This window comes from Pituophis catenifer, unplaced genomic scaffold (assembly GCF_029215685.1).
Source record: "Pituophis catenifer annectens isolate HBS135680 unplaced genomic scaffold, rPitCat1.0.hap2 SCAF_6, whole genome shotgun sequence".
NCBI classification, from domain to species: domain Eukaryota; kingdom Metazoa; phylum Chordata; class Lepidosauria; order Squamata; family Colubridae; genus Pituophis; species Pituophis catenifer.
The window spans coordinates 4,716,387-4,777,334 of NW_027256886.1; the positions used below are offsets into that span (position 1 = coordinate 4,716,387).

A 60,948-nucleotide genomic window follows, 5' to 3' on the forward strand; every position below is an offset into this window, starting at 1 on the left:
AATCCCATGGACCACTAATATGATCTGCTTAATGACTGGCTGGGTGGGCTTGTGACTGGGTGGGCATGGCCAATTCGATGTCACTCATGTTGAGGGGTGCCACGCTGGCCTCTACTCACCCTTCTCCTCCCAGCCATTCCTCGCCTGCCCGCCCGGTCTCCTTAGGGCCCCAACAGGAATGTCACAGCATTTTTGTATTTACCAGATGAGCTCTTATTTTTGAACTTTCAGACTTACCGTAGCTTGCCAAGTTCTTATCTCTAAGCTAGCTGCGCATGTCCACATTCCTTCACTTTCTTCTATCTTTCTTTCTTCTCCGGCCAAGAGAGGTGGCCGGGAAAGCTTTGCCAAGATGTAGTTAATTAGCCAGTAAGATGTTTTATTTTCTTTATAACAAATAAATGAGTTTTTCTTAGAAAATACATCTTCGGGTTTATTTTCTTAAGTATACTTCAAGGGAAAAGCCTCGATCCATTCTCTAATCAAGGTGCAATTACCCAAAAGCAGAATGGGATTAATTGCCACCTCTGGCAGTTATTGGAGCTAAGCAGCCACCACGAGAAAGAGTTGGCAAAACAGCTCAGTTCAAATTGGATCTGGCCGAGAAAGAGCCAGCTTCAGTGGAAGCACCTCACTGAGGACTAGGAGCATAGGCTTTCCAAGCAGAGGGAAGACCTGCGGGAGTGCAAGGCCAGGAACCGGCGCCTGGAGACTCAGAGGGCTGAGATGGTCAGCCAGTTCCAGGCCATGATGCAGCCCCACTGGAACAAGGGTCTCCGGCTCTTCGCCACCAACGGCATTTCCCTCCAGCCGTCGCCCAAAGCCCCTCACCAGGAAGCTGAAGCCACTGGTGTAAGGGTCTTCTGCTTGGGAGGGGTTGGGGGTGGGATTGGATGACCTACAAGGTTAAGTGAATCACTGCGGTTGTTAAATGAGTAACATGGTTGTTAAGTGAATTCGGCTTCCCCATTGACGTTGCTTGTCAGAAGCTTACCACTTTAGCAAGTCAAGTTCTCAAGGCTTATCTTAAACTTAAAAAAAACCTTGATCAGGAATGTGCTATAAGCAGCCCGTCATAAATAAAACTGACAGTACCACAATTTTGAAATGCAGTGTTCCTAGCAACAGAATTCAGGCCTGAGTATGTGTCATAAAAACAATGGGGTGGGGGAAACCACATTTTTTTACTTAAACTGTCATTGCATACAGCACCATTTTCCTGTTCAGGCAGAAGTGAAAAAATAGTTACTTCCTGAACAACATTTTTGCCTTTGTAGGCAATTTGGCCAGCTATTAAAAGACCCACTAGAGACATAACTGGCATGAGAAAAATGTTGGAAACTTCGATTCCATCACATTTTCTCAGGTGGTCCCTGCAATTACCACATTTTTGGGAGTATAAAAAGTTCCGGACTATAAGACGCACCCACCTTTTTTGGTGAGGAAAAGAAGAAAAAGAACTCTGCCTCTGCCTCCCAGCAATTTTGCCTCGTTGCAGCAAACAGCAAATAGCCTGCTTTACTTTCATTTTCAGCATAGCTTGATTAGCACAAGAAAAAAAAAATCTGCTCCCAGCAATTTACCTCCTTGCAGCAAGCAGCAGAGCCCTGCAGCAATAGGCAATGGCAATCCCTGCAGCCTGAAACAGGTGAGAGTCGGAAGGCCGATCCAACAGACAATCAACTTGTGCTAATTAGGCGGTGCTGGAGCTGAAATGGGCTGTTTCTTCTTGCTGCTTGCTGCAAGGAGGTAAATTGCTGGGAGGCAGAGGCCAAAGGGTGGGTGGGGCTACATTCAGTGTATAAGACGCACCCAAATTTTCACCCCCTATTAGGGGGGGGGAAGGTGCATTTTATACTCCGAAAAATACAGTATATTCCCATAGATTGGACACTTTCACCCGCTTCCATTCCTCAGTCCCATAGAACAACCTGGAATCACCTAGAAAATGGAAACAAGGAGCTTGTCTTTTCTCATCTGCAGAATTTGAGAATTTAACACAAAGATCATGCCAGGCTTGTACTGCTTGCCCTCTTGGACTGCCCTCCCTCTACAGAGCTCATGTGTGAAGGCCTGTGCCAATGGCTATACCTTGGGCATCACTGCCAAGCTTACTTACATCAACCTGGAGCAGCAACCTGTGGAAGGTGAGTTTCTTTTTTTAAGAGTTCTAAATCTATTTTGTTTTGGAAAATTTATATAGCCACCTGCTTGTTCACAGTGGTTTTGTATGCCCTAGTTTGCAGTTCAATGTTACCGGAGAAGAAGCTTCACAAAATTAAATAGTAAATATTAAAAGTAAATATTGCCTGGTTTCTTTGGCACAGGAGTATTCGTCTATCCCTTGGAGGAGTCCGAGGTCATCTCAAGCTTTGAAGCAAAGACAGGGAACAGAACCTCCACCTTCCAGATCCAGACCCGGCCTCCGGCGGATGACTGCTGCCTTGACTGTAACACGAATTGCAACCAGCCGCTCCGCTGCAGTAACGGTTGGTGGGGGTCATATCGCCTAAGAGAGCTCTGTACCCAGGACTCCTGAAAAGAATAGGGGCTTGAACCTGCTCTGGATGGACTCCCCAAAGCATTTTCTTGATGTGGAAAGGTCCCGAAAGGTGACTTTTCTCCGTATAAAAAAATGATAGGCTCCCAGTTCTAACAGCACTAGTGTCAGACTGCGATGCTATCTCAAAATTAAATGAATTTCCAAACTGCCAATCTTTAAGGAAATCTTTCTTTAATTGAGCACAGCCACCGGATCATGACTCCGCGTGGACAAGACTGACCTTTTGCCTCCCAATCCCTCCCTTTCCGATCCCCAAATCTCTGCTTCTCATTGGCTGTCTTCCAAGTCATTCTTCAGACTTCTTTTCCTCGTCATTTCCCAGGAATGTGCCCCCTCCCCTCATTTCCACAACAACCCGACTTCAAAGGGATTTAGCAGGCAAAAGTTTTAGAGTTTATCTCTCGCTCTCCTCTGCTCTCTATGCCAGCGATGAAACGCTGACAACTAGATTTCGGCAGCCCGCTAGAGGGGTAGAATAGAGGGATAGTCAGCTATGAGCAAAGCAGAAATCTCAATGCCTCCATGAACATATATTAACATGATTTCTCATCTCAGTCAATGTACCCTTGTTAAATGTTGCCTCTATAGCAGGGGTCTCCAACCGTGGCAACTTTAAGCCTGCAGGACTTCAACTCCCAGAATTGAAGTTGAAGTTGGGAGTTGAAGTCCTCCAGGCTTAAAGTTGCCACAGTTGGAGACCCCTGCTCTATAGCAGCCTCTCTCCAATAGATCCTATAGAATCCCAGGGTTCGATGAGAGGTCATGGGGACTCTGTGGGAAATTATGGTTGGGGGAAAAAAAAATAAACATTGTTTATTATCAAATAAACTTTGCTTACCACACAATGTATGCTGTAGATTCGCTGTTTGTGAGTTCGGCAATACATAGAAATTTGTTGAATGATGAGCATGAGCCTGAGTGGCGCAGCAGACTAATGCTACTGTTAAAGGTAGTATTTAGCTTCCAGCTGCCTGCTATTACTGCGAGTTCAATTCTCACCAGGCTCAAGGTTGACTCAGCCTTTCCATCCTTTCTAAGGTAGGTAAAATGAGGACCCGGTTTGTGGGGGCAATAAGCTGACTTTGTATAAAATATACAAAAGTATGAAGGCTATTGCTTAACGCCTTGTAAGCCACCCTGAGTCTCCGGAGAAGGGCGGCATATAAATCAAAATTAAAAAAAAAAAAAAAAAGCAGAGCAGAACAGTAGAGAACTGAATTTTATGCAGGATTTCCCTGAGACTTACAAATTATTTCAAGAGTTTCTCCATAAGGGTTCCTCCAGGGCAATGTTTTTCAACCTTGGCAACTCTTAAGATGTTTGGACTACAATTTCCAGAATTCAGTATTCTGATTATGCCAGGGGAGTGCCAAGGCGCCTACTGATGGTCAGTTATGGGTGATTGAGTGATTTGTTCCCGTTGAGCAAGCAGTGGTTGCTGAGGAAGATGAAAGCCATACAAGGGGTTCAACCAAACTAGACAAATCTCATCAGAATTCTGGGAGTTGAAGTCCAGACATCTTAGAGTTTCCAAAGTTCAGAAACACTGCTCCAGGGTAAAAGAAAGGGGTCTCCAAACTTGGCAACTTTAAGACTTGTGGATTTCAACTCCCAGAATTCCTCAGTCACCATGGCTGGCTGAGGAATTCTGGGAGTTGAAGTCCACAAGTCTTCAAGCTGTCAAGTTTGGAGACCCTCCAGGGCAGGGGTGTCAAACTCGCGGTGTCACGGCAGTGTGACGTGATGTATCGGGACTTTTCGCCCCTTTGCTAAATGGAGCGGGGCCAGCGCATGATGCAACCAGCCCCTGGACTACAGGTTTGACACCCCTACTCTAGGGAATTATAACATTGGTTTAAGTCAGGGGTGAAATCCAGCAGGTTCTGACAGGTTCTGGAGAACCGGTAGTGTAAATTTTAAGTAGTTCGGAGAACCAGTAGTGGAAACTTTGAGTAGTTCAGAGAACCGGCAAATATCACCTCTGGCTGGCCCCAGAGTGGGGTAGGAATGGAGATTTTGCAATATCCTTCCCCCAGGAGTGGGGAGGGAATGGAGAATTTGCAGTATCCTTCTCCTGGAATGGGGTGGGAATGGAGATTTTGCAGGATCCTTCCCCTGCCACGCCCACCAAGCCACACCACGCCCACCAAGCCACATCACGCCCACCACGCCAAACCACGCCCATCAAACCACACCCACAGAACCGGTAGTAAAAAAAATTGGATTTCACCACTAATTTAAGTGACTCTGTTGAAAGACAATTTTTTAAAATGGTTATCCTTTCTGCTCGAAGGGACATTTGCCCTAACTCTAACTATTCTGTGAAATGTCTTCAGTAAGATTATAAATGTCTGAAACAAGTTCAATAAATGAAACCTGTATTAAAATTTTGCCACTCTTAATGGTCGGGGAATGATTCCAGTTCTCTATACGCAGACCATAGAGAGTCGTGTTTTTTTTAAGACGCTGGATATTCGTAACTATTTTCTGTCTTCTACCTAGGACACTTGATCCTCGATGGAGACCAGGCACGGTCTACTTTCATCGTCAGCACAGGCCTCATTGAGCCCTCAGGAACTCTGACCGTGCTCTTCAGCAGCAGCCAGGAGCTGGCAACCCTGCCCAACGGTGCCATGCATGTCTTCTTCCCATCTGTACTCATGCCTTTAGTTGTAGCCGTGCCTGAAAGTGAAAGTGAAACAAGAAGCTTGTGTGACGACAGGTTGGCCCTATGGTGATTTTCATGGCTTTCTCAGAGTCTATGGCGTTTGGAGGAAAAAAGTTGGAAGGGCTGAAGATTATTAAGAGGCAGAAAATAACTATGGCAATAATAGAGGGGGGGCGAGGTGTTAAAGTATCTTCCCCCCGCCATCTTAGCTAATTTGGAAACAATTGGAGTAAGCCATATGTGTGCTGTGACTCCACTTTGAATGTCTAAGCTTATGTGTCCACTCGTAAAATCCACTGTTGCTTTCTGCTTGAGGCTCAAAGTCATTTGAATGAACCATAGTGGAGGGCGAATGAGTGACTACTTCCTCCAGAATAAACAAGAAGAGACCTTGGGGGGAATATATAGGACAGCCAGTAAGGCAGGCACTTTATGCAGTGTTTCTCAACCTTGGCAGCTTTAAGATGCATGGACTTCAACTCCCAGAGTGGCCCAGTCAGCTTCGTGACCTCTAGTCCTCCGACATACCCAGCTTCTGCAACCGTTCTTCGTATGACAGGATAACAAAGTTGGAAGGGACCTTGGAGGTCTTCTAGTCCAACCCCCCTAGAAGAATGAAAATCACGTGAAGTGTTAATACCACTTTATAATGTCTTGGTAAAGCCATACTTGGAATATTGCATTCAGTTTTGGTCGCCACGATGTAAAAAAGATGTGGAGACTCTAGAAAGAGTGCAGAGAAGAGCAACAAAGATGATTAGGGGACTGGAGGCTAAAACATATGAAGAACAGTTGCAGGAACTGGGTATGTCTAGTTTATTTATTTATTTATTTATTTATTGCGATTTATATGCCGCCTTTCTCCCTAGGGACTCAAGGCGGCTTACAAAATGACAACTTCAATACAAATCACAATACAATACCAAATTAAAATCAGTAACCCAATTAAAAACGATTTAAAATTATACCAGTGTACCCCCAAACGGATCAGTTTAATTGGCGGAAGAGCCACGTCTTCAGCTCGCGACGGAAGGAAAGAAGGTCGGGGGCTGTCCTGAGCTCAGTGGGCAATCCATTCCAGAGGGTCGGGGCTCCCAGAGAGAACGCCCTCCCCCTGGGGGTCGTCAGCCGACATTGTTTGGCCGACGGCACCCTGAGGAGGCCGACTCTGTGAGAGCGCACAGGACGATGGGAGAACGGCTGGAGATGGTCCTGCAAGTACCCCGGGCCTAAGCCATTCATAGTTTAATGAAGAGAAGGACTAGGGGAGACATGATAGCAGTCTTCCAATATCTCAGAGGTTGCCACAAAGAAGAGGGAGTCAAACTATTCTCCAAAGCACCTGAGGGTAGAACAAGAAGCAAAGGGTGGAAACTAATCAAGAAGAGAAGCAACTTAGAACTAAGGAGAAATTTCCTGACAATTAGAACAATTAATAAGTAGAACAACTTGCCTGCAGAAGTTGTGAATGCTCCAACACTGGAAATTTTTAAGAAGAGGATGGATAACCATTTGTCTGAAGTGGTAGAGGGTTTCCTGCCTGGGCAGGGAGTTGGACTAGAAGACCTCCAAGGTCCCTTCCAACTCTGTTATCCTATCCTATCCTATCCTATCCTATCCTATCCTATCCTATCCTATCCTATCCTATCCTATCCTATTAGAAACCCCATACCATGTCAGATAAATGGTTGTCTAATCTCTTCTTAAAAACTTTCGGTGTTGGAGGTGGCACAACTTCTGAAGGCAAGCTGTTTCATCAGTTAATTGTTCTCACAGTTAGGAAATTCCTCTTTAGTTCTAGGTTGCTTCTCTCCTTAAATAGTTTTCACCCATTGCTTCTTGCCTTCAGCTGCTTGGAGGATAGGTTGATTCCCTTTTTGTGGCAGCCCCTCAAATATTGGAAGACTGCTATCATGTCACCCTTAGACCTTCTCATCATTAAACTACCCAATTCCTGTAACTGTTCATCAAATGATTTAGCCTCCAGTTACCTAATTATCTAGAGTCTCGACATCTTGTTTGTATCATAGTGACCAAAACTGGATGTTGTATTCCAAATTATATGAAATTTTAACACATACCATTGTAACTAATAGTATTATAAATAACAGTGGATAGTCCCATTGACCCTTGGAGGGGTCAATATTGATCTCTTTGGGGAGCTGTCCCCTGTGAAGACTCTATGCATCCAATAAGGAGGAAATTTTGATTACCAAGTAGGAAGAAAACATCAAAGAAAGAAGAGCGTGACAAGGGAATGAGTAAAATATAAGCACAATACCCCAAAAATATAAGCATGAGCATGTTTAAGTGAGGAGTACTAATATTTAGCTCTCCCACCTGTGTTTTTTAATGGAGTTTGTAAAAAAAAAAAATCTAGCTTTGTATGAGACGTCTGACCTTTATGTTACAATAGGTATATTTTCATAATCTGCAGATTTGTTCTCAAATATTCTTGTTCGATTCCCATTTTACCTCCAAATCTCTCTAAGATTTAGTCATATGGTCTGGTTGACATGTTAAATATTGGTTATGTGAACCCTAAATCTAAAACATTGTAAAGAAAACTTCCTGTAAAATTACCCCCCTCAGACAAATGTTATATGTTATGGTTTCAAGGCCCAGAATTGCTTCAGATAATACCTCTCCAGGTTTTTGTTTCCTATAATTTTCACAATACTGAAATCAACGTAAATGGGCAAGTATGTGATTGAAACAACAAAACTCTTCTGGTGATATTCATTTAAAAAACTTCCCTCCCTTCCCGCCCCCCTTTCCCTCTCCCCCGTCTCCTCCCCCTTCCTTCCTTCCTTCCTTCCTTCCTTCCTTCCTTCCTTCCTTCCTTCCTTCCTTTCTTTCTTTCTTTCTTTCTTTCTTTCTTTCTCCCACACTGAAAAAACAACTTTTGAGGAGGCCTTGAAATATGTCTTATCTCCTAACAATCATTTATCAGTTTCCCAGGAGAAATGGGGTTGGGATATGGTAGTCAGCAGTGTGACTTTCTCTTCTGCTTCAGCTCCACGAGTTGTTTTGGCTCGGCTAGTCTGAAGAGTGACCCGTCTTTTCATACGCCTCCCAATGACCCTGACATCTTCAGAGGTGACGTTTACAACCCCTTCCCCTATGAGTTCAACTTCGAGATGTTGGTTAATGGACCGTGTTTGCTGGCAGGTAGGATATGGCTTCTGTTCTCTCTAGTCTGTTTTTGGAATACATCTCCAAAGAGATTGGGAAAGTGGTTAGAATTACCCTTAAGAGTGTTGGTTCCTGTTGGTCTCCCATCCATATTTCAACCAGGTCCAGTCCTGAATTTTAGTCAGTCCTCAACTTATAACATTTCATTTAATGACAGTTCAAAGTTACAGCAGCACTGAGAAAAGTGGCTTATGACCATTTTTCACACGGCCGTTTCAGCACAGTCACATGATGAAAAATTCAGATGCTTGGCAACTGACTCATATTTACGATGCTTGCAGTGTCCCGGGGTCAAGCGATCACTTTTTGAGACTTTCTGACAAGCAAAGTCAATGGGGAGGCCAGATTCACTTAACAATTGTGTTACTCACTTAACAACTGCAGCGATTCACTTAACAAACATGGCAAGAAAGGTAGCAAAATGGGGCAAAACTCAATTAAGAACTGTCTCGTTTGGCAACAGAAAATTGGACTCAGTTGTGGTCGTACGTCAAGTACTACCTAAAATAAATGCATGGTTTATTGTTGTGGTCCGCCAGCAGCCTGCGGAACTGGCAGCGGAGTCGAACAGTGAGGAGGCTGGGGAGGACAATGGGCCAGTCCTGGAGTCAGGGGAAGGCCCGGATGAGGGCTCTGCATTGGAGGCAGAGATGGGGCCACGGCCATCTGGGAGTGATGCACGGACTCCGGAGCCTCCAGAGGCGGATAGCAGTGAGGCAGAGGGACAGGAGAAACCTGTTCCTAGTGCACGCATGTGAAGAGCTGCCAGAAGGCAAGAGCAGCTAAAGCAAAAAGGACGACTCGGGAGTAAGGCCAGGAGATGATTGGCCCCTCCCAAAAGGCTTAAAAAAACAGCAACGGCTCTTGGGATCTTTGTGGGAAAGCAACGTTACTACATTTGTTTCTTGTCGACGTCTCTTGCGTCTGAACTTTTGCCAAGAAAAGTCTGTGGCAGGGTGCCAAAGTAGACAAAGGTCACAACATTTATGTCATGGGTGGACTTTGGGTGAAACATTGACCCTTGGTGTCACCACTTCAACCTGCATTTACTCTAGTGCTGACATAAGAAGGAGAAGAGGGGGCAGCTGGCAAGAGGACGCTTGACATTTCACCTACTTATTTTCCTTGAAGATAATATCCCCTAGGAGATGAGAGGGAGGGGTAACATTCCTGGGAGCTTAAGTAGTAGATATGGGGAGAGTGATTTGGAAGAAGGCCAATGAGACGCAGAGATTTGGGGAACGGAAAGGGAGGGTTTGGGGTCAGGAAGTCAGAGTTGGCTACGCCACGATCGCGGGCAGATTGTCGTGCTTAATAAAATGAAAGATTTCTTCAAAGACTATCTGTTTGGAAATGCAATTTATTTTATTTGAGACGATACCGAAACCTGACACTTGGGTAATTGGGAAGATGTTCTTCAAAAATGGGTGGCTTCACAGGCCTTGGCTTAGGCAAAATAAGGATTATAAAAATAATTGTATTCTCTGAGTTAGAATTATCCTTAAGGGCATTCTTCCGCCAACAATATCTGTGCTGGGTGTGAGGTCTCTTACTGTAAAGGTATCTGGGAAAGAACGTGGGCGACTGAAGGAAGCAACATCGCCTAGTGAATGATTAGACGAGACAACACTGCATCTTGTTAAATTAGTAACCCAGTTGTGAAGTGAATCTGGATTACCCCCTGATTTTGCTTGTCAGGAAGAATAACTTCTAGGAATATTCGTTATTGGCCAAGTGCCTAACCTTCTCCCTCTTTTTAAACAATTTTAATATTTTAATATTTTTAATATTTTTAATCCTCAAAGTTTAAATTTGTTTTAAATTGATTGGGGTTTTAATCTGTCTGAGCCAAACTATTTAATTCGATTTTATTTCTGCTTTTTAAATTTTGTATGTATGTATTTTATTGTTGGCTGTTCACCGCCCTGAGTCCTTCGGGAGTAGGGCGGTATACATATCAAATAAAAAAAAAAAAGTGTGATTGGACACACAAGGAATTGCATAAGCTCTCAGTGTACATGCAAAGAACAAAGTGGTAAATTATGGATCATAAATCATAAGAAACGATCATAAATTGTAAAATACAAAGAACAAGTGATAAATCATAAGATACCAATAGGAGAAGGTAGTAGGAAAGATAAGAAAGATGAGATGATGAGAAGGATACCGTGTTTCCCCCAAAATAAGACCCAACTGGAAAATAAGCCCTAGCGGGATTTTTCAGGATGCTTGTAATATAAACCCTACCCCAAAAATAAGTCCCAGTTTAAGATCATCAGCCAGACGGATGCATTTAGAACCATATTTCCCTGAAAATAAGACCTAACTGGAAAATAAGCCCTAATGCGTCTTTTGGAGCAAAAATTAATATAAGACCCGGTCTTATTTTCGAGGAAACATGGGGTAATAGCAATACTACATGGGTAAATATCTGTAGGTATAAGACTGTGGGAATTTGGCAAAAGGGGGTCACATGACCCCAGGACACTGCAACTATCATAAATACAAGTCACATGCCAACCGTCCAAATTTTGATCACATGACCATGGGGAGGCAACAATGATCATAAGAGTAAAAAACCGTTATAATAATTTTTTTCAGTGCTATTGTCACTAAATGAAAGGTTGTAAGTCACTAAATGAAAGGTTGTAAGTTGAGGACTACCTGTACCAGTGGTGGGATTCAGCCGGTTCTCTCCGGATCGTACGAACCGGTAGTGGCGACTGTGGGAGGCTCCGCCCATCCGCCCAGACATAATGCGCAACTAGCGCGCGTGCTCACATTTGCAAACCGGTAGGGAAGGTAAGTGAATCCCATCTCTGACCTGTACCTTGTGGAAGATACATGGAGTAGCTCACTGAAAATGGGACAGAAGAGAGGAGATTTCTTTTTCATAAGTAGGATTAAAAAAAGAAATCTTCATTGCTGAGTCTGTACTATCTTATGAAAGGATGATATACGCAGGAGAGAAAGAAACAAGGGAAGAGATGACGTGAAAGCCACTTCTGGGAGTTCGGAACATATATTTCAGATGTAGAAAGAAGTAATCCCATTAGGAATTGGCTTGAGTCCCAGGTTTTTGAATGATGCTGCCTTTGTGATCTCACCGTGCTTCAATTTAATCAAAATGTACTGTACTTCTAGACTAAGGAACGGCTTCTTTGTGGATTGAACATAAAATGTAAAAAAACCCTGCAGTGATGGCTTGAGAATTTATTCCATACCATGAAAACACTGTAAATTATCTGGCTTATATATTACCAGTGTTGTAGTAAAATTTTTGATACTTACAAATCAACGCTTGGGAAGTTGTGTGAATTAAGTGTTTACTTATGGAGTAAAAAAAAGAGTGACTATTTTCCACCTGAGAGTTGAAAGGGCATGATGGATCAGCAGTTAAAGACGCTGAGCTTGTCAACTGGAGTGCTGACAGCTTGAGGTTTGAGACCCGAGCTCTGCGCCATGGGCTGAGCTCCCGTTACTTGCTCCAGCTCCTGCTCACCTAGCAGTTCGAAAGCATGCAAATGTGAGTACAGTAAATTAATAGGTAGCACTTTGGTGGGAAGGTAACAGCGGCCTTTGGCGTATAGTCATGCTGCCCATATGACCACAAAAATCATCTTTGGACAATGCTGGCTCCCTCGGCCAAGAAACAGAGATGAACACCCTGCCGTAGAGTCGGACACAACTGGATAGGGAAACCTTAACCTTTTTAGTTTTCAAATACATGATTCTCAGCAAGTTAATATGAACCCCTTTCTTTTTCTACTCTTCAGAGGTGATATTCAGCAGTTCAGACCGGTTCGGGGGAACCGGTAGTATTGGACCTGTGGGTGGGCCCTCCCACCTGCCCAGGTGCAATCTCATCCTATATCGCTGTGTTTTTGTCGCTGCATGCATGTACGGACGGCACACGCAAGCAAATTGCCGTGTTGTTTAACATCACACACATGTGTGGATGGCACGCGCAAGTGAATTGCTGTGTTTTGTGACGCCGCACGCATGCGCAGACGGCACGTGGGCGCTCACATTTCCAGGGCTGGGCGAACCAATTGCAACAGTATGTGAAGCCCACCTCTGCTCCTCTTCCTTCATTCCTGCAGGACTAGAAAGCCCATCTCACGTTCTTCGAGCTGATGCCAATCCATACGCCAGTTCAGCATCAACGATATGCATTACCTTGGCAGATAAGCACAGTTATGACAAGAACCTGGAAATCATCTTGCATCCTTCTGGTAAGAGATCCCTCAAAGCCAGGGTAGTCTAAGCAAGGTTCTGGGGTATAGCAACTAAATCAGTGCTTCCCAAACCTATTTCCATCACTAACCAAAATCACTTATCAGAAAGTCTTATTGGATTTTGAGAACCGGTCATAAATCCCGTCCTTCAGCACCATCATAACTCTGAACAGCGGCCAAACAAATGGTGGTAACTCGAGAACAATACTATACTATAAAAACAATATCACTGAAATAATTTCGCAGTATGGGTAGTCCTTGATTTATGGCCATAATTGAGCCCAAAATTTCTGTTGCTACGCGAGACAGTTGTTAAATGAGTTTTGCCCCTTTCTGCGATCTGTCTTCCCACAGTTGTTAAGCGAATCACTGCGGGTGTTAAATTAGTAACACGGTTGTAAAGTGAATCTGGTTCACATAACCCTGGGACACTGCAGTCGACATAAATATGAACCAGTCGTAAGCATCTTAATTTTGATGTGCAATGGTCATAAATATGACATATTTTTATTTAATTTAATTTATTTTTATTTTATTGGATTTCTATACCGCCCTACTCCCGAAGGACTCAGGGCGGTGAACAGCCATAGAATAAAACACATAAATACAAAAATTTAAAATAAAATAAAAATGAATTAAATAGTTTGGCTGAGACAAATTTAAAATACCCAATAATTTAAAAACAAATTAAAATGTACATTTAAAAGGGGAGAAGATTTAGGCCAGGCCAGCTTGATGAAATAAGAAAGTCCTGAGCGCGCGACGGAAGGTGCGGAGACCAGGGATCCTCCGTATCTCCGGGGGGAGCTCGTTCCAGATCGTAGGTGCCCCCACAGAAGGCTCTCCCCATAGGGGCCGCCAGTCGACACTGCCTGGCCGACGGCACCTGGAGGATCCCCTCTCTATGGGAGCGTACTGGCTGGTGGGAGGCTATTGGTGGTAGCAGGCGGTCCCGTAGATAACCAGGTCTTGAGACATATGGTCATAAGTCACTTTTTCAGTGCCATTGTAACTTCGAACAGTCACTAATTGAATGGTTGAAGTCAAAGACTACCTGTATGTCTTTTCAACGTATCACCGTTTTATTTATTAGATGTATGTATAATATCCTACTTTTCCATCAAGATCTCAGAGTGGTATACACAGCATTTCCTCCCCTTATTTTCTCCCCACAATAACAATTTCTGGAATAGACAGGGTAGAAAAAACAGGGACTGGTCCAAAATGTCTGTGATTGAGGGTATTCTTAAATCACTCCTTTTAGCAATTCCTGATTCTTTATCACCTTAACCTTCCTGAAAGGAATTTTACCTTACCTCAGGGATCTCCAACCATGATAACTTTAAGACTTGTGGCCTTCAACTCCCAGGAGTCTGTTGTCAGCATCCCAGCACTGACATATAATAAAGGGAAGAGAAGCCTGAACTTTTGCCTGCTAAATTCCTTTGAAGATTCTGTCTCCTCAGAGATGGGGAGGGGGGAGACATTCCTGTGATCTGACGAAGAAGGAATCAGGAAAGTGACTTGGAAGATAGCCAATGAGAAGCAGAGAATTGGGGATCGGAAAGGGAGGGATTGGGGGGGCAAAGGTCAGTACTGACCGCGAAAGAGTCAGGATCAGATTGCTGTGCTTGAATAAAGAGAAAATTTCCTTAAAGATCGGCAGTTTGGAAATTCATTTATTTTGAGATAGCATCGAAACCTGACATCTGTACTATCTCCTGTACTAGGAGTCTGTACAGGGGTCTGTACAAGGTTGGAGACCTCTGCCTTAGCCCAAAGCAGTAGACGGTGAATTGAACAATAGACAACCTAGAAATAAGGCGAAATTTCCTGACAGCAGTGAAATCAGTGGTGAAATCCATTTTTTTTTTTACTACCGGTTCTCTGGGCGTGGCTTGGTGGGCATGGTATGGTTTGGTGGGCGTGGCTTGGTGGGCATGGCTTGGGCGTGACAGGGAAAGGATACTGCAAAATCTCCATTCCCACCCCACTCCAGGGGAAGGATTTTGCAAAATCTCCATTCCCACCCCACTCTGGGGCCCACCAGAGGTGCCATTTGCCAGTTCTCCAAACTGCTCAAAATTTCCGCTACCGGTTCTCCAGAACCTGTCAGAACCTGCTGGATTTTGCCCCTGAGTGGAATGACTTGCCTTCAGAAGCTGTGTGCTTCATCACTGGAGATTTTTAAGAAGAGACTGGACAGTCACTTGTCTGAAATGGTATAGGGTCCCTTTCTTCAGCAGGGGGTTGGACTAGAAGACCTCCAAGGTCCCTTCCAGCTCTCTTATTCCGATACTTCTGAATCATTCTGATTGTTGTGTGTCTTCCTTGCTTTTTCCCTGAAGAACCTCATCATCCCCACCTAATCATTGAAGATGGGGCCATGACATACGGTGAATATGAGGCACACATAAGGAACCGCTGGGATTATGCACGGATTGCCAAAAAAGACAGTGATGGAGAGAGACAGGTAAGAAAGATCTTTTTTAAGGAAAGGTCTTCAGCATTATGGATTGCTTGTTAACCCCTGATTCTCAGACTGCGTTTCTATGGCTGCAGATATTTTGAATATCAATTCTATTTTAATATCTCTCTTGGCGTAATCTAAAAATACCGCCGATAACAAATGTTTCCTTACGATGAAAAACTCCTTACCCTTCCCCCTGTATCTAATCTAACTTTTTCTCTTCACATGTTATATGAAAATGTTTTTTCCCTTCAGAATGATTACAGATAGTCCTCGACTTATGGCTGAGTCCCAGATTTCTGTTGCTAAGCAACACAGTTGTTAAGGGTGCTGTGCAACATTTTACAAACTTTTTTGGTCACGGTTGTTAAGCAAAATCACTGCATTGTTAAGTGAATCATGCAATCGTTAAGTGAATCCGGCTCCCCCCCCCTTGAGTTTGTTTGTCAGAAGATGTCTGGATAGGTTACACATGGCAATCACATGACCCCAGGATAGTGCACCTGTCATAAATACATGCCAGTTGTCCAGAGATGATATTCAGCAGGTTCTGATCAGTTCTGGAGAACCGGTAGTGGAAATTTTGAGTAGTTTGGAGAACCGGTATAAAAAATCTGACTGGCCCCGCCCCCATCTATTCACTGCCTCCTGAGTCCCAGCTGATCAGGAGGAAATGGGGATTTTGCAGTAACCTTCCCCTGGATTGGGGAGGGAATGGAGATTTTACAGTATCTTTCCCCTGCCACGCCCACCAAGCCATGCCCACCAAGCCATGCCACGCCCACCGAGCCACACCCACAGAACCAGTAGTAAAAAATTTTGAAACCCACCACTGCAGTTGCCCAGTGCCCAAAGTTTGATGATGTGAGCACGGGGATACTGCAATGGTCGTAAGTGTGAAAACAGGTCATAAGTCACTTTTTTCAGTGCTGCTGTAGCTTTGAATAAGTCTCAAAACGAATGGTTGTAAGAGTTACGACCTCAATTTGAACATGTGAATGTTTTTAAAATGTTATCTAATTTTAGGTTCTATTTAATTGGGCCAAACTATGTTATAATAATAATTTTAATTAGCAATTTTATGATGTTTGTGTATCTATATTTTTCTTGACTGTACACTGCCTTGAGTCCTACGGGAGAAATAAATAAATAAATAAATAAATAAACAAACAAACAAACTGAACACCGAAATTTCTGTTGTTAAGCGAGACATTTCTTAAGTGAGTTTTAGCCCATTTTACGTCCTTGCTCGCCACAGTTGTTAAGTGAATCACTGCACTTGTTAAGCTAGTCACACAGTTGTAAAGCGAATCCGGCTTCCCCATTTTGACTTTGCTTGTCAGAAGGTCGCAAAAGGGGATCACGTGACCTTGGGATACAGCAACTGTCATAACTATGAACCAGTTGCCAAGCATCTGACTTTTGATCACATGATCATGGGGATGCTGCAAAGGTTGCCGAGCTCCATTTTCGGCTGAAACGGCCTCCTGTGACCTTCTGCCAGAGAAAGCAGAGCTCGTAAGGGCCACCAGATCTAAGCACCCTGCAGGCCGGATCTTGCCCCCAGACCTTGAGTTTGACACCTCTGATTTAGGGATAAATCTTTCAATGCCCATTACCCATGATACATAAATGATGGAGCCTCTAGAATAGAGTAGAGTAGAGTAGAGTAGAGTAGAGTAGAGTAGAGTAGAGTAGAGTAGAGTAGAGTAGAATAGAATAGAATAGAATAGAATAGAATAGAATAGAATAGAATAGAATAGAATAGAATAGAATAGAATAGAATAGAATAGAATTCTTTATTGGCCAAGTGTGATTGGACACACAAGGAATTTGTTTTTGGTGCCTATGCTCTCAGTGTACATAAAAGAAAAGATACGTTCATCAAGAATCATAAAGTACAACACTTAATGATAGTCATAGGGAAACAGTCAATATAAATATTAAGGATACAAGCAACAAAGTTACAGTCATACAGTCATAAGTGGGAGGAGATGGGTGATAGGAACGATGAGAAGATTAATAGTAGTTCAGACTTAGTAAATAGTTTGACGCTGTTGAGGGAATTATTTGTTTAACAGAGTGATGGCGTTCGGGAAATAGAATAGAATAGAATTCTTATTGGCCAAGTGTGATTGGGCACACAAGGAATTTGTTTTTGGTGCATAGGCTCTCAGTGTACATAAAATAAAAGATACGTTCATCAAGAATCTTAAGGTACAACACTTAATGATAGTCATAGGAAACAAATAAGCAATCAGGAAACAATATCAATATAAATCATAAGGATACAAGCAACAAGATTACAGTCATACAGTCATAAGTGGAAGGAGATGGGTGGTAGGAACGGTGAGAAGATATTTAAAAATATTTATTTTAAAATAAATGCAACTCCCCAAAGGAGATAAAAAAAGAAAGACGTTTACTTAAAACCTCCGAGAGGCAAATGGGAACATCCTCGGCTAGATGGACTTTCCCTCACGCAACCAGGAGGTTTGGATCCTTCAGAATTGCCCAGAGCTTTAAAGTGTGTCCATATCAGCAAAACAAAGTCTCAGATTTAAAGATCTCCTTTAACGGGTTTTCTTCTTTTCTTGCTCCTAGGTTGCCTTTGTCCAGAAGAGATTCCACAAAGACCTTTTCTACAATCCTGTCCTGATGCTGAATTTCTGCCCCAAGATAAGCAGCGTTTCTACTGACATTCAGACAGTGACCAGGGACATCATCTTCCTCATTGACCAGACGGGAAGCGCAGGTGGCTCCAGCATTGATGGGATCAAAGTAAATGGAATCTTACATTAGTGACACGTGGGAAACTGCCTTTTAGAAAGAGTCAGACCCTTGGATAAAGAATACTTATCCAATAACTCCACGATTGTAGCCATGCAGCTGTCTTAGCAGCTTTGCAGAAGTGATTTCCCATTGCCTTCTTTCTGGAATGAATGAATCTAATTTCATGGCCTGGGCATTCTTTAATATGATGATTCCTCAGTCGCCTGTTTAATAATTTACCCCTTCTGTCACATTACACTTACCACCTAATGACAACTTTTGGAAGTTGTCTTGTGGAATAAGGAAAATAAATGTCCCAGATGGACCAGTTTTTAGACATGTTTTTTTAAAAAATTACTGATAGGACTTTTGTATAACTCAGAAGTAAGCCTGAAGGACTTGGTCTGGACTGCAAAGTTGGAGTCCAACTGTTAATGTGAAGCAGTGGTGAAATCTAATTTTTTTTACTACCGGTTCTGTGGGCATGGCTTGGTGGGCGTGGCATGGTTTGGTGGGTGTGGCTTGGTGGGTGTGGCAAGGAAAGGATACTGCAAATTCCCATTCCCACCCCACTCCTGGGGGAAGGATATTGCAAAATCGCCATTCCCTCCCCACTCTGGGGCCAGCCAGAGGTGGTATCTGCCGGTTCTCCGAACTACTCAAAATTTCCGCTGCCAGTTCTTCAGAACCTGTTCAGAACCTGCTGGATGGATTTCACCCCTGATGTGAAGAGTAAGGCCAGTTTTCCTTGAGAGTCAATTTTCACTTTAGGTTTTCTTAGCAACAAATACAGAAGTGCTTTGCCACTGTTGTCTTCCACAGTGTTTTTTTTCAAGAGCCTTGGTAGTACAGTGGTCTAAGGCACCCTGTTATTAAGCTGGTTATTAAGACCAGCTGCCTGCAATTACTGCAGGTTTGAATCTCGCCAAGGCTCAAGGTTGACTCAGCCTTCCATCCTTTCTAAGGTAGGTAAATTGAGGACCCAGATTGTGGGGGCAATAAGCTGACTTTGTATAAATATACAAAAGGATGAAGGCTATTGTTTAACGCACTGTAAGCCGCCCTGAGTCTCCGGAGAAGGGCGGCATATAAATCAAATTAAAAAAAAAAAATCTGCCTGGTCTGGTCTAGGCTTTTCTGATAGGCTCACCTTCAGTTACTAGCCAGGTTTGGCTTTATTTAGCCTTATGATGTCAAACAAGGCAGCTGGGTGCTACCATATGACATGGAATTAAGAAATAATTTGCATCTGGAACAATGTTTTTATCTCCCTGCAATATGATTGTTTGTGGCCTAGAGGCACTTGCTTAGGTTGGGCAGCGATTGAAATTTAATTAATTAATTAATTAATTAATTAATTAATTAATTAATTAGTGAGTGCTCCAGAATGTGGTTTGCATAGGAGAATAGAATAGAATAGAAAAACAGAGTTGGGACCTTGGAGGTCTTCTAGTCCAACCCCCTGCTCAGGCAGGAAACCCTATACCATTTCAGACAAATGGTTATCCAATCTCTTCTTAAAAACTTCCAGTGTTGGAGCATTTACAACTTCTGGAGATAGTAGTGAAGAGAAATGTGGGTTCTCAGAATAACAGAATAACATAGTTGGAAGGGGCCTTGGAGTCCCTTGGACTCCTCCTCAAGCAGGAGACCCTATGCCATTTCAGATGAATAGTTGTCCAATCTCTTCTTGAAAACCTCCAGTGTTGGAGCAAACTTCTGAAGGCTACATGTTCCACTGATTAATTGTTCCGTCAGGAAATTTCACCTTAGTTCTAGGTTGTTTCTCTCCTTGAAAGTGAATTGGTATCAAGAAGATCTACCGTAGGTCTCCCTTCAGCTAGAACTCTCCAAGTGGCTTTGGCCTAGTCGCTCTCTTTCAGCCCAGCTTCCTTCATATGCTTGTCATGGGGGGGGGGGGGATAAAGAGTGCTACGGAGGCCACCTTGATCTCCTGAAGGAAGGAGAAGAAATACATCTGCATGGTAACTTTGACTTTCTCTCCTTCTTCCTGTGCAGGATGCTCTGGTAGTGGCCATAAAGAGCCTTCCTTCCAGCAGCTTGTTGAACGTGGCAGGCTTTGGCTCCAACATCAGGCCTGCCTTCAAGACAAGCAAGCCTTGTAATAGTGTGAGTACCTACTCCAGTGGTGGGTTTCAAGATTTTTTTACTACCGGTTCTGTGGGTGTGGCTTGGTGGGCGTGGCATGGCTTGGTGGGCGTGGCAGGGGAAGGATACTGTAAAATCTCCATTTCCTCACCGCTCCAGGGGAAGGTTACTGCAAAATCCCCATTTCCTCCCGATCAGCTAGGACTCAGGAGGCAGAGAATAGATGGGACAGGGCCAGTCAGAGGTGGCATTTACCGGTTCTCCGAACTACTCAAAATTTCCGCTACCAGTTCTTCAGAACTGGTCAGAACCTGCTGAAACCCACTTCTGAACTACTCCAAGGTGGCAGAACCACCCCAGGGCTGAGCTGGGAATTCATTCAACTTGGCAGAACTCCAGGACTCTTCTAGGAGACCCTGAATCAGCCAGTTGCTGCTGGCTTGCTACAGTTTTTTACAGGAAGAACATCCTCCCGCCCCATTGCAAATCTTCTCTCTCAGCAGGCCTGATCTAGCTAGCGATCAACCCTTTGATCCCTTGGGATCAAAGTCCCTTGGGAGTTGGGCGGCATAGAAATATGATTAATTAAATTAAATTAAATTAAATTAAATTAAATTAAATTAAATTAAATTAAATTAAATTGATTAGGATAATCAGATCTTGTGGGTAACTTTGAATTCTGTGACTGGGGTAAAGGGTAAAAATAGCCTAGTTGGGCTTCATTTATTTTGAATGAGCAGGTCTAGCAACCGGCATGAAAAATGAGCCCTGGGAATTCCTATTCATTTATTCACATCTGGCCTTTCTGAGATCGTATCAGCCATTGTTTGTTGTGTGTGCAGCAGTGGTGGGTTCCAAACGGTGTTACCACCGGTCCTCTTCACGCACCCGCTTTGCGCGTGATTGCCGCACGCATGGTCGCTTCACTCGCACGCGCCCCGAACTTGCGCTCCGCACAAGCGCATTAGATTTGTGCCCAGCTGAGGTGCAGCAATCCACTCTGCTGCGCCTATCAGTTGGGCTAAAAAACGACAAATAAAGGTAGGTATAACGCGGGGGCGAGTAGGAGGGCCCAGCTCACTGTCATAGAGAACCGGTTTGACGTCACATCATCACCATTACCGGCTCGCCCGAACCGGGCCGAACCAGGAGCAACCTGCCACTGGTATGCAGGTACACCTTGACTTAACAACCATCATTTAGTGACCCTGTGAAGTTAGAACGGCACTAAAAAAAGGGACATAAGGCTGATCCACACTCTTACCACCGTTGCAGCATCCTCATAGTCACATTTGGCGCTTGACCTGTATTTACAAGGTGGTTGCAGCATCCTGGGGTCATGTGATCACCATTTGTGACCTTCCCTGTGGCTTCCAACAAGCGGGGCCAATGGGGGAAACCAGAGTGACTTAACAACTGCACCATTCACTTAACAATCATGGCAAAAATGATCTTAACATTAGATGTGACTCGTTTAGTAATTGCTTAGCAATGGAAATTCTGGCCCCGTTTGTGGTCGTAAGTCAAGGACTACCTGGCATTATCAAGTTAACCTTTAGAAGTGTAAGAGGCTGAGTTTTAAAACAGGGAAATGCTGGACACTTGCAAAAACGTACACAATTCTGCTTAGTATAATCTGACCGATCTCAAAAAGCTAAGCAGTGGAAAGAGGTTTTCTGTATATGTCGGTCTGTCATCAAGGCTGATTTGATGTTTTCTTTATGGCAAGAACTAACAGCCTTGGTCTACATCAGGGGTCAGCAACCTGCGGCTCTGGAGCCGCATGTGGCTCTTTCATCCCTCTGCTGCGGCTCCCTGTTGCTAGTCAGCTCCACAATTGATAGGGCTTTCGGTTAGGACAGGTAGAGGAAAAAGGATGCCGTGCTAGGAGGAGACTATAATGGGGGAACCAGACTTCCCATCCGCTCCAGAATTGAATGGGGGCTTCCAGTTAGGACCTTTGTGGCTCTTTGAGTGTTTAAGGTTGCCGACCTCTGGTCTACGTCTTGCCACTTGCAGCTTTTTTCTTGCAAACTCCAGAATTGTCCACAAAACTGAAGGTCCCAATTCCAACCACTAACTGCTAAGTTATACCGTCAATAACGCTGAACAATCCTGCGTGTTGTCATCTTCAATTATCATACATCTTGAACCGCCATGCCCTCAGAGACCATGGTTGCCCCAACGAAGAAGAGTCACTGTCTGCAAAAAAATTACCTGCCCCACTTTATTGCAAAAAAAAAAAAAAAAAAAAATGTGATTAGCTCCTTAGATTGTCTCTGTAAACTGCTTATTATCTCCTCAGGACATCCTTAGGCTGGCCTGCGAATATATTCAGAAGCTACGGGCTGATGTGAGCGGGACCAGCCTCCTTGCTGCTCTGAATTGGAGTTTGGGACAGCCTCTCCGCCGTGGATATCCACGGCAGCTCTTCATCCTGATGGATTCCAGCGTAGAAAACCCAGGCAAGGTTATTGAGCTAGTCAGGAGACAAGCAAGCACTGTCAGGTACGAAGTTGTTTTAACTGGCCTCAAAAACTTTGGGCTTTTCTGTTCCCAGGCTACAAATTTATCTTCCCAGATGCCTGGCCCTAGAAACACCTTGAGGAAGAGAACAGTTCCGTATTGTGAGCTTTAAAAGTCAACAGATACCTGCCACAAACAACTCAACCTGGAGTTCAAAATAAACCACACTGAAAATTTGTAGAACCAATTTGGAAGAGAACTGAGGGGGGAACCTTCCTCCCTCCCAAATATGGGCACAGCGGGGTATACTTTCAAACCTGGAGGGGGAATCGCAAGAGCATCTTCCAAATGATGTGGAATTTGCCATTGTTGTCCATTGCATAACACATCTGACCCAAATGAAATAATCTGCACCAGTAGTGGGTTTCAGTTTTTTTTTTACTACCGGTTCTGTGGGTGTGGCTTGGTGGGCATGGCAGGGGAAGGATACTGTAAAATCTCCATTCTCACCCCACTCCAGGGAAAGGATACTGCAAAATCCCCATTTCCTCCCAATCAGCTGGGACTTGGGAGGCAGAGAATAGATGGGGGTGGGGCCAGTCAGAATTTTTACTACCGGTTCTCCAAACTGGTCAGAACCTGCTGAAACCCACCTCTGATCTGCACCATTTGTGTGATGACACGCATGTAGGAGACCGGAGACTAAAACGTATGAAAAAAATTGCAGGAATTGAGTATGTCTAGTTTAAGAAAAAGAAGGATTAGGGGTGACATGATAGCAATCTTCCAGTATTTGAGGGGCTGCCACAAAGAAGAGGGAGACAAGCTATTCTCCAAAGCACCAGAAGGCAGGACAAGAAGCAATGGATGGAAACCAATCGAGGAGAGAAGCAACCTAGAACCAACGAGAAATTTCCTGACAGTTAGAACAACATACCAGTGGAACCGCTTGACTTCAGAAATTGTGGGTGCTCCATCGCTAGAGATTTTTAAGAAGAGATTGGACAACCATTTGTCTCAAATGGTATAGGGCAGTGATGGCTAAATCTTTTTGCCATTGTGTGCCAAAATGGGGGGGAGCGCGGGAGGGTCACTTGTGCGTGTGCCCACACCCACAATTCTATGCGACCCACCCCGCACGCATGCGCACGCAACCCACCCCTGCGCTCCCCCCACTTTTGGCATGTGATGGCAAGGTAGGACCATTTTTCGCTCTCTCCAGGCTCCAGAGCCTTTCTAGGAGGCTGGGGTGGGTGAAAACGGCCTTCCCCACCCCACTGAAGGCCCTCTGGAGGCTGGAAAGGGCTCGTTTGCCAACTTCCGGTCCCACCGGAAGGCCCGTTTTTCACTCTCCCCAGGTTCCAGAGCCTTTCTAGGAGTCTGGGGAGGGCAAAAATAGCCTTCCCCACCCACCCCTGGAGGCCTTCCGGAGGCTGGAAACAGCCTTTTTCCTGACTTCTGGTGGGTCCAAAAGACCCGAAAATCAGCTGGCCGGCGCACACATACACGCCAGAGCTGAGCTCGCGTGCCCACCAATATGGCTCCGTGTGCCACCTGTGGCACGTGTACCATAGGTTCGCCATCACGGGTATAGGGTCTGCTTCTTGGACAGGGGGTTGGAGTAGAAGACCTCGAAGGTCGCTTCCAATTCTGTTATGATATGATGTGCGTGGTGTCATTTGCAACCCCATTCAGTAAATTCATGCCTGAAAAACAGTTGGAATTAAGTCACAGCTTCAACTCTGATACCCGTGTTTCCCCGAAAATAAGACCCTGTCTTATATTTTTTTTGAACCCTGAAATAAGCGCTTGGCCTTATTTACGGGGAGGTCTTATTATTTTGGGGCGTGTGGCACAAGATGGGGGTCCTCTTGCCATATTACCTGATTTCCAGCTCTGCGTTTAAATATTTTCAGGCAGGGCTTATTTTTGGAGGGAGGCTTATTTTAGCGCATGCCCTCAAAAGCCCAATTGGGCTTATTATCAGGGGATGTCTTATTTTTGGGGAAACAGGGTATATATGTGATAAGGGAAGATGGCGTGACTGGACCAGTGCATACAGCCAGAACAATTTAGAATGAGATGAATACAAAAAAAAAAAAAAAAAAGTGGCAGTTTTGTCTCTGAAATCCATCCTTTTACTTCTTACAGGTGTTTCACATTTGGCCTGGGCTCTGCTGCCTGCCATCAGCTCCTCAGGAGATTGGCCAAAGTTAACAGAGGCCAGGCAGAATTCCTCAACCCAGGTGAAAGGTTACAGCCTAAGGTAGGGCTCTTATTCCTTGGATAATGTGTTTTTTTTTAAATTTTTTTAAAAATTTGATTTATATGCCGCCCTTCTCCGGAGACTCAGGGCGGCTTACAATGTGTTAAGCAATAGCCTTCATCCTTTTGTATATTTATACAAAGTCAGCTTATTGCCCCCACAAACTGGGTCCTCAATTTACCTACCTTAGAAAGGATGGAAGGCTGAGTCAACCTTGAGCCTGGCGAGATTCGATCTTACTTTAATTGCAGACACCTGGTGTTAAATTACAGAGCTCTGTCTGTTGAGCTATCCAGGCTCCTTATTTGATCATGGGTTTTGATCCAGTTCCCAGGTTTGGGTGGTAGGTAGTTAACCCCAGTCCTCAGGCCATGCCCATCGTAGAGCACCAAAGCTGATGAACGAAGAGAAATATTCTCTTCGGGTATGTTGCCAGCATCTCATTGCTTATTGCTAGGAGGCACAAGAGATCATTTTCCAAAACATCTTTTGGCATATGAGGGCGGAAAGGGCTGTGACAGATAAGAATATCAGAAGAAATGGTCCCAACAACTCAATCAAATCAAATCAAGTTTATTACAGTCAAAGACCAGAGACCAGAACAAATAAAAACACTCAAGGAATATCCAGTTAAAAATTCTAAAATAAAATAATCAATAACGGATAAAATCTATATTGAAATCGCAATCCAATCCATCAGTTACACATGGTCTAACTCAGTGGTCACCAACTGGTGGTCCGTGGGCCACTGGTGGTCCGCGAGAAAATTTTGGTGGTCCGCAGAAAAATTATTTGCATTTTTTTTATATTGCACTAAATCAGGGGTCCTCAAACTACGGCCCCTGGGACAGATATGTGCAATGAATGTTTTTGTTGCTGCAGAGAGTCTCCCCCTTCAGGGTCTTTTTGTGTGGGACGGAGGGGGGCAGAAATTCCGATTTGGGGTCTGCTTCGGCCTCCTGGTGCAGGGCTTTGGGGAAAGGCTGGAGGGAAGTGCCGCTGGTGGCGAAGAGACGGACTGCTTTCTGTTGGGGCCCTAAGGAGCCCAGGTGGGGAGGCGAGGAGTGGCTGGGAGGGGAGGGGTGAGTAGAGGCTGGCGAGGCGCCCCTCGATCTGACATCGAGTTAGTCATGCCCACCCAGTCACATGACCACCTAACCACGCCCACCCACCCAGTTATTAGGCAGATCATATTAGTGGTCCACGGGATTTAAATTTATGAATGTAGTGGTCCCTGAGGTCCGAAAGGTTGGTGGCCCCTGGTCTAACTAACTATACTATAATAATACCATACGACACATACTCCTTCGATGCACTTTCTATAGAGATATTTGAAAAAACGGATCCTCCCAATAATCAGTTAGGTATCCTGGCCATTCCAACACTGCTTATCTCCAGTGGCTACTTTAGGACAAAGGATAAGGTTCTAACAACCATAGGTTTGGGATAGGAGGAAGAGAGGCATGTTAAATGTCTTTGGAGATTCTCGATCATCCAAGTCATGGTTGTCCCAAAGGTGCTTTTCCAAAAGGCAACCAGACTTTCTTGGGTTTTTTTTCTCCTTGAAAACCTTTTGCTTTTCATCCAAGAAGCTTCTTCAGTTCTGAAGAAGATTCTTGGATGAGAAGCCAAATGTTTACCAAGGACAAAAGCAAAGAGCTGCCTTTTGGAAACGCACCTTTGGGTTAGGCATGTGAAGTTCAACAAAACTGTGATTCCCTTTCCATTTGTCACCTTCTGGAGTTTCCCCAGCCCTTCTTGAAAATGTGGACTTCTCCTTCCTTGTTGCCCATGATTCTTGCTCCCTCCGATAGGGTCCGCAACTTGGGTGTCCTCCTGGATTCTCGGCTGTCCTTAGAGGACCATCTCACGGCCGTAACCAGGGGGGCCTTCACACAGGTGCGTCTTGTGCACCAGTTGCGCCCTTTTCTAGACCGGGATGCCCTCGCCACGGTCACTCATGCCCTCGTTACCTCTAGGTTGGACTACTGTAACACCCTCTACATGGGGCTGCTCTTGGGATGCATCCGGAGGCTCCAGCTAGTCCAGAACGCAGCCGCGCGGGTAGTTACGGGGGCGTCTAGATACTCCCGTGTAACATCTCTCCTGCGTGAGCTGCACTGGCTGCCGGTGGCGCTCCGGATACATTTCAAGGTGCTGGTGCTTACCTATAAAGCCCTTCATGGCTTAGGCCCGGGGTACTTGCAGGACCATCTCCAGCCGCTCTCCCACCGTCCTGTGCGCTCTCACAGAGTCGGCCTCCTCAGGATGCCGTCGTCCAAACAATGTCAGCTGATGGCCCCCAGGAGGAGGGCGTTCTATGTGGGAGCCCCGACCCTCTGGAATGGATTGCCCACCGAGCTCAGGACAGCCCCCGACCTTCTTTCCTTCCGTCACGAGCTGAAGACGTGGCTCTTCCGTCAACTCAGGGAGTCCTCAGGGAGAAGGGCAGTATATAAATTTAAAAATAAATAAATAAATAAACTGATCCATTTGGGGGTACACTGTCATAATTTTAAACTGTTTTAATAGGGTTGCTGATTTTAATTTTATTTCACTGTGATTTGTATTGGAATTTGTCATTTTGTAAGCTGCCTTGAGTCCCCAGGGAGAAAGGCGGCATATAAATCGCAATAATAAAATAAATAAATAATAAATATTTTGAGTTCCACTCGATAGATAGAGCTTGCAACTTCTTGCCACCAGGTTTGTTAAGCGAAGTATGGATTGCTGTGAAGGCAAACATGCAATATGCTTCCCTCTCCCCCACTTCCCCCCCCCAGCTGATAAAGTCTTTGAAGAAAGCCATCGAGCCAGCTGTGAGTGACATCACCATCGACTGGTACGTGCCTGACACCATGGAGGCCCTGCTGTCACCCAACGAGATTGCGACCCTTTATCCCGGAGACCGGCTCATCAGCTACTGCACACTTTACCACATTGCCAGCTTCCGGGACAAGAAAGCAACAGTTGAGTAATCCTTTCCTTACAAAGTAGAGCTCTCCCGATGGTGGTAAATCACCTCTGGTTTCACTTTGTGACCATCCCCTGGATCCAACACACCCAAAGCCTTAGTTGGCCTATTGCCAACTTGTGAGTTGTGTGGTCCTTGGTGCTCTCTGAGCTTCCAGACGTTTCATTACCCAAGTAGGTAACATCATCAGTGCTAGTAAGGGGTGGGTTTGCTATCAGTTTATGTTCTGGTGCAGGGGTCAGCAACCCGCAGCTCTGGAGCCACGTGTGGCTCTTTCATCCCTCTGCTGCAGCTCCCTGTTGCTGGTCGGCTCCACAGTTGATAGGGCTTTCGGTTAGGACAGGTAAAGGAAAAAGGACGCCGCGCTAGGAGGAGACTCTATGGTGGGGGAACTGACTTCCAGTCGGCAGAAGTAAAAGGATGTCATGTTAGGAGGAGACTCTATGATGGGGGAACCGGACTTCTGGTCGGCTCCAGAATTGAACAAGGGCTTCCTGTTAGGAGCTTTGTGGCTCTTTGAGTGTTTAAGGTTGCTGACCCAGGGGTGAAATGCTCCCGGTTTGGACCGGATTACCTGATCCGGTAGCGATGGAGGCGGGTGGTTTGGAGAACCGGTAGCAAAAATCCCTGCCCAGCTGAGCCGCACAATCATTAGAGGCTTTTTTTTTTCTTTTAAAAGCATTTTTTCTACAACCTCTTCGGCTGAAAAAATACTTTTAAAAGTAAAAAAAAAAAGCCTCTGTTGATCGTGCGGCTCAGCTGGGATCATCGAAGGCTTTTAAAAGCATTTTTTTCTACAACAAGAGGTTGTAGAAAAAATGCTTTTAAAAGCCTCTGACGATCCCAGCTGAGTTGCCTGATCGTCAGAGGCATTTAAAAGAAAAAAAAGTCTCTGCCGATCAGCTGGGATCATCAGAGCCTTTTGAAAGCATTTTTTTGCCGAAGAGGTTGTAGAAAAAATGGTTTTAAAAGTTAAAAAAAAAAATTGGCCACGCCCACCCAGTCACATTACCCCACCACCACCAAGCCACGCCCACAGAACCGGTAGTAACAAATTTTAGATTTCACTATTCTGCTGACCCCTGTTCTGGTAACTTGCCTGTCTGTGTGGGTGGGGTAGTCTTGGGGGGTCTTTGGTTGGACCGTTTACTGATGGCTCTTTGGCAGTTTCTTGATTGGGGTATTGCTCACTTGATTGTTGGTCTGTTGGTCTCAGCCGTTATTTCTTTCATGCATCTACCAAGTGGTCCTCAACTTACAATCACAATTGTATTGGGAGCAGAATTTCTGTGGCTGAGTAAGCCAGTAGTTAAGTGAGTTTATGACAGTGTTGCTGCACGTGTTTGTCAAGCGAAGCACTGACGTTATTAAATGACTCACACAGTCCTTAAGCGAATCCGGCTTCTCCCCATTGACTTTGCTCATCGGAATCCAGCTGGGAAGGCTGCAAATAGCAATCACTTGACCCGGGGACGCTGCAGCCATCGATAATACAGGCTGTGTCAGCGTTTCAACGCTGGCATGGAGAGCAGAGGAGAACGAGAGATAAACTCTGGAACTTTTGCCTGCTAAATCCCTTTGAAGCCGGGTTGTCGGGGAAATGAGGGGAGGGGGCACATTCCTGGGGAATGAAGTCTGAAGAATGACTTGGAAGATAGCCAATGAGAAGCAGAGATTTGGGGATCGGAAAGGGAGGGATTGGGGGGCAAAAGGTCAGTCTTGTCCACGCGGAGTCATGATCTGGTTGCTGTGCTCAATTAAAGAAAGATTTCCTTAAAGATTGGCAGTTTGGAAATTCATTTAATTTTGAGATAGCAACGTAGTCTGACAGGCTGGTTGCCAAGCACCTGAATTTTGGTCACACGACCATGGGGTTGCTGTGATGGTCATAAATGCGAGGAATGGTCACAAATCACTTTTTTCAGTGCCTTTGTAACTTCCAACAGGCACTAAATCAATGGCTGTAAATTGAGGATTACCCATATTGTCTTTTGGTTACCATACTCCTTAGGGCCGAGAGCAAATCTGTCGAAGTTTCTCTAGAGGATCTGCAGGGCCGGCCTTTCCATCCCAGGAGGAGGTAGAAGGACAGGATGGATCCCTCCCACCTTCAGCTGGAGATAACCTGGAGCGTTTCAAGGGCCTTCTGGACGTTTCCCAGGAAATGAAGTTTTCACCTGGGGACACCGACGAGTCTATGAAGAGTGAGTGCAGGCCTTGGAAGGCACTATTCACATCCATTTTAAAGGAGGTAGCAACCTGGGACTGGATAGAGTTCAGGGGTCTTTGAGGCTCTCTGAGATTGGTGGTTTTCTTGCAGACACTTCATTACCCAAACTAGGTTATATCATCAGTGCTTGTCAGAGGCGAGATTCAGCCGGTTCGGACTGGTTTGGGTGAATCGGATGTTAATTTTACATCCGGTTCGGTGAACCGGTAGTTCCAACGACTGGCTGGCCCCGCCCTGCCTTTCCCAGGAGTCCCCACATGCCCGTTTTGGATCCCAGGTAAGTGCAGGAGGCGCGTGAAGGGGGGCAGATGGAAAAGGGGCCCCCCAGAGGCTTGTGGAATGGGCCTATTTCCTGCCCCCAGAGAGCCTCCGGAGCCCGGGGAGGTTGAAAACAGGCCCTGGGTGCGGCATATACATTGAATGAATGAATGAATGAATGAATGAATGAATGAATGAATGAATGAATTTATTTATTTATTTATTTATTTATTTATTTATTTATTTATTTATTTATTTATTTATTTATTTATTTATTTATTGCGATTTATATGCCACCTTTCTCCCTAGGGACTCAAAGCGGCTTACAAAATGACAACTTCAATACAAATCACAATACAATACAAAATTAAAATCAGTAACCCAATTAAAAAACGATTTAAAATTATACCAGTGTACCCCCAAACGGATCAGTTTAATTGGCGGAAGAGCCACGTCTTCAGCTCGCGACGGAAGGAAAGAAGGTCGGGGGCTGTCCTAAAATTTATTTATTCATGAATGAATGAATGAATAAATAAATAAATAAAATCTCCATTACCTCCCCTCTCCTGGGGGAAGGATATTGCAAAATCTCCGTTCCCACCCCACTCTGGGGCCAGCCAGAAGTATTTGCTGGTTCTCTGAACTGCTCAAAATTTCCGCTACCGGTTCTCCAGAACCTGTCAGAACCAGCTGGATTTCACCCCTGCCCCAGACTGATGGTGCATCGGGGACTGGAATGACATGCTACAGATCCACACTCCCAAAAGTAACAGGGCCAAAACAAACAAACAAACAGAAACAAATTCTTCCGACCTAATTTTATTTGCATTTACATGAGATTAAAATGAAACTACAGCGAATAGGGTTAACTCGCCCCTCTGTATTGCCTTTAATCGTTTCTCTTTCGGTCACATTAAAAATGAATGTGATAGTTTAATAAATGCTCACAGGAGCACTAAAGACATAATTGCGACCATGATTATTCTCACCCTTAACGATATCTTGTACCCGAAGCTTTCCGAGACTAGAGGTGTTCCCGGAGGTTTTTGTTTATGTATCTCTGCACTTTTACACGGCGAATTTCCCCTTTGAATTAATTAAGGTGCAAAGAGGGGAGGTGCTTTCAATAGCACACATCTTTGGCCTAGAGCAGGGGTCTCCAACCGTGGCAACTTTAAGCAGGGGTGGGCTGCTGGGGGTTCGCAGGGGTTCGGGAGAACCTCTAGCTAAGATTCTGTGCAGTTTGGAGAACCCCCAAATCCCACTCCTGGCTGGCCCCGCCCACCCCACCCCTCCCAGGAGTCCCCACGTGGCCCGTTTTAGATGCAGGTAAGTGCAGGGCGCATGAAGGTAAGTGCAGAGTTAGGGTGAAAAGGTTAGGGTGGGAAGGGTGAAAAATGGGCCTACTGGAAGTTCAGGAAGACCGGAAACGGGCCCGTTTCCAGCCTCCAGAGGGCCTCCGGCGCCTGGGGAGGCCGTTTTCACCTTCCCGGAGGCTTGAGGAAAGCCTCCGGAGCCCGAGAAAAGCAAAAACGCCCCCCACCCCGGCTGTGGTGCAGGAGGCTGACTAGGCCATACCCACCATGGCCACACCTACCCAGCAACCGGGCAGAGAATCCCTTGCTACAATTTTTGAAGCTTACCCCTGACTTTAAGACTTGTGGACTTCAACTTCCAGAATTCTGGGAGTTGAAATCCACAAGTCTTAAAGTTGCCAAGGTTGGAGACCCCTGTCCTAGAGGAAGATCTACTTCCCTTCTTGGCCTTTCCAGCTGAGGGATGAGTGGGATAGAAAATACCTTGCAAATTTCTCCAAGCCAGTCACCATAAATTATTCTCTCTGGCAGGTGGAGAGCCAGTGTCTGGAGGAGATATCTGGAAGAGGATTTACCAGCCTTCCTACATCCAGGAGCAGTATGTGCTTACTCACTGCTCAATCAGCACCGACCCTAGCCACGCCTTATGCCACAGCTCTACCAGCAGTGAGTCTACCGGCTCCAGAGATGTACCTCCGGAGGAAGGCTCCTTAGCCCAGACTCTTGAAAGCACCTCTCAGCAAGGACAGAAGAGTGTGTCTCTCTGCAACTCTTCCACTAAGTCTGCACCAATAACCCAAACTCAAACTGGGCCTACAGCTAAGGTGAGGAACCTCAAAAGCTCTTACCTTCTCCATTTCTCCAGCATTTTGTGGAGATGACAGAACAATAAGATTTGGAAGGGACCTTGAAGGTCTTCTAGTCCTATCTCCTGTTCAAGCAAGACACCCTATACCTGTGATGGCGAACCTATGGCACATGTCCCTGAAGTGGCACACAGAGCCATGTCACCTGGCACGCACAGTGTCACCTGTTCCTCTTCTGGGTTTCTGGCGCGCATGTGCGCACAACAATCAGCTGGCCTTTTTGCATGTGGCAGTGCTGGAAACTAGAAGATCTTCTAGATCAGTGATGGCTAACGTTTTTGCCATTGCGTGCCAGGAGAGGGGGGGACAGGGGATGGTCACACACGCGCGTGCCCACACCAATAATTCTATGCGCCCTGCCCTGCGCATGCATGCACAACCCCCCCTCTCTCCCCCCTGCTCCTGGCATGTGATGGCCTGGTAGGCCCGTTTTTCTTTCTTACCTGGTTCCAAATCCTCTCTAATTATCTGGGAAGGGCGAAAATTCCCTCTGAGTTTTCTCACTCCCTCGGAGGCCCTCCAAAGGCCTGAACCTGCACATTTGCCAACTCCCGGTGGGACAGGAAGTGACATTTTTTGCTGTCCCCAGCCTCCAGAGACTCCTAGAGACAGCAAAGAATGTCACTTCCTGTCCCACCGGGAGTTGGCAAATGGGCCATTTCAGGCCTTTGGAGGGCCTCCGAGAGGGTGGGAAAGGCTGTTTTTGCCCTCCCCAGATGCATAGAGAGGATCTGGAACCAGGTAAGAAAGAAAAACAGGCCTTCCCCACCTCCCCCAGGCCCTCCGGAGGCAGGAAACAGCCTGTTTCCCTACTTCTGGTGGGCCCAGATGGTCCGAAAATCAGCTGGTCGGTCCACACATGCGCACCAGAGCTCAGCTGGCGTGCCCACTGATATGGCTACGCGTGCCAACTGTGGCACGAGTGCCATAGGTTTGCCATCACAGATATAGGATCTCTGGTTTGAGAAGGGACTTAGAGTCGAAGACCTCCAAGGACCCTTTCAACTCTGTTATTCCATTATTCTTGTTATCATTCATCATCACCTTGCATCAAGGACACCTAAGTCCGTGATGGCGAACCTATGGCACGTGTGCCAGAGGTGGCATGCAGAGCCCTCTGTGGGCACGTGCACCATCACCAGTTTCCGGCACGCACATGCACACATGCGCATTGGCCAGCTGGTTTTCACGGGTGCCAGAGCACTGGAAAAGAAAACGGCCAAAAATCAGGCTGTTTTTCGGGCCATTTTTGGGCCTTTTTCAGGGTCATTTTCCAGCCGTCATTTTTTTTTTTTTAATTAGATTTATATGCCGCCCTTCTCCGGAGACTCAGGGCAGCTTACAATGCGTTAAGCAATAACCTTCATACTTTTGTATATTTATACAAAGTCAGCTTATTGCCCCCACAAACTGGGTCCTCAATTTACCTACCTTAGAAAGGATGGAAGGCTGAGTCAACCTTGAGCCTGGGGAGATTCAAACTTGCAATAATTGCAGACAGCTGAATGTTAATAACAGTGCTTTTAGTCTGTTGAGCTATCCAGGCTCAATGTGCATGCGCCAGAGCACCAGAAACTTGAAGACCAGGTGGCCAGCATCCATGCCTCTTTTTTGGCCATTTTTGGGCCATTTTTGGGCCGTTTCAGGCCATTTTCAGGCTGTTTCTTGGGCTTTTTCAGGCTGTTTTTGGGTCATTTTCAAGCTGATTTATTGGCCATTTTTGACCCGAAAATGGCTGAAAAACGGTCCAAAAATGGCCCCAAAATGGCCAAAAAACAGGCATGTGTGCTGGCCACCTGGTCTTCGAGTTTCTGGTGCTCTGGCACATGCACATGCATGCACATTCTGATTTGAGCACTTGGTGCCAAAAAGGTTCACCATCACTGAACCTAGGTCCTTCATGGATCTGTACAAGGAAAATCATTTGGCTTTCTTAACATCGTTCCCAGTTTGAACCTTTCTCTTTTCCTCTCTCTGAAGGCATCCGTTGCCCTGAGCTCCGAAGAGTTGATGCGTAAGAAGAAAGCCCTGGCCCGGACTGCCATGTCTGGACGTAGTTTCTCTTCCCCACATGGCGAGTTGGATGCCCATCGGCTGCGCCGAGCCCTGGAGAAAGTATCCCAGAAACCCAATCGGTCTCTGGAAGGGAAGTTGGATGAGATCGGGCCTGAGCTGCAGAAGATGCCCAAGGCTGCTGCCGATTCCAGTGAGTGAAGGGGATGGAGAAAGTTGATGTAGTTTGGGAACAGAGAGGAACAGGAAGAGAAGGACAAATGCATTCAGTTTTGGTTGCCAAGATGTAAAAAAGATGTAGAGCAGGAGTGAAATGCTCCCGGATCAGACTGGATCGCCTGGTCTGGTAGTAATCTTGGCCATTGGTTTGGCGATCCAGTAGCGATGGCAGAGCAAAGCTCCGCCCACCTGCCCAGATGTCATTACTTCCTGGTTTTAACCAGAAAGTAATGTGTTTTTTTTACCTTCTGTGCACGTGCAGAAGGTTTTGTGCATGCGCAGAAGGTCTGCGCACACACCTGATGCGTGCAGCGCACGCACTTCCAAACCGGTAAGGAAGGTAAGTAGATTGCACCCCTGATGTGGAGACTCTAGAAAGAGTGCAGAGAAGAGCAACAAAGATGATTAGGGGATTGGAGGCTACAACATATGAAGAACGGTTGCAGGAACTGGGTATGTCTGGTTTAATGAAAAGAAGGACCAGGGGAGACATGATAGCAGTCTTCCAATATCTCAGAGGTTGCCACAAAGAAGAGGGAGTCAAACTATTCTCCAAAGCACCTGAGGGCAGGACAAGAAGCAATGGGTGGAAACTAATCAAGGAGAGAAGCAACTTAGAACTAAGGAGAAACTTCCTGACAATTAGAACAATTAATAAGTAGAACAACTTGCCTGCAGATGTTGCAAATGCTCCAACACTGGAAGTTTTTAAGAAGAGGTTGGATAACCATTTGAAGTGGTGTAGGGTTTCCTGCCTAAGCAGGGGGTTGGACTAGAAGACCTCCAAGGTCCCTTCCAACTCTGTTATTCTATTATAAATAGAAAAGGTTGAGATTTTTACTCGTGTGTAAAAGTAAAAAGATAGCAAGTGTGATGAAATGGTTAAGGTGTTGAAGAAGGCCAGGGTGACTCTGGTTCACATCTACTCCCAGCCATGGAAACACACTGGGTGACATTTGGACCTATTGCACACGTTCAGCTCAACGCACCCTACGGCATGTGGCAGGGGTGAAATCTACTTACCTTCCTTACCAATTTGGAAGTGCATGTGCCGCGCACACATGCAAAACCTTTTGCGCATACGCAGAAAATAAAAATACATTACTTCCTGGTTAAAACCAGGAAGTAATGACACCCGAGCGGCAATTGCTACCGGATTGCTGAACCACAGGGAAAAATCGCTACCAGATCGGGTGATCCCGTCCAATCCGGAAGCATTTCATTCCTGGCATGTGGGGATAAAAATGAAGATCCCCATGTAAGATGCCTTCAAAAACCGGACAAAGGGTACAATATAGTCCTAATAAATGAACATAATATTTGAAAAAGTGCAAGGCAGATTTCATTCCGGCATAAGCTGAAGCAGATCCCATGTTGATGGCAGGAATCTTCTAATGGCTTTACAATGAGCACCATATCAGTGTTCGAAGCATGGGGAAATGAATATTCATGAGCTTCAGCGCTAGCAGCAGCCAATAGGAATGCTTGTGACTTGCTGGAACTTTCTGAACTAATAGAAGAGAATATAGGGGTTTCTATTCTTTAGGGTTGAACTGTGGCAGTTCCTTGGTGGTTTCTGAGTTTGTAGACATTCCACTACCCAACTAAGTAACATCAATGCTAGGTACCAATAGAAGAGAATATTTGTAGCTCCAGGTTGAACTCTGGAGTCCTTGCTCCTCTCTGAGCTTGGTGGTTTTTTGTTTTTTGTTTTTAATTTGATTTATATGCCGCCCTTCTCCAGAGACTCAGGGCGGCTTACAGTGCGTTAAGCAATAGCCTTCATACTTTTGTATATTTATACAAAGTCAGCTTATTGCCCCCACAAACTGGGTCCTCAATTTACCTACCTTAGAAAGGATGGAAGGCTGAGTCAACCTTTAGCCTTGGAGAGATTCGAACTTACTTTAATTGCAGGCAGCTGGTGTTAAATTACAGTGCTTCTGTCTGTTGAGCTATCCAGGCTCCTTGCAGATATTTCATTGCCCAATTAAATAGCATCACTGCTAGATACTAATTGAAGAGAATATTTGTACCTCATGGTGGAACTGTGGGGGTCCAAGCTATCTGTGCTTGGTTGTTTTCTTGCAGATGTCTGATTACCCAGCTAGGGAACATCATCAGTGCTAGCTGGGTAATGAAACGTCTGCAAAAAAAAAAAAAAAAAAAAAAAAAAAAACCACCAAGTTCAGAGAGCACCAAGGACCCCCCTTTCTGAATTATCTGAGCAGATCCTGTCCTGTTGCAAACCTTACCTCTGCATCCCAATGGCTTACTTTTTTTTCCAGGCAACTTGCTGTCACCTTCCCATCTTGACTGGGACACGCTGTTGGAGCCCTCTTACCTTTTCAGCCCATCACCAGCCTTGGAGCAAGGAATGCCCGATGGCCACCCCTTGCCTCCTCTTCAGTGCCAGGTGGTGATCCATGCCCTCAGCGCAGGGAAGCCCGTCTCCTGGGAGGTGATCGGTGGCCTGGATTCCTTGTTCCTCCCCAAAGACAGCCTGGGACATTCTCAGGGACAGCAGCCGCCGCCAAACACGGGATTGGAGAAGCTACTTCACCGCCTGACCGCTGCCTCCGTTATCCGGGATAACGAGACTGTGGCTCAGAGAGAAGCAGAAGTGGAACACGGTAAAGCCCCTTCTCCTTACGTTTTCCTTGCCTTCAAGTTTGGCCTGCTTAGGGTTGGGGTTATGGTTGTCCCAAAGGTGCTTTTTTCAGGAGGCAACTGGACTTTCAGGGTTGTTTTTTTTCTTCTTTGAAGGCGTCTTGCTTCTCATCCAAGAAGCTTCTTCAGCTCTGACTGGATAGTGAGGAATGGAAGGATTTTATTTTTTATTTATTTTATCTCGAATTTATATACCGCACCATCTCCTGAGGGACTCAGGGCGGTGTACAGCCAGATAAAAACATACAATACAAACATTAAAAACAATGAAAAGGATATATATTAATTTGGCCCCAATTTAAGATAACAAACCAATTAAAAATTTAAAAATATTAAAAAAAATATGTTAAGCCAGCCCGGCTTGCTGAAAAAAGAAAGTTTTAAGGGCACGGCGGAAGGCACCGAGGTCTTGGATCCTCCTTATCTCAGGGGGCAGCTGATTCCAGAGGGTAGGTGCCCCCACAGAGAAGGCCCTCCCCCTGCAAGGATTTATATTCCTTGCAGACAGCTGGTCATTTGCATCCTTTTAGAGGGTCGTTGAGGCCACTTGGAGGTTTATTTGTGTCCTCAGGGTCACCTGAGCGGTGTTCCTGGTTCTGCAAATTTTTTCCCCTGGAAATCCATTCCTACGCCCACACCATTCAAAGGGTGTTTATCCCAAATTGTATAGCTCAAAGTCTGTAGAGATTCTCCATCATCCAGGTCATGGTTGTCCCAGAGGTGCTATTTTTCAGGAAGCAACTGGACTTTCTGGTTTTTCTTTGAAGACTGGCCTGTCAGAGCTAAAGAAGCTTCTTGGATGAGAAGCGAAACGTCTTCAAAGAAAAAACAAGAAAGTCCAGTTGCCTCTTGAAAAAAAGCACCTTTGGGATAAGCACCTTGCTTACCAACGGAAATTCTGGTCCCAGCTGAGGTTGTAAGTCAAGGACGTCCTGTAGCACCCATGTGGAATCCTTCTCGGGAATTTAGGTGGGCTCTTTTCTTATAAATCAAGGATCAGATGATCATCTGTAGTCCTCCAAATGTTGCTAAGCTCCCAGCAGCCTTAGGAAGCATGGCCAGTTTTGAAGGATGAGAATCAGTGGTGGGTTCCTCCCGGTTCGGCTCGGTTTGGCCGAGCCGGTAGCGGTGACGATATGACGTCACCGAACCGGTTCTCTTTGTTCGGGAGCTGGGCCCTCCCTCCCCCCCTACCCCCCCGTGTTATTCTTACCTTTTATTTGGCCCCGCCCCCAAACTATTTGCTGCCTCCTGAGTCCCAGCTGATCGACTAGAAGGAAAAAAACTGTTTAAACTCTTGCCACGGGGCTTCAAAGGGCCGCCCTACAGCTGATCAGTGTTAAAAGGCAGTGTGGTGGTAGACCAATGCACTCGAAAAACAAATGGGTAGACCGGTGCCTCCAAAAACAAATGGGTAGATCGGTGCCACCAAAAACAAATGGGTAGACCGGAACGCTCCAAAAACAAATGAGTAGACCGGTACAGCTCTGCAAGCAGTTAAAAGCCTGGTAGACCAGGCTAAATCCTAAAGAATTGTCACATGACCATCAAACCACGCCCACAAAATAAGCCACGCCCCACAGAACCGGTAATAAAAATTTTTAGAACCCACCCCTGAGGAGAATATCTGGGTTCTCACCAGTTGCCTATCTTGATATAGATCTTCAACATTTCCGCTTTCTCTTTTTGCAATGTTTAACGCTGCTTTGTGGTTTTACCAGAAAGATCCTGAGTGTTAACTGAGTGGAGCCACAATTCTAAAATGCATTAAAGCAACGAATAACATAGAGTCATTCTCTCTCTTCCTTTCCCTAGGTTTCTTCCGGAGGTTCCGTCTTAAAGCTGTCCAGTCAAGCAAGGCTTGCAATCTGCCTTCCATGTTTACCTCCGCGGTGCCTGTAGACTCTTCCACGAAGGAGGCCTTGCCTTTAGCACTTCAGGTTCGCAGCACAGGTAGGACTACTCGGAATGGAAGCGTAATTATTTGTCAAATTTCTATACTGCCCATCACACTTGCATGATTCTGGGCCAGGGTGAAATCTACTTACCTTCCCTACTGGTTTGGAAGTGTGCGCATGCGCCATCATCTGGTCCAATTTTTCACCCTCTGCGCATGCGCAAAGCCTTCTGCGCATGCCCAGAGGGTCAAAAACAGGAAGTAATGACATCCGGGTGAGTGGGCGGAGCCTCGCACTGCCGCCGCTACCGGTTCGCCGAACCACGCACAGCCGCCACCAGTTTGCATGAGCCAGACAGAACTGGCAGGATTTCAACACTGTTCTGGGCGGTTTATAAGCCAAACAATAAAATTGTGTAAGTGCCATAGTTAAAAACAAAGTTAAAAACCAAATCAAAACAGAATGAATAAGAACAATTAAAGTTAAAGAGAGTTTAAAAGGCAGAGGAAGCACCTTCAACCCACCCAACCACCCTCAGGGTTGCATGGCATTCTTAGACCCTCATGCCAGTTGGTAGGTCTTGACGGACTTCCGAAAAGCTAGGAGAGTGAGAACCTGCCTCTCCTTTGGGTGGGTGGGTGGGTAGTGTAGATGGTCCATATGGAAGGGGCGACAGCAGAGAAGGTTTTCTTACTAGACCCCACCAATAAAAATTCTCTAACCAACAAGGTCGGTAACGTATTTTCCTTGCCTGGCTGAGAAATTCCAGTATAAGCATTTAAGCAGAATCCCGAGTATTCATTCATAATTATATTATGCCCAAATGTTTAAAATTAGATGCACCCTTTTTCATTTCTTTTTCTTTCTTTCTCTTTCTTTCTCTTTCTTTCTTTGTCTTTCTTTCCTTTCTTCCTTCCTTCCTTCCTTCCTTCCTTTCTTTTTCCTTCCTTCCTTTCCTTCCTCCCTTCCTCTTTCTTTCTTCTTTCCTTCCTTCCTTCCTTTCCTTCCTTTTTCTTTCTTTCTTTTAAGAGATAGATAGATAGATAGATAGATAGATAGATAGATAGATAGATAGATAGATAGATAAATGAATTTCTATACCGCCCTTCTCCCGAAGGACTCAGGGCGGTGTACAACCTATTAAAAGCACAAAGACAGACATCAGTTAAAAATAATTAAAATTATTAAATAATTTCGGCTCAAATTTAAAACCCCAAAAATTTAAAACACCCAATTTAAAAATCATTACATTGATAGCCCAGCCTGGCGGAACAACAGGGTCTTGAGGGCACAGCGAAATACACGGAGGTCAGGGATCTTACGTATTTCCGTATTAAAAGCAATTCCTATTTAGCGTTACTGTAATCTAAAATAAAATACGCTATTTCCCCTAATATCCGTGACACAAACAATGGCAGAAAGCAGATCAATACTTGTAGCATGTTGGTTCCGTCCAATAATTACAGTTTTTGTACACCCTTTTTGTAATTAGTTGCATCATAAATAAACATGTATTAAACACCAACAAATAAATGGAAATAAACTTGATCAGTTCTACAGTTCAGTAAGTTTAGACACTGGGTTTAGCAAACATATAGATGGGAGAAACTTTTTAGAGTTTTTCTTCAAAATGTTAAGCTAGGCTTCCCCCCTCCCCCCCCCCGCTATGTTTTTGACTTTCATTTGCTCATTTCATTAAAAAGGCCTGGTCTTGTGCTTGAGCTTTGGCTCTTGACAATATTTGCTATCTTAGTCTCTGACTAAAGAAAAGAGAATTGCTTTTGACATCCAGAGCTGTGGGAATAAAAAGTACTACAAAACCAGTATTGTTTAAGATAAATGCTCATCAATGAAAGGGCAGCAGGAGAACCGGAAATACGTCTAATCACCCTGACTCTGCTTTCTCCCAGACGGTATAAACAACTATCAGAAAGGATCCCGTTTAGTCAACCAGCGTCATCAGAGTTACTCGCTAAGCCTGGGGCAGAGACAGGATTCCCAGGACTTGGATGATGCTCTTGTTCCTGCAGGTACAAACTTCACTTCACCTGTTTGATTTGAAATTGGACCTTTATTACATGGGCAGCACAGTGGCTCAGCGGTTAAAGATGCTGAGCTTGTCAGCTGGAAAGCCGGCAGCCCAGGTTCGAGACCCAAGCGCCACGCGACAGGGTGAGTTCCTGCCTTCGCTCTAGCTCCTGCCAACCTAGCAGCTTAAAAGCATGGAAATGCGAGTAGATAAATAGGTACCACTTTGGTGAGAAGGTAACAACGTTCCGTGATGTCATGTTGGCCCCATGACCATGGAAATGTCTTCAGACAGTGCTGTCTGAATGGCCTTGATGTGGAGATGAGCACCGCCCATGGTGGCACAGTGGTTAGAATGCAGCATTGCAGGCTAATTCTGCCAATTGCCAAGAGTTCAATCCTGACTGGCTCAAGGTTGACTCAGCCTTCCATCCTTCTGAAGTCGGTAAAACAAGGACCCAGACTGTTGGGGGCAATATGCTGACTCTCCAAACCACTTAGAGAGGGCTGTAAAACACTGTGAAGCGGTGTATAAATCTAAGTGCTATTGCTGTTGCTACAGTCTGCAATTGTAGCGGGATTTACTAATCCCAAATTAATCAGGAGACAAGACCACAGAGATCCAGAGAAAACAGGCATTTATTGAGTATTGCTAGCAATAGGCCCAGTGCAGTAACCTGACAAATACTGAGCCCCGAGCAACGCCCGGGGGCAAGGTTTTATAGGTTTCATGATCATAGCATACTTTCAGTTCCTCTTAGGATGATGCATACATACAAATGGGTAAACTGGAAAAGTACAAATACAGAAGTGTATAATGGAAAAGTATAAAAGCAGAAGTACATGGGTATACATTCCTTCAGGGTTTACACAATACTACCTTATATAGAAATACAATATGAGCCAGTTACACAATATTACCGTGGAACATCTTGCGGTAACGATGGCTTCAACATTATAGTTACGATAGATGGTTACAGAGAGGGTACAGATTTAGGATAAAGGGCAATACATTCATTGGATGTGCTATAAATGATATTAACCCTAGGCCTTGAGTTATTGTTAGGATACACCATATGGGGGGCTCTCCTTCATTCCCCCCTGTTGAGACTTTGCCAAGTGATGCAGTTACTGCAAAGTTTCATATTCGGGGTTACCTTCAGGGGTGCTACCGCCCTCAATGTCCATGAGTTTCTGATATTCCCACCAGGCCATTGCCTAGGCTGTGGCCTTTTTGTCAACCCATATTAGTTCCTCCACACACAAAACAATTAGATACATTAAGGGTGTTAGCAATATCTTCCGCTAGGCGGACAAAAGTATTATGTACCTGGGCAGGGAAGTCAGGAATGTTAAGCTTACCAATTTCTTCGTAGAAGGACCAAAAAAGGTGTCGGGACCGTGTCTGTTTGGTAAATTGAATCCTTATCTTAGCTCCTGGATCCCTACCTCTTCCATCAATTTGAAAACCATAATCAGCATAAGCTCCATCTTTATTCTGAGACCAAAGCGAATGGTGGAAAGTAAGGACAACAGGATTACATTTACCTAAGGGACAATTACTGGCAGCCACTCCGTTCCGAAGGGAGATAAGCTGGGTGCTAGCCGTATTGGAAATACAACTTTTATAGGGAGAGGAAACAGTCAGTACACATGGACGGTGTTTCAACTGTAGCCAGGAAACGAGGTTCCTGACTAGGGCTGAACTCAGGTTCGAATCCCACAGGGACATAAAACAGAACTGGATCCAATGTAGGTGACATGGTTCCTCCTAACCATGTCCAAATATCATCATCCGTGGGGAAGCGCTTACCCTGGTCCAGAGGCGAAAGGGGACCCTCCAAATCCACGCTCCCCTTCCCCCCTGTAATTATGCGTGGTAGTTCTTCCGGATTATTCCACAAACCCGAGTTACTTACACATACGGAATTGCTTTGAACTCTTACTAACAATAGGCTCATCCATACCCCTTCAACCCCAACTTTTCCAGCCATTCTCAGTCCAGCTCCATATCTTGTAAGCATACTTATCTGCTTTTTGGTTTTCCAATTCCTCTTTTCGTGCGTCTTGCAGGGCAGTCTGTATTGTAGGGGTGAGCTTAAGAGTATAATAGCAAGGTTCCCCCACACAGACTATCAGATAGTGAGAGAGCACGTCTTCTATGATCACTATATCACACTTGTCATTACAATGTGTGCAAATGACACAATCAATACAATGTGCACAGCAACAGCATCCACACTTACATTGGCAAAACCAACACATACAATTAGTAACTGAAAGTGAATACACAGTAAAGAAAGAAAGAAAAACTTCTTCAGATGACGAGGGGACCTGTCTCCCAGAGCGCAGGGTGAAACGAGGAGCGGTGCCCGTGCGATGGGTATTAGCCTCCGGAGTAATACCTGCAGGGGATTCCTCCTCGGCTCCCGTTCGTAGAGGGACAGCTTCCGGAGTGTCACCAGAAGGGGCAGCCACAGGTGCAGCGCGCTGTCGGCGAAGGGTGGGACGCAAAGGCTGCGCTGGATGGAAATCCACTTTCCAAGCGGACGAGGCCGCAACCTTAACTCGTGACCAATGGATCCAAGGCTTAATCTCAGCAACTTTACTAGCAAGCGGAGAAGTCATAACTACAAAGAAAGGACCGCTCCACTTAGGACAAAGAGGTTCCCGTAACAAAGCATGTGCCAAAGCAGTCTTGCCCAAGTGCAATTGCGCGTGGACCCGATTAACCACGTCCCAGGCCAGGTGGCCCGGGAGGAAGACACGAGAATCAGGCAAGACCCTCCAACCCCCCTGTAGGGAAGCATCGAGTTCACGGGCTTGGGCAAGTTCAGATGCACTATAATGAGGCTGCATAGAGTCTGAATACAATCGTGGGCCGTGTCAAGATCGGGTTCAGGAAGGAGAGTTGCCGGATTCAAAGAAGTAGATTGCTTTAGAACAAACATAGGGTTGTGAGTGATAAGGCCTTGGTATTTAAGCATTCGGGGATTGGTTAACCACAAATGGCCTCTTGTTTCCAAGACAGCCTTCAAGGCGTGGGGGGTTTGTATTTCGAGCTCTTGTCCAAAGGTGAGCTTGGCAGACTCCTGAGTAAGAAGAGCCATGCCAGCAACAGCCTTGAGACAGGCAGGCCAACCCCTCGCAACAGGATCCAGCTGCTTGGAAAGATAGGCTACAGGGCGATGCCAGGTTCCCAACCTTTGGGTGAGAACCCCAACAGCAACATTGTGTTTAGTATCTACAAATAACTGAAAAGGTTTGTCTAAGTCTGGCAAGCCCAAACTAGGGGCTTGCATGAGAGCATGTTTTAAACTTGAGAAACTTTTCTGTTCCTCTTTTCGCCAGAGGAGTGGCTCTCGGTCACTGCCTCTGGTTGCCTCATATAAGGGTTTTGCAAGGAGGCTAAAGTTGGGAATCCAAATGCGGCAAAACCCAGCAGCCCCCAGAAACCCCCGGAGATCCTTTTTAGTCCGTGGGGTGGGGAGGCGGCAAATAGCTTCCTTTCTTTCATGACCCAAGGTGCGTTGTCCAGGCTCAATGTCATAGGCCAAGTACCTAACTTTTTGCAAAACCAATTGTGCCTTTTTCCGAGAAGCCTTGTAGCCCGGACGCTGTAGAAGGTGCAAGAGATCATAAGTGTTTTGCCAGCATATGTCTTTTGTCTGGCCAGTGACCAACAGGTCATCGACATACTGCAATAAGACCTCCGGTTTGGGGAGGTTTAAGGCTTCTAAGTCAGCTGCGAGGGCATTTCCAAACAAAGTGGGAGAGTTCTTAAAACCTTGCGGCAACCTGGTCCAAGTGTACTGCTGTTTACGACCAGTAGCCGGGTTTTCCCACTCAAAAGCAAAAAGATGCTGACTCTTTTTATGAACTGGGATAGTAAAGAATGCATCCTTAAGGTCTATAACCGAAAACCAAGACGCAGTCTGGGGAATCAAGCCCAGAATAACGTATGGATTTGGGACCAAAGGATGAGCGGGATTTACTGGCTTTAAATTTTGGACGGGACGGAAACGGCCATCCCCTTTCGGAATAGGCAAGATTGGGGTGTTCCAGGCCGATTCAGTAGGGACCAGAATGTTATGAGCCAAATATAGATCAATGACTTCCTGTATAGCCTGCATAATGTGCCTAGGGTAGGCCCCTTGACGAAGGTGAACTGGAGGTTTGGCAAGGAGCTCTTCGACAATAATGGGTGTCTGATGGCTAGCAAATCCAGGGGGGTTGTCCTCAGCCCACAAAGAAGGGACATTAAAATCCTCCCAACCGGAGTTTGCTACGATTTCATGTAAAGCCATTAAGCGCCATGCCTCCTCCTGGGGAACCTCCACAGAGACCTTGCCATATGTCAAAGAGGTAGAGCCGTCCGGCTCAAAAGAAATCTGAGCCCTTAATCTACTCAACAAGTCTCGCCCCATAAGGGGAAGAGGGCACTCAGGCATGTAAACAAATTGATGAGTTATGGTTTTACCCCCCCGTGTGACAAATTAGGGGATTGAGGAATTGGCGTATGATAGGCTGGCCTGTGGCCCCCCTGGACCGTGATGGTATGCGAGGAGGGCTGGGCCAAGGGTTTGGTTATGACGGATCGGGTAGCCCCTGTGTCCACAAGAAAGGAAATAGGCTTGCCTCCAATTGTGAGACTGACCATAGGTTCAGGGAGGCGGGCCGAACCCGGTCCGTTTCACTCCCATTCCTCGACTTCGGCCAGACCAATGAGGGGGGTATTGGACGCCCCTCGTCCCCTCCCTCGAAAGGGTCTGCCTCGTCCATCTCGGCCGCCTCGGGCATAACCTCCCCGATTTCCTTCCTTGGGACGTTCCAATTCCTGTTCAGGGCATTCTCCCTTCCAGTGGCCCAATCGCTTACATATGGCACACTGGTTTCGATCCAGGGGTCCCCCTGACCCCCCAAGCCTCTTGAGCCCATCCGTGGTCCACCCCGGGCAGCAGGCCCACCCATCAAAGCTGCAGCAAGCAGTTCTGCTTTCTTATGCATTTTCTGCTCCTGCTTCTGTTCCTCAATTTTATCCCTGTTTGCAAAAACTTTCCTCGCCACTTCCATCAGTTCACTCATTGATTTCCCAAGGGCTCCCTCCAATTTCTGCAATTTACGCCGTATGTCAGGGGCTGATTGCGAAATGAAAGCCATTGCCAACATGCGAGCATTTACAGGCTGAGTAGGATCTATGGGGGTGTACATTCGGTAAGCATCTAACAGTCGGGCATAGAAGGCTTCTGGGGCTTCACTAGCACCTTGGATCACTAAAGAGGGTTTGGACATGTTGGTGGTGGGTTTTCCCGCCACCTGGATTGCCTGCACCACAAGGCGCTGGTAGTCCTGAAGGGACCTGAGATCCTCGATCTTATAAGGGTCCCATCTTGGATCTTCAGAGGGAAAATTCATAGCCACCCAGCGGTCAAAAGTCATGTTCTGGGCTGGCATAGTTCCTTTCAAGATTTTAAGGGCTGCATTCCGAATCTTTTCCCTCTCTTCCGGATTGAAGATGGTACTCATCAACTGTTGTAGATCCCTCCAAGTTGGATTGTGGGTATCTACAATAGTTTTAATCAAATCAGTAACCTCTGCTGGTTTGTTACAAAACGGACCATAATGCATTTTCCAGTTCAAAAGGTCCGAGGAGGTAAATGGGACGTGTTGAAACACAGAGACAATTACAGGCTCTCTGTTTGGTTCAACCACGGACTGATCCACCCTCCTAAGAGGGCTCAGTAAAGTAACTCCATCTTCCGACGGATCAGCTTCCTCACTCTGTCTGGGGTCTTTAGAGCGAGTACGATTAGCTATGGGGTCTTCCTGTTTCCCAAGGGGCAACTGTTGTCCCCCCACTGCTCCTTCTAATTCATCTGAGGAGGGGGGTGACCTGTTCGCTTTTCTGAGTTTGTTGCTCCTTCGGGCGGGCTCCCCGGTCTGATTCATCCAAACTAGTTTGGGCGGAGCGGTCAATAGGGGTTGGTACCCCTGGTGAATCGGGGATGCCCAAGCCATCCATGTCTCTCAGGAAGGTATCGGCCCCTTCTCCTGTACTGTCAGAGACTGAGGTGCTTGCCCTATGGCTTACGTCTCCCTCCCCCCGAGGGAGATACGGCGGTGGATTGGGCAACTCCTCTGGGCAGCTGGGAAGGATGGTGGGGATTGTTTTTTCCTTTTTATATGGCAAGGTGCGTGAGACCAATAATCTACACCTTGCAGCTTTACACTTTTGTAGCCAAATGGGGGGATGTGAGCCAGACATCGATGTATGGGGCTTGGTCAGGATGTCCTGTGGTAGGGTGGAAGACCCTCTGGTGTACTTGCAGTACTATCCCTAGGTCCAGCGACCCTGCTGCTGGCCAGCCTACCCTGAGTTCTGGCCAGTCCACCTCACAGAACGTCCGCAACCTTTGCCTACTCCATCGTATGCCGTAATCTTGGCTAATGTAGGCATCTTTGAAATGTTTTAACATACATGCCAAGGGGGTCAAAGGCGTACTTCCTCCTCCACCCATTTTCCTCCCAGGGCACCAGACAAGACAAGTAGGTAAAGGGATTTGGGAAGAAGGTAAGGGGTCCTTCTCTCCCAGGAAAACACGAAGGGTTCTCAATCACACTTCCCCGGCCGCCAGCCCCGGACACTCAACGGTCACTGGACGGAATCGCGGGTTACACTCATACCAGTCGTGCACGACAAACCTCCCACCTTGGGGCCACCTTGACCCCTGGGGCTACCTTGCCCCCTAGTACCTTCAGGGAAAGGGTGATCAGGCACTTCCCCCCCACTCCTAGCGGTTATTTCCCTGGGTGACTCTCACCTACTTCCCGCAACCGTGCTGGGTTAACCGGTGGGTCCTTCTCCCAGGGCTTTAGGTACTTGCCTGCCGGCGTCCTTTTCTTCTCCCTCCAGCTGGATTGAAACGTGCCTGGTCTCGTGGTCTCTCTCTTAAGTGGTTCTTGGAAGCGTCAACCGATGCCGCGAAGGGCCGGCCCCACGGGGAAGTCCCTCGGACTAAAAGAGTCCGATGGCGCCTGGGTCTTTTCCCCGATCCTCCGAGTCCTCTACAGCGTGGTGACGATCCAGAGGAATCTAAAAATTCCGTTGCCTCCTGCCTGGCTCGCCAGAAATGTAGCGGGATTTACTAATCCCAAATTAATCAGGAGACAAGACCACAGAGATCCAGAGAAAACAGGCATTTATTGAGTATTGCTAGCAATAGGCCCAGTGCAGTAACCTGACAAATACTGAGCCCCGAGCAACGCCCGGGGGCAAGGTTTTATAGGTTTCATGATCATAGCATACTTTCAGTTCCTCTTAGGATGATGCATACATACAAATGGGTAAACTGGAAAAGTACAAATACAGAAGTGTATAATGGAAAAGTATAAAAGCAGAAGTACATGGGTATACATTCCTTCAGGGTTTACACAATACTACCTTATATAGAAATACAATATGAGCCAGTTACACAATATTACCGTGGAACATCTTGCGGTAACGATGGCTTCAACATTATAGTTACGATAGATGGTTACAGAGAGGGTACAGATTTAGGATAAAGGGCAATACATTCATTGGATGTGCTATAAATGATATTAACCCTAGGCCTTGAGTTATTGTTAGGATACACCATATGGGGGGCTCTCCTTCACAATGACTAACAGAGTAAAATCCATAAAAAGTTCTTTATCTGTATTACATACGCTAACATGTATGCAAACATGCTTGGGGGAAAAAAACAAACTAAGGGAGTGCTAATGAAGCTTAACAAACACAAGTGCTTATGTTAGATCTTCCTGTTTTGATTTATCAGGCTGTGTGAATCCAGCCAGTGAGTGCACATCAGCAGAGGGAGGGGGCAGGAACCCAGATCAAGTAACTAGCTAGGGGCTTGAAAAAAATGTGCAGAAGGTGAGAAGGCATGTGTGGGTCAAACATAGCTGTGATGTTCTGAGTATCATTCAGTGGGTCTTGTGCACATTTTGTAAAACTTATCCTTACTTGGACGGCCGAAGACAAATTCCTTGTGTGTTCAATCACATTTGGCCAATAAAGAATTCTATTCTATTCTATTCTATTCTATTCTATTCTATTCTATTCTATTCTATTCTATTCTATTCTATTCTATTCTATTCTATTCTATTCTATTCTATTCTATTCTATTCTATTCCTCGGACCCAATGAATTAGGAGGATATGCTGGCTTGGTAATGTGGGAGTTACAACCCAACACATTTGGCCACCATCTCTTTTTAAACGTTGATTTATTTTTCAGCTTCACTGTGGAATAATAATTCTTTTAGCAGTTTTTCTGCAAGTCCTCTGATCTGTTAAAAATATTCCTTTTCCCGCTCTCCCCCAGCAAATCACTCCGGGGTGCGCACCACCTTTGGCATCATGCCTCCATTAAGTTTTAGAGCCCTGTTCTACTATAGGTAAATTCTGGGGGGGGGGGGTGAGGGGGGGGTAAGGGATGGGGATGGGGAGTCCGTTTCTATCTTGCTCCTATTTATACTCCCCGGAGCGAGAAATAGCTGTGCTTCCCAGCAACTGCACGTAGCAGCACAAGTGCTGGGAAACGGAGAGCGATTAAAACTGGGAATGATGGATCAGGTGATCGGGTGAGCCGTTCTGGCTCAATCTGCACAGAAGCCAACCTGCGTGGTAACCCTTTCGTTATCTTGTCTCTCTGGAACAAGGCAACATGCTTGCTTGAGTTCACACAACTTATTTAAGCCTAAACCACACTCGAAAGCCACTGTTGCCAGGCTCACATCATCGGCGGTGTCCAAATTGTGTGGCTTATTCGTCTACATAAATGTTTCTCAATCTTGGCCCTCTTAAATTGGATGGACTACAATTCCCAAAATTACTCTGGGAATTGAAGTCCATGCATCTTAAAGTGGCCAAGGTTGAGAAAAAATGATCTAGATAATACCTTATGCTAAGACCGAATTCCTTCCCCCCAAAAAACTTTGCTAAGCCACAAAGTGCTCAATTTCCCATTTAACCTAGCTGAGCAATTCACAGAAATTTTGGTCTCAGGAAACCTTTGCATTCTTAAAATCATCAAAGTTTATATGAACTATATTAATATCAGTCTATTGGTTTATGTGAGCTGTATCTATCAATATTTATTGTATTAGAAATTAAAACTGAGAAATGTATAAATATGCATTTGACTTTGTGAGGCCCCTGAAAGAGTCTCGGGGACCCGTTTTTTTAAAGAACTTTTATTTATTTATTTATTTTATTTTATTCAATTTGTATACCGCCCTTCTCCTAGTGGACTCAGGGCGGTGCACAGCCAGAACTAAAACACATACTAATACAAAATCTAAAATTTTTAAAAGAATTACATGACTTTGGCCCAGAATTATTATTTTAGCCCAGTTTATTATTGTTTTTTATTTTATTTTATTTTTTTGTTCTGTTTTCTTGCAAGAAGTTCCTTTCACATTCCTTTATCTATCAATCTCAACCTCACTGTCATGTCTGGCTATTCCTTGAACTTCCTTTACTTTGATGCACTTTCACTTCTGGTTTGCAGGCATTTCTTCTGATCTTCTCTTGGGCAACGGTCAATTCCAACTTCCTTAATTTCAGTGTTGTCCAGAAGCTTTCCAATAAGAGAATAAATAGGCTGAACGTCCTGAGAACATCCTGTGTCTTGGCAAGGGACGCCCACTTAACACCTGCGTCTTTCTTTGCTTCCTAGAACAAGAAGTTCCTCCTTCGCCAGTCAGCGTTTCTTCAGCCACCCAAGCCAGGCCAAGCTGTCCTAGTAGTAAGTCTTACTCAACATGGAGTCTGGGAAACAAGGAAGATCTGGTAATGCGTGTCCAGGGTTGTATTTAGGTTTCCAGGTTCGGTGTCAAAAAATAATAGAATACAATTAGAATTAGAATTTTAGAATTAAGATTCTAAAATTATTAGAATGTTAGAATTATATTTTTAGAATTCGAGTTAGAATATTAGAATTAGAATTAGAACACTTCATTGGCCAAGTGTGATTAGACACATAAGGACTTTTGTCTCCGGTGCAGAAGCTCTCAGTGTACATGCAAAGCAACAGAGTAATATACTATATACCGTGTTTCCCCGAAAATAAGACCCTGTTTTATATTTTTTTGAACCCTGAAATAAGCACTTGGCCTTATTGCCATGCACTGAAAAGCCCGATTGGGCTTATTATCAGGGGATGTCTTATTTTGGGGGAAACAGGGTATTGTACATTACTATACAGAGTAATGCATAGTACCGTATTTTCCGGCGTATAAGACTGGGCGTATAAGATGACCCTCGACTTTTCCTGTTAAAATATAGGGTTTGGGCTATACTCGCCGTATAAGACTACCCCTCTTCCAACGCACACCAAATAAAAATTAAAAAACATCAACTGGCTCACCCACAATGTAAAAGCAGCTGTGCTAGACCCAAAATGGCCCCTGCAACAAGCAAGAATCTTACACAGCCACAAAAAGCCCCAAAAAAACAACTTTCACACTTTACACACACAAAATTCCACATACAGCTTTGTGAGATTTTTTGTGTTTGTGTAGTTAGAGTGAAACACTACAGAAACACACTAAATCTCAGAAAGCTGCACAAATATTATTTTATTTTATTTTTATTTTTATATGAAAACTAAATTTAAAACTTCCTAAACTTTAAATGGCTAGGTCTAAAAAAGAACAACTAAAAAAAACCCCAATTAACTATTTTTTTTAAAGCTCCCAAAGGGGAAAAAAACTTACCCAATAGAACAGGGGTCTCCAACCTTGGCAACTTTAAGACTTGTAGACTTCAACTCCCAGAATTCCTCAGCCAGCTTTGTTTTGCTGGCTGAGGAATTCTGGGAGTTGAAGTCCACAACTCCCTGCCTGCTTGATTGCAGGCAGGGAGTGGCTTGCTGATGGAATGGATTCAGGCAAGCGAAGCAAGGCAAGTGTTGCGACTAGCAGCTAAGGTAAGCAAGCTGGAGGGGGAAAACTTTTTTCCTTTTAAATGGCTCTGGCGACCCCAGCTGTGTTGCCTGATTAGCAGGCAAAGCTGGGATCGTCAGAGTTTGGATCGCCAGAGTTTGGATCGCCAGAGCTATTTAAGGCTCGTCAGAGCCTTTCGGGCTGGTCTGCCTGGTTACAGGAGAATGACATCCGGCGTATAAGACGACCCCCGACTTTTGAGAAGATTTTCATGTGTTAAAAAGTCGTCTTATACGCCAGAAAATACGGTAATAGCATTATTACAATACATAATGGCATCAGTAGAGGTACCTAAATAATACACAGTTAATGCACAGTTAATGCCTCTGTATATATCAGCTGTAGCTATGGAAGACTGCTTTTATAAAATGGAAGAAGAGTACAAGGTTGGATTTTACGATTTCTGCAAAGTCAGGCTTATTTTTATTTTTATTTATTTATACCCCGCTTTTATTATTTTTTTTATAAACAAGTCAAGATGGTAAACATATATCATATATTCCTCCTTCTTTCTATTTTCCCCACAATAACCCTGTGAGATGGGCTGGGCTCAGAGAAAGTGACTGATCCAAAGTTATTCAGTTGGCTTTCATGCCTAAGGCAAAACTAGAATTCACCATCTCCTGGTGATTGGCCCAATGCCACCCAGTTAGACTTTCATGCCTCCTGTCCCAAAGGTGCTTTTTCCAAAGGCACTTTCTTTATTTTTGTTTTCTTCTTGATTTCGCTTCTCATCCAAGATGCTTCTTCAGTTCTTCACCTATAGCCATGATGGCGAACCACAGGTGGCATGCAGAGCCCTTCCTGATGGCATGCGAGCCGTCACCCCAGTTCAGCTCTGCCGCGCATGCGTGCGTGCCTCCCGCCAGCCAGCTGGTCTTCGGGTCTCTGCCGCATATATGCGGGGCGGGTGGGTGGGTGCTGCGCGCACATGCAGGAGGTGCGCGTGGCATGCACATGGGGGGCGGGGCACATGCACGAGGTCATGCGCTCATTGCATTTTGGGGGTTCACGCGCGCTTTGGGCACTTGGTCCAGAAAAGGTTGGCCATCACTGACCTATAGCCTTGCATTTTGGTTTACATCTGAGGGCAGTGGTAGGATTCAAGTAATTTAACAACCGGTTCTCTGCCCTACTGATTTCTTCCAACAACCAGTTTGCCAAACTGCTCAGCAAGTTAACAACCAGTTCTCCCGAAGTGGTGCGAACCGGTTGAATCCCACCATTGCCTGAGGGAGGTGTAAACAAAACCAAGAAATCACGTGACACCTAGAGCCCAAGTGGATATGTTTGGGAGCTCTGCACCTGTTTCCCAGCCCTCATGAGTCTCTCTCTCTCTCTCTCTCTCTCTCTCTCTCTCTCTCTCTCTCTCTCTCTCTCTCTTTCTCACTACACAGGAGCCAGCTCCAGCCCTTCTCCTGTTTCTGAAAGCTCTCTGAAGTCTATTGAGAGTTTCCTAAGCCGCAGGTGACTCTTTCAAAGCTACCTCTTCTCTCTGGAGAGGACTCATTTGGGTGGGCAACAATGGGGCAGTGTTGTTTGGCTGAAAGATCGTTCTTTGATTGACACCGGTGCAAAGTGTCCCATCTGCCCATGATCACCGTGATGGCACAATAATAGTAACTTTGGGGGGTGGGGGGTGTCTTGGAGTCACTTAAATATGAGCCAGCAGTGTGTTGCAGATGCCAAAAAAAAAACCAACACAGTCCTAGGCTGCATTAACAGAGGGATAGCCTCAACATCACGTGAAATAGTAATACTATTTTATAATGTCCTGGTAAGACCACACTCGGAATACACAATGGAGCCCAAAATTTCGGTTGCTACATGGAACACTTGTTAAGTGAGCTTGTTGTCCGTGTTCCAGACAAACCCCAACTCCAAGTAAAGACGCGGAAGTAAGCATTTTTCCAAAGTTCTCTTTACTAGAATAGGCAAACTGGCACATCTGGGAAAACCCGAATCTAAAAAGCCCGGGTTTTCCTTCAGTAAGTCAAAGTTCCCCAAACCATCCCCTTTTTCCCCCGTCGATCACATGCTCCAATCAACGTCCGTTCCATCTCGACTCAGCACTCCGACCACGCCTTCTCCAGATGCAGGATCGCCCTGATCTTGACCGACAGGAAGAATGCTATTATGTCGACAAACAACCCCCCTCCTTAATCCCCCCTCCTACTTTCCCACACATGAGAAGGTGGCAGCACTGAAACTTCTGGCCTAATATGCAGGGGTGAAATCCAGCAGGTTCTGACAGGTTCTGGAGAACCGGTAGCGGAAATTTTGAGCAGTTCGGAGAACCGGCAAATACCGGCTGGCCCCAGAGTGGGGGTGGGAATGGAGATTTTGCAATATCCTTCCCCAGGAGTGGGGTGGGAATGGAGATTTTGCAATATCCTTTCCCTGGAGTGGGGACGGAATGGAGATTTTGCAGTATCCTTCCCCTGCTACACCCACCAAGCCACGCCCACCAAGCCACACCCACTGGTAGTAAAAAAAATTGGATTTCACCACTGCTAATATGGCTTCCAAAGCTGACACTTGTCCCATTTTACAACTTTTCTTGCCAACAGTTGTTAAATGAAAAACTGTACTTCCAATTAGTCAAACTGTTGTTAAGTGAATCTGGCTTCCCCCATTGACTTGGCTGGTCAGAAGGTTGCAAAAGGGGGATCCTGTGTCCTCAGGACTCTGCCACCGTCATAAATATGAGTCAATTGCCAAGCGTCTAAATTTTGATCACGTGACTATGGGGATGCTACAAACGGTCGTAAGTGTGAAAACTGGCCATAAGTCACTTTTTTTCAGTGCCGTTGTAACTTGGAACCGTCACTAAATGAACTGTTCTAAGTCAAGGGCTACCTGTATAGCATTCAGTTTTGGCCACCACGTTATAAAAAAAGATGTTGAGATTCTAGAAAGAGTGCAGGGAAGAGCAAGAAAGATGATTAGCGGCCTGGAGGCTAAAACATATGAAGAACGGTTGCAGGAACTAGATATGCTAGTCCAGGGGTCGGCAACCTTAAACACTCAAAGAGCCACAAAGGTCCTAACCGGAAGCCCCCTGTTCAATTCTGGAGCCGACCGGAACTCTTGTTCCCCCACCATAGAGTCTCCTCCCACCGCAGCATCCTTTTTCCTCTGCCAACCGGAAGTCTGGTTTCCCCACCATAGAGTCTCCTCCCAGCGCAGCATCCTTTTTCCTCTGCCAACCAGAACTCTTGTTCCCCCACCATAGAGTCTCCTCCCAGCGCAGCATCCTTTTTCCTCTGCCAACCGGAAGTCTGGTTTCCCCACCATAGAGTCTCCTCCTAGCATGGTGTCCTTTTTCCTCTACCTGTCCTAACCGAAAGCCCTATCAACTGTGGAGCCGATCGCCGACAGGGAGCTGCAGCAGAGGGATGAAAGAGCCACATGTGGCTCCAGAGCCGCAGATTGCCGGCTAGTCTAATGAAGTATTAGGGGTGACAAAATTTGAGGGGCATGACAAGTATTAGGCGTGACATGATAAGATTTGAGGAGCAGCCACAAAGAAGAGGGGGGGGTCAATCTATTCTCCAAAGCACCTGAGGGCAGGACAAGAAGGAACGGATGGAAGGTCGGAAAAGAGATCGACCTAGAACAAGGAAGACATTCCTGTCAGCGAGAACAATTAATCCCTGGAATAATTTGCCTTCAGAAGTTTGTGGTTGCTTCCATCACTGGAGGCTTTTAAGAAGAGACTGGAGAGCCATTTGTCCCGTATGGTGTAGAGTCTCCTGCCCTGGAGGGTTGGACTAGAAGACCTCCAAGGTCCCTTCCAACTCTGTTATATATATATATATATTTAATTTGATTTATATGCCGCCCTTCTCCAGAGACTCAGGGCAGCTTACAATGCGTTAAGCAATAGCCTTCATACTTTTGTATATTTATACAAAGTCAGCTTATTGCCCCCACAAACTGGGTCCTCATTTTACCTACCTTAGGAAGGATGGAAGGCTGAGTCAACCTTGAGCCTGGTAAGATTCGAACTTACAGTAATTGCAGACAGCTGGTGTTAATCACAATGCTTTTAGTCTGCTGAGCCACCAGGCCCTGGTGATATTGTCATTACTACTGCTTAGAGCAGGGGTCTCCAACCTTGGCAACTTTAAGACTTGTGGACTTCAACTCCCAGAGTTCTGGGAGTTGAAGTCCACAAGTCTTAAAGTTGCCAAGGTTGGAGACCCCTGGCTTAGAGCATTTTAGGTCAACTAACCCAGATAAGCCTGTGGAAGATGGCAGAGGTGTGACGAACCTAGTCATCGTAGATTGACACTTGATAGCTAAGGACCAGGATGGAAATGTCTTTCATTCATTGCCTTTGGTAGCTGGTCAGTGTAAGAAAGGGAAGGCTCCTTTACACGCCGGTTGGGCATGAAGGATGACTACAGTTCAACTGTGGCCTGATCAGACAAGGTTTGTACCCAGAGGGCTTTTGTCTCCCCAGACTCAGCGGCCAGCGGAGACGCCAAGGCTTAGCTCTACGCCCACAGTGCCTGAGCCCAGAAAGCGAGCTGTCCTCAAGTTGCGACGGTGCCATTCACGACTACCTCCCCCTGGTAAGACCTCTCTCTCCCCATTGGCGGGGTTCTTAAGACAGGATTGTAAGCCAATCAAGCTCTGTCTTTTTTTTTTTGCTAGACTTTGGCTTGCGACTCAAAAGTCTTTGCCCTTTTCACCATGATAATGAATGTGCCTTGGGACTGCTTATCCCTCTTTAGAATCCAGGGCAAAGTTGGACTGGGCAAAAATCCTAAAATGAAACAGGAAGGAAAGCTGAAATATACCTCTAGCTGTGGGGCTCTTGGTGCTGTCTGAGGCTTGGTTGCTTTCTTGCAGACCAACTCAGTGCTAGCGGAGAACATATCCCATTCCCTTCTATCACTGACGATGTTACCAAGTTTGATCATGAAACATTTACCAGAAAGCTGCTAACCTCCCCATCTTGGAATTTTCTCTCTCTCTTGTAAATTTATAATATTGGTTTATATATATATCTATTTTAAAAAATAATCTTAAATTATTCTGTTTTTAATGCCTAATTTTATTGATTAAATTGTACACCGCCTAGAGGCCTTTCCTGAAGGAGATGGGTGGTTAAGAAGTGTGAGATATAAATAAAATACCGAAAGTATTTTTCGGACTGTAAGACGCACCAGAGTATAAAACGTACCAAGATTTCGAAGAGGAAAAGAAGAAAAAAAAATATAGTTTTTGGCCTCCACGTATCTGGTTTTTGCCCTCCCCGGCTCCCAGGAGCACTCTGCAGGCTTCCCAATCCCTCTGCGCATCCCGTTTTTGCGAAAAATGGGCCAGTTTTTGGCGAAAACGGGACGCGCAGGGCAGGGTTTTGGGAGGCCAAAAATGGCTGTATTCGGTGTATTTGACGCACCATTTCCACTCTCTTTTGGGGTGGGGGAGTGCATCTTATACTCTGCAAAGTACGGTAATCAATCAACCAAGCTCAGAGAGCACCAAGGACCCCATATCTTGAGATATTCTCTTCCATCCGTACCTCCCCAGGTGCAGCTGCAGCAAGCCCCCGGCATGTTCCACCTGAATGAGGCCTTCTCCGAAGCGGTGCAGATCCCCCTGGACCGCTTGTGCCGGGCCTCTCCTTATCCCTCCCACCGGGCCAGCCTCAGCCCTGCCTCCAGCACCTCTCCGTGGGCTCTGATTGCCAAGAACCCCCCAAAGCCACCAGCAAACCAGCCTCCCCCAGAAGCCGATGAAGAGGGAGTCAGGACAAGCAAAGAGCAGGTGATGGAGCCGGACTCCCCGCACTCACCCAGCACCTGCTCGGACGTCCTGAGCGCCGTCGTGTGGGCCCAGGCCGACAGCGGAAGGGGCTCCGAAACCGAGGCCTGCGACCATTCGCCGGACGCTTCGGAAGCCAGCCTCAGCCTGCAGGAGGCAGGATTGGAAGCGGAAGAGGGCGATTTAGAGGGCATGAGCTGGGCCACAGCTGTGGCCCTGGCATGGCTCGAGCATCGCTGCGCCGGCTTTTTTGTGGAATGGGAGCTTCTGGCAGCTAAAGCGGATTCCTGGCTGCGGGGTCAGCGGCTGCCTGAAGGCCTGGACGTGGCCACCCTGAAAGGAGCAGCCCGCCAACTTTTCCTGCTGCTCCGCCACTGGGACGAGAACATCAAGCTGAACATGTTGTGCTACAACCCGAATAACATGTGACGAGCAGGCCAGGTGGTGGCTTTTCACGAGGCCAATAAAAGAGGAATGGATTCCAGCGTCTCTATTGCTGCGGAGGGTTCTTTCACGGGCTGGGAATGAAGTATCATTTTGCTGACGGTGGAGAGCTTCAAGAAACAGGCAAAGCCGTTCTCAACCCCCATTCGGTGTGCCGCTTTACTTAAAAGGTGTATAATCCAAGCACAGGGAGTCCTCGACTTACGACGATGGAGCCCCACATCTCCGTTGCTAAGCAAGACACTTGTTAAGTGAGTTTTCCCCTATTGTACTATCTTCCTTGACACAGTTGTTAAGTGAATCACTACAGGCATTAAGTTAGTAACACGGTTGTTAAGTGAATCTGGCGTCCCCTCTAACTTTGCTTATCAGGAGGTCATAAAAGGTGATGACATGACTGCAACCATCATAAATACAAACCAAGGTTTGCCAAGGGGCTCCAAATTCTGATCACGTGACTGTGGGGAGGCTCCGATGGTTGTGTGAAAAACGGAGACAAGTCACTTTTTTCCAGTGCCCTTGTACCTTCGAATGGTACAAGTGGATGATTGAAAGCTACCTGTTTTTAGGGACTAAGAGAGGATTAGGATTACTTAACAGAAAAATTGTCCACTCTCAAAAATCTGCCCTCGGTGTGATTTCTGAACCGAAAGATTTGTGTACGATATCCGTGGACTTGACAAGCACGATGGAAAAGATCACTCTCGAATCAGCCACAGATCTTTTTAGCGATCAACCAGTGGTGAAATCCCAATTTTTTTACTACCGGTTCTGTGGGCGTGGCTTGGGCGTGGTGTGACTTGGTGGCAGGGTGGATTTGATTTAAATCGAGTTGATTTAAATCACAATTTAAATAATGATTTAAAACACTAGGAAAAAGGCTTGATTTAAATCAACTCGATTTAAATCATAATTTTTAAAGAGCAACTGTCATCTCTGCTACTCCTTTGACCCACTGTTGACTCACCGATAGTCCCAGTGTTGCAGAATATACAGCCTCATGCTACATAACTCAGCTCCGTTTCATGCTGAATAAACTAAATGATTTATGCATCTTAAATAGAAAATTATCTTATGATAGATTTTTACCCCAAAGGTTTTTGATTAAAATAAATTCGATAAAAATCAAAAAAATCTGATTTAAATTAAAAAAAATCTGATTTTTTTGATTTTTTAAAAAAAAATCATTGATTTTTATCCACTCTGCTTGGTGGGCGTGGCAGGGGAAGGATACTGCAAAATCTCCATTCCCTCCCCACTCTAGGGGAAGGATATTGCAAAATCGCCATTCCCTCCCCACTCCTACGGGAAGGATATTGTAAAATCCCCATTCCCACCCCACTCTGGGGCCAGCCAGAGGTGGTATCTGCCGGTTCTCCGAACTACTCAAAATTTCCGCTACCAGTTCTCCAGAACCTGTCAGAACCTGCTGGATTTCACTCCTGTGATCAACCCAATCTGAAGAGTTTGCCGAATGGAAGAAATGTGTAGCTACACCTGTTAGCCTTCAGAGAGTAGAAGAGAGCCTCCATGCTGAGCCAAATCACTGACCCAGCTTACCACGTCTTTCTCTTTCTGATGACCTACATCTTCTGGGCGTTGTCAACAGCACCCTCAAAGGATGCCAGAATCCCTCCTAGAACCTCTCCATTCGAAGTTGTTCATGACCCAGTCCTTATTTACGGTAGTTTCCTAATCAGGGCACAAGAGTCATAAACATTTAGATAGCTTCCTACTACAATATGGGTAGCCCTCGCTTAGCAACTGCCTCAGGTAGCAACCGTTTGAAATAATGTCAGTAATAAATGGTAGCGGTCTTCGGCCACTGTGCCCATTTACGACAACAAAAGCCTTCGGTTCGAAACTGATTCAGACCTAGTCAGTTTCAGGCAGCATCTCCAGCCGGCCAAAGGTTTCTAAAAGTTCAGCTCAACTTGCTTTTGGCATTTTTTTAGGGAAATCCTCAGCTGTGGAGAAAAGCAGCTCAGGAAGCAAGAGCTTGTTTTAATCTCTCCATCCTTTACACTGGGACGGAGGGGGCATACAGGACGTGACCCGTTTCCAGTGGTGGAATTCAGCCGGTTCGTAGTGGTTTGGGTGGGTTTGTGGCCCACCCACAATTTCTGCTACCGGTTCTCCCAAACCGCTACAAACCGGCTGAATACCAGCACTGGAAACGGGTCACGTCCTGTACAAGAGAACTTTTATCTAAATGAGATGGCAGCAACTAGCACTTTTTGCAGTGTCTCTTTGACCCGTATTCATTTAGTGACCATTTCACTTAACGACCAAGTCTGATTTGGCGGTTTCCATTGTCCTAGGGCTGTTCATGAGACTGGCACGCTAGGAAAAAGCTCTAGCTATGTTACATATTTATAGACACACGGGGAATTTTCAAGTCCTTCCAGCACTTCTTCAGCAGCCCCACCCTGAACATTTATCTTCCAATTGCTGAATATAGGTAGTCCTCGACTTACACCAGTTTGTTTAGTGACCGTTCAAAGTTACAACAGCACTAA

At 45.7% G+C, this 60,948-nt stretch overlaps 1 protein-coding gene across 1 annotated transcript; it reads left to right on the plus strand.

Annotated features, from left to right (window-relative positions):
• Positions 1 to 2,008: 2,008 nt before the first annotated feature.
• VWA5B2 (von Willebrand factor A domain containing 5B2) lies at positions 2,009 to 58,414 on the plus strand. The gene is made up of 21 exons (XM_070946014.1): positions 2,009 to 2,147; positions 2,328 to 2,489; positions 5,066 to 5,285; positions 8,248 to 8,402; positions 12,530 to 12,661; positions 15,013 to 15,137; positions 17,739 to 17,915; positions 19,926 to 20,036; positions 22,321 to 22,523; positions 24,633 to 24,747; positions 27,531 to 27,716; positions 29,733 to 29,925; positions 32,057 to 32,349; positions 34,372 to 34,597; positions 36,912 to 37,256; positions 39,109 to 39,246; positions 41,102 to 41,221; positions 50,941 to 51,009; positions 53,605 to 53,674; positions 56,676 to 56,787; positions 57,752 to 58,414. Exons 1-21 carry the CDS (start codon positions 2,009 to 2,011, stop codon positions 58,412 to 58,414), a joined length of 3,954 nt encoding a protein of 1,317 aa, XP_070802115.1.
• The last annotated feature ends 2,534 nt before the right edge of the window (positions 58,415 to 60,948 follow it).

What these genes read in the sequence shown, in the direction of transcription:
- VWA5B2 (XM_070946014.1), top strand. Translation starts at nt 2,009, where the DNA reads ATGCCAGGCTTGTACTGCTTGCCCTCTTGGACTGCCCTCCCTCTACAG. An exon ending in GGAGCAGCAACCTGTGGAAG is followed by an intron (nt 2,148 to 2,327) that starts GTGAGTTTCTTT and finishes TCTTTGGCACAG; the next exon opens with GAGTATTCGTCTATCCCTTG. An exon ending in GAGAGTTTCCTAAGCCGCAG is followed by an intron (nt 53,675 to 56,675) that starts GTGACTCTTTCA and finishes TTGTCTCCCCAG; the next exon opens with ACTCAGCGGCCAGCGGAGAC.